The sequence below is a fragment of the Monodon monoceros genome, unplaced genomic scaffold (assembly GCF_005190385.1).
Source record: "Monodon monoceros isolate NGI ecotype Baffin Bay Population unplaced genomic scaffold, NGI_Narwhal_1 Super_Scaffold_16, whole genome shotgun sequence".
NCBI lineage: Eukaryota > Metazoa > Chordata > Mammalia > Artiodactyla > Monodontidae > Monodon > Monodon monoceros.
Genome location: NW_021703772.1, coordinates 26,616,153 through 26,681,290, shown reverse-complemented (window position 1 = coordinate 26,681,290; position 65,138 = coordinate 26,616,153). Strand labels below are relative to the sequence as shown.

The 65,138-nt window shown below is 37.3% G+C and overlaps 1 protein-coding gene across 1 annotated transcript; it reads right to left on the bottom strand.

Moving 5' to 3' along the window:
- Positions 1-6,772: 6,772 nt before the first annotated feature.
- On the bottom strand, positions 6,773-44,309 carry ACADL (acyl-CoA dehydrogenase long chain). Its single transcript, XM_029225957.1, has 11 exons — positions 44,067-44,309; positions 39,879-40,034; positions 39,159-39,296; positions 31,955-32,119; positions 27,624-27,690; positions 23,227-23,391; positions 22,457-22,558; positions 21,384-21,497; positions 14,006-14,133; positions 11,857-11,943; positions 6,773-7,001 (listed from the first exon to the last, which is right to left on the bottom strand). Exons 1-11 carry the CDS (start codon positions 44,141-44,143, stop codon positions 6,908-6,910), a joined length of 1,293 nt encoding a protein of 430 aa, XP_029081790.1. The 5' UTR covers positions 44,144-44,309; the 3' UTR covers positions 6,773-6,907.
- Positions 44,310-65,138: the final 20,829 nt, after the last annotated feature.

The following is a 65,138-nucleotide window of genomic DNA, read 5'->3' as shown; positions in this document are numbered from 1 at the left end:
GAGAAAGAAAGAAAGAAAGAGAAAGAAAGAAAAAGAGAAAGAAAGAAAGAAAGAAAGGGAGGAAGGAAGGAAGGGAAAGAAAGAGAGAAAGAAAGAAAGAAAGAAAGAAAGGAAGGAAGGAAGGAAGGGAAAGAAAGAAAGAAAGAAAAAAGAAAGGAAGAAAGGGAGGAAGGAAGGAAGGGAAAGAAAGAAAGGAAGAAAGAAAGGAAGAAAGGAAGGAAGAAAGAAAGAAAGGAAGGAAGAGAGAGAAGGAGGGAGGGAGGAAGGAAGGAAACAAGGAAGGGAGGAAGGAAGAAAGGAAGGAAGGAAAGAAGGAAAAAAGAAATGAAGGGTATACAGGTTAAAAAGAAATAAAACTGTCCGTATTCATGGATGATATTATTGTCTATATAGAAAATCCCAAGGAATCTACAAAAAAACTCCTAGAATTTATAGGTGAGTTTAGTAGGCAATAGGACTCAAGGAGGTCAACAAAGAACAGTAAATTATATTGACAATAAACAATTGTAAACCAGAATTAAGCATTAATTCAATTTACAGTAGCTGCCCCCCAAAATGAAATACTTAATTATAAATATAACAAAACACATATAGGATCTCTATGTTGAAGACTACAAAATACTGAAGAAATAAACCAAAGATCTAAATAAACAGACATTCCCATTCCAGGATTGGAAGACTCGGCATAGCAAAAATAGCAATTCTCTCCAAATTTACAGATTTACTGCAATTCCAATCAAAACCCAGCAGGATTTTTTTTTCTTTTTGTAGATATAGATAAGTTGATTTTAAAACTTGCATGGAAAGCTAAAGAAATCAGAATGGCCAAAACAATTTTGAAAAAGAATAAAGTTAGAGGAATCACATTATCTGATTTTAAAACTTTCTATAAAGCTATTGTCACTAAGATAAAGAGGAAGATACACAATGAAACAGAAATGAGTCCAGAAGTAGATCCACACAATATGGTCAATTGATTTTTGACAAAACTACAAAGGCAATTCAATGAAAAAAAGATACTCTTTTCAACAAATACTATAAGAAGAATTAGACATCTATACATCTATATGCAAAAAAGAAAAAAATGCACCTTGACATAAATCTCACCCCTAAAAAAATTACTAAATGGAACACAGATCTAAGTGAACCACACAAAATATAAGATTCCTAAAAGAAAACAGGAGAAAAACTTTATGATTTGAGTTTAAGCCAAGAGTTCCTAGATATACCAAAAATGTACTCCATAAAAGAAAAAATTGATAAATCAAAATTCATCAAAATTAAAAACTTTTGCTCTATGAAACCCACTGTTACAAAAATGAAGGAACTAGCTACAGATAGGGAGAAAATATTTACAAATCACATATCTGAGAAAGGACTTGTATCTCTAGGGGAACAGCCAGAGCCTGACGACCTTGCATATTTCCACACAGGCCACATGGGCAAGGCCTGGACAGTGGCTGAATCTTGACAGAATGACAGAATGCCTTGTGACCCTCCTGGAACAGGAGAGCATGGGAGACCCGCGAGGTGCTGCTACAATGCTATTTCTCACTCGCTTCCCTATCTACCCAGGGGGCTGTCATTAGGCAGTTTCCCATGGTTTTCAGGTTCTGGTGGGGTATGAGGCTTTCTGCCTCACCATCCTTAAGGCAAATCTGCAGCTATAAAACTGATTAGCAGTATCATGGAATGGAATCCTCAGCAGGAGTATCCCATCATTCTCGTTGCAGTCATCTGGCCTCTTTTGTTTGTGTCATCCTGTGCAAAGGCCACAGAGGGCTGGCACCTTTGGCTACTCATCTTTGCACTCCTTATGTAAGCAAAAAACTGAGTTTATAAAGGGCTCATTGTTTCTTTACTGGCTGAATCTGTCAGCCTGAATATGCCTTGTGCTCGACAGTTTGAAATATATAAAGAACTCTCAAAACTCAATATTAAGAAAACAAGCAACCCACCTAAAAATAGGCAAAAGATCTGAACAGATAATTCACCAAAGACGATATGTGAAGGGCAAATAATCACATGAGAAGCTGTTCAATATCATTAGACATTAGGGAAATGCAAATTAAAACTGCAATGAGGTACCACTACATATCCATTAGAATGGTTAAAATAAAAAAATACAAGTGCTAGAGAAGATGCAGAACAGTTGGAACTCATATTGCTGGTGGGAAGGCAAAATGGCACAGGAATTCTGGAAAGACAGCTTGACAGTTTCTTATAAAGTTAAACATACATTTACATTTATGACTGCAAAATTCCTTGCCTGGGTATTTAATCTCAGCAATCAACATGTCCTTAAGCAGGTGAATGAATAAACTGTGGTACACCCATACACTGGACTCTATTTAGCACTGAAAAAGGAATGAGCTATTAATTCACACAACATGAATGAATCTTAAAATGCATTTTGCTAAGAGAAAGCTGTTCTTAAAAGGTTACATACTATATGATTCCATTTATATGAGTTCCAAAATGATAAAAATATAATAACAGAGAACATATCAGTAGTTGCCAGTGGTTAGAGAAGCAGAAATAATGTGACTATAAAGGGCATGAGGTAGTTTTGGGGGTTAATGAAACTGTTCTGTATCCTGATTGTGGTGGTTGCACTAATCTATATATGTGCTAAAATTCAGAGTACTAAAAAAGGCAATTTTATCATATGTATATATACCCAAAACAAGCAAATTTGCTGTATGTTCATTAAAAAAATAAAATTTAAAAGAAAGGGAGAAGGAAAAAGAGAGAAGGGAAGACTGTTATAAAAGATATAAAAGACAATACCAAAAAATGCAATTTGTGGACCTTGCTTGGATCCTGATTTGAACAAACCAACTACAAAAGGCATTCTTGACGCAACTGAGAAACCTTTACTCTTAATTTGGAACTATATTTTAAATTTAAGTTTTAAAATTATGATAATGGCCTTACGGTTACAAAAAAAAACTTCATCAGTTAGATACATATTCTGAAATATATATATGAAATAGGATCATGTTTGGGATTTGCTTCAAAATTATTGAGAAAAGGGGCTTCCCTGGTGGCGCAGTGGTTGAGAGTCCGCCTGCCCACGCAGGGGACACGGGTTCATGCCCCGGTCCGGGAAGATCCCACATGCCGCGGAGCGACTGGGCCCGTGAGCCATGGCCGCTGAGCCTGTGCGTCTGGAGCCTGTGCTCCGCAACGGGAGAGGCACAACAGTGAGAGGCTTGCGTACCACAAAAAAAAAAAAAAAAATTATTGAGAAAAAAACGTGAGGGAGATCACTGGCAAATGTTGAAGCTAGAGGCTCATTACACTATCTTCATTACTTTTGAGTGTGTTTGAATTTTTCTGTAATTTTTTAAAAAGTTTCTCATGGGGCTTCCCTGGTGGCGCAGTGGTTGAGAATCTGCCTGCTAATGCAAGGGACACGGGTTTGAGCCCTGGTCTGGGAGGATCCCACATGCCGTGGAGCAACTAGGCCTGTGAGCCACAACTACTAAGCCTGCGCGTCTGGAGCCTGTGCTCCACCACAAGAGAGGCCGCGATAGTGAGAGGCCCGCGCACTGCGATGAAGAGTGGCTCCCGCTTGCCACAACTAGAGAAAGCCCTCGCACAGAAATGAAGACCCAACAAAGCAAAAACAAATAAATTAATAAACTCCTAGCCCCAACATCTAAAAAAAAAAACAAAGTTTCTCATGATAATGAGATTTCAAAAATAGCGAAAAACTCCCTTTCAACATTTATTATAAAGCAGTAGACATGATAGGCCTACAGTTGGCTTCCATCTCAATGTCAAATCTTTCCAATGACTCCAAATAAATAAATGCTGTGTGTGCCAAAAATAATACTGACATATGAAAAAAGCCAGTCTCCTAGAAATCTTATACCTTGAGCAATAAACTACTAAAATTACTAGATTAGTAAAGATTTGCAGTTAGATTTTTAAAACAGCAAATCAAAACAGCTTCTTCTATATATTGTCATTTTCAATGACAACATCAAAGAAATAAAGGGCAAAAATAATTTTAAGGCAATAATTATGATTCTAAAAATCTCAGCCAAAATCCAAAATTACTCAGGCTTTTTGATTCTCATTAATTATTTACACAGTGTGGCTTTCTTGCTGTGTTGGTCCAGTCTGTTCCTTTGAGCATTATTATTATTTATCATTTCTTGAGCACTTAGCACTGCATGAGATACAGATGATAAATTCCTTCCCTAGGGGACAACTATCAAAGCCATACAAGCAAAACACGAAGATAAGCTATTTAAGAAATGAAAACTAAATAGAAGGTTAAGGAACACATTCTGAGTTCCCTGTTTTGCTTTTTGCTGTAAGCTCATGCTACAACACTGGCTTCTTTTGGGGGTGCAAAAGAAGACTGAATTTGCAAGATAAACAACTAGCTTAGAAGAGATAGAAAACAGATCTCAGGGATCATTCCAAGAAAATATCCTACCTTAGAAATCCTTTCACTTTCTGATATAGAAAAATTACAAGAACCTATTCCTAGCTCTAGTGGACCGTAATAACTGTGCGTGTGTGTGAGTGTGATTAAGGGCTGCCCAGTAGACTTTCTGTTCTCTTTCTTTTGATAATACCACTCTCTGCTTCAGGAACTGCTTCCCCCAGTCTGTGTGCTCCTGATGAGACTGTCAATTATAGTGCACCTTTCCCCACCTTATAATGATATTGTGCTGAAGGATGTAGGTCTGGAGCAGCCCAAGGTCATTTTTACAGGCCCTATGATGAAATTTCTCTGCAGTGTGCATTAGGCCAATTTGCAAAGAAAAGTAGAAATAAACAGATATAGTGTAAGTGCTGACAGTCCTGAACCTCAATCAGGCCCTTGAGACATGAGTTCCTACAGTTCTTTAGATTGTATGAGCTGCTCTACAATTCATTTTGGCTAGCACACTCAAAGTTTTTGCCTAGGATGGTCTGAATTGGGTTTCTTTGTCATTTGCACTTGAAAGAATCCTGAGAAGTTAAATAATTTGCCCAAGGTCCAATGGCTGCTAAATGGTAGAGTCATCATTCAAACCTAGGTTTGTCCACCTCTACATAGCAGGCATTTCCTACTATGTTACTTTACTGTTTATCCTACAGATGTTTAATTCCTAAAATCTAGTTTCCTGTAAGCCTGCAAAAGGGGCTGGGGCTGGGGCTGGAGCGGTTGGTCTAATTCTGTATTGTTTCCTGGTAGTAGGAGTGAGGTGAAAGTGGCAAATACAGTAATATCTAATAAGAATTTATTTTAACCAATTTTGCGTGGTATTTACTGAGCAAGGACTCAAGTTGGCAATCATACAAACTTCAACTCAAGAGCAAATTGAAGGTATATAAGACTAGGATAGAATGGTATCAAAGTATTTTCTCTACTCTCTGCTCTACCCAGTTGTAAAGACTGCATTAAAAAACAATGCTTAGGGGCTTCCCTGGTGGCGCAGTGGTTGAGAGTCTGCCTGCTGATGCAGGGGACATGGGTTCGTGCCCCGGTCTGGGAAGATTCCACATGCCGCGGAGCGGCTGGGCGTGTGAGCCATGGCCCCTGAGCCTGCGCGTCCAGAGCCTGTGCTCTGCAACGGGAGAGGCCACAACAGTGAGAGGCCCACGTACCGCAAAAAACAAAACAAACAAACAAAAAAAAACAATGCTTAATACCCACAACACCAAATAAAATGTTTAGGTTCTTTAAGTTAAACAAGAATACACCTATTTATTTCCATTTAAAAACTACTTTATTCACTGTCTCAGCAATATATGCAAAGAAAAACAAGTACTAAGATGATGCTAGCAGTTTACAAATCAATGGCTTATTTTTTGATAATAGTCTCAAACCGAACGTCATTTCCTCACTTTCCTACTTTAAATGCTTACTTTATTTCCTTTACTGCCTTTATCATTATTTGAAATTATTTTGTTTATTTACTTGCTTCTTACCTTATTTATTACAACTTATTCACTTATTAGCAGGGATCTTGCCAATTTTTTAAATCATATTTCTCATCATATTTTTAACAGCCTGGCTTATAGATGACACAAAGTGTAAATCTGTTAAATTAATTAAAAACTTACACTGCTTCAAAATAAAAGTCACTGTTTTGATACCTATAAATACACCAATATCTTGAAACTAAAGGATGATGGATTATTCTGTGTTCTCCTAGAAATTAAACTGGGATGGAAATCTGTTGAAAGCCCAGGGGTCAGTGGTTGAGGCAACCAGTGGCATTCTCTAGTGGGGATTTGCTTAGCTGAGTCTAGTGATTCTAAGGCTATAAGGTAGGAAGGCTTCCTGCTTCAACCAGAGCAGCTCTTCACACAACAGGATTTCACAAGGACTCGGCATAAGCTTTGGCTTGAAGAAAGTGTTTCATTACTTAAAAACAGAGGTTTAGGATAGGGTGGTAGAAACCACTGTTTGGGGGAATTTGGACTAAGAGATAGCTAAACATATTTTGCATTGTAAATTATATTTATTTTTCCTTTTTAAAGTCAATGTGCTGTAAATATTATTAATCCCATTTTTAAAGTATAATAACAAAATTATTTCTGCCTCAATTTTAAAGATCTAAGTGACTACGCTCTTTTAGAATTTTAGGGATAAATGAAACATTAAGGCTTCTAGAATCAGAAAATCTTTGCCTTTTAGCTATACAAAAAATTAAAAGTTAAACCTTTTAATTGGAAAGGTTTAGGATCCTACCAACCTTTAAAATAGAAAACTTTAGGATATTTGGATTCAAAGATTTCTCCTCCCACTGTGTTAATCTTGTATTTGATTTCTTTCTCTGTAGAAAGAACATATAAAAACATGTTTAGTGTTCCCTCCCTTTCCAGGTGGTATTTTATCTTGAGTAGATTTAAAATCAGATTAGTTGTAATAGGATTCCAGGATGTGGGCAGATGTCTACTTGTCACTGACGATCTCTCTTGCAATTAGCTCCTTCATTATTTCATTGGTACCACCATAGATTGGCTGAACTCGGGCATCCACATAAGCTCTGGATAAATAAGAAGATGATTGAATGAATAAACAAAAGATATTAGAAATTATAAATTTTGTCTTACCAGGTAACTATTAATTACTTTAAAGTGTTCATTTAATGAAATCCAAACAATAAAAGTTCTTTGTAAATTACTTTTTTTTCTGTATGGCATCCACCCTAGATTGGTATAATTATAAAATTCTATTAAGATATTGATCATTTGTATAGTTTTGTTTTAGCCTGCTTGAAGAGATTACAAATTCAAAATAACATTTCTAAGTATGTTTCTTTTGATTTAATTTTGTAAAATTCAGCACATTAACATTCCAAAAAGGGCAATTGTAAATTTAGAAATGGATGGAATGTCTTAATATCTTGTTACCTTTAACGTTTCCCCCCAAAAGCTGAAATCTACTGGTTTTATAAAAAGCAAAAGAGAAAAGAAAGTACATATTTTCTAACATCCTTTAGATTCCCATCACTACTGCTGCCATCGGCAGTATAAACTGATGCCTCAGAAAATATTACTTCACAAAGTTAACAAGTAACTTATTTTTTGGAAATGATTAACAGTCACTCCAGTAATGTATGAGGTTGAAATACTGAGTGGCTGAGTATACTGCCATAAAAAAACAAGAAGGAATTCACTTTTGGTAATGATGACAGCAACCATAACACTATATAGTTGGTTTTACCTTTTCTCATGTCATTTTATCCTCTCAGCTCTGGAATTAGGGAGGATAAATATTATTATTGTTTTGCAGGTAAAGGAACTGAGATGCTGAAAAGTTAATACATATACTAATTAATGGTTGCTATTTAATGGTCAAATAACAGATCATTGGCAGCCTGGAATGAAAAGGTAGGTATCCTGCCACTTTGGCAAGTATCTTTTTTATTACATCTCAACATTTTCATTGGTCCAGAAATGTAAGATTAGTTACTGAGCTTTGGACTTTTCTAGTAGACAAATTCAAAGGCATTTTTTTCAAGCATTAAATTTTTTTTTAATTTAATTTGAGACAAATTAAATGTGCAAGCTCTCTAGGAACATGACCAATTCTGAACTTTTCCTTGTCCACGTTCACCACGGAACCTTACAAACAGTGAGCGCTCAGTAAATATTTATTGATTTGACTTCTTGTATTACAAAGGAGTTTTAGAGTCTCAATAGCTGCTTTCTTATGAAACTTGAAATCTAGAGACATATGTGTTTTCAAATATATTTTTTCTTTTGAACAGATTCCATTGTTGCCCACAAAATCTAGCACTTTCATTTACAGGACTTACCTGGCATTTCAGCCTACTTCAGCAATCTCAATGCTTTTAGACATTTTTGGATCAGGTTGGGCATATTTTTTTTCACATTAAAGAAGTTCCAATGGAGTAGGTAATTGACAGAGATCAGTAGCCCTTTTATAGGTTACTAATTAAATTCAGTCATCAACTAAAATTAACAGAGAATGGCAGCAGAAGGAATGTTTAACCCCACAGTGATGAAGCTATCTCAGGCTTCTCTTCCTAACACTGCAGACAGGTCTTGAAATCGCAAAACTTAAGCCTCACTTGTTATAGGCCCAAGCCTAATGAGTAAGACTGAAGTAAACTCACATGCTTAAGACTGGTTATTTTTAAACAAACAGAAAACAAATAAATAAAACAAAACCAAAAAGCAAAAAGCACCTCTTTGATCTGTGAAACCAAGACTCAGCAACACACACATAGCTTAATCTTAGGATATAAAAACACAATTAGAATGATTTTTTTCTATCTCATCAAAGTCTGTACACTTCATCCACATACTGCCTAATGTATCTAATTAGCTTTTTTGATATTATCTTACTACTTTCTCTCGTTATCTTATGAAAAGTTCCTTCCCTATGTCTTTGGGGAGAGAAATAGCAGTCTAGTTTAAAAATTCATACAGTCTTCAAACCAACAAGCTGGCCAAGGGGATTATTATTCCTGAAAGGAAATGTCAAGTCTCTCAAACTGAAACTAGGGATTTCAAATAAGCCATCAAGCTACAATTTTTGCTTGCTATTGACCTGATGGAATTGCCTCCGAGAAAACAGAGACCAAGACTTATGCTACGCTCTAATCTTGGACCATGTAGATGGTTGACTCCTCTTCACCTAACATGCCTTTCTTAGGAACCGAACCAAACTAGACAAGCACTGAGCCATGACATGTCTACATACCCTGCAGCAGTTATAATAGCACAGTTAAGTAGAAAAATATAAACACCCATTATTATTTTACTTTCTTAGCATTTTGAATATTGTCAATAAGGTGGATTAATATTATGAATAAACATGAAAACACACAGGAAAAATTCCAGAGATGATTTAATTTGTGCTGGCATAACTCAGTGTTTACTTTGATTTCATGACTATACAAAGATAAAAAAAAAAATCTGCTTTTGATTAAGGCCTGTTTGAAGTAGTTCTGGAAGGATATACCAAAATCCAAGTCCAAGGATTGATAAAGAAAAGGAAATCACTTAGCTACTTCATGCCTACATTCTGAAGGAAGGAAAAACCCTACTTGTTGCTGAGTTTTTATAAAAGGTTATAAATTATATACACCCTGTGATTAAAGCTTTCTGAGCTGCCCAGTGGCTACAGAAAATTAGTAAATTATACCTAACAGAAGCTCTATGCTGGAACTTCTGGAGCTTCTGTTTTTAATGTAACTTGAATAAATGTTTATTTTCCTCATTAAGGACTATAAGCAAATCAAATGTTTTCAATTATGCTTGCCAAAATGATAAATTTGAAAGTAAGTTTCAATACTAGTTTGATAATTTTTCTCTTTTAGATACTCTGTATTTAGATTAAAATTATAAGAAGTTTTTGGAAGCTCATAGCATTCTCATTCTCAGATTCAAAACTAAATTGGACTTCTCTCTATATAGCAAAAACTTCCCTGAGAAAATTTTATAAACTGAAAATATTGCCAAATAAAAGGAAAAATATATCTTCTGCTATGAGGAGGAGAAATGCCATGGAGAGATTACTGAGGCAAAAGACTATAGGAAGAGGGAAAGAAGAAATTATGGAGATGGAGGAAGAAATATGGAAGAGGATGCTGCCTACTGACAAACTGGTACTGCTTCGAAATGATAACAAGAATATTCATATATAATAAAATAAAAAGGCTATAGTTTATTTTAAAGTTGAAGGAAGTACAAATTCTACTTAGAAAAAAATAATACTTTTGATTTATTTTTAGAGCAAAATAGACAATAAAAGTTTTAAGACATGACAACTTAGATCCTTTTTATATGCAGGTTAATTTTTCTATAATGTCTATTTTTTTTTTTTAGTTTTAAAAAAGTGATAATTTGAAAGAAGACATACAAACAACCAAAAGGTATATGAAAAAATGCTCAATGTCACTAATCACCAGGGAAATGCAAATCAAGACTACAATGAAATATCATCTCACACCTGTCAGGATGGCTATTAACAAAAAAGCCTAAAGACAAGTGTTGTCGAGGATATGGAGAAACTGCAATACTGGCGCACTGTTAGAGGGAATGCAAAGTGGTGCATCTCAGCTGCTACGAAAAATAGTATGGGAATTCATCAAAAAATGAAATAAAACTACCATATGATCCAGAAATCCCACTTCTAGGTATTTATTTGAAAGAATTGAAATCAAGACCTCCAAGTGATGCTAGCGCTCACATGTTCAATGCAGTATTACTCACAACAGCCGAGATGTGGAAACAACCTGTATGTCCATGGACAGATGAATGGATAAAGAAACTGTAGTATAACATATAATGGAATACTATTCAACCTTAAACAGAAGGAAATTCTGCAATATGTTACCACCTAGATGAACCTTGAGGACATTCTTCTAAGTGAAATAAAGCCAGTCACAGAAAGACAAATACTACATGATCCCACCTACATTAGGTATCGAAAATAGTCAAGTTCATAGACTGAAAGAGGAATGGTGGCTGCCAGGGGCTAAGGGAAGGGGGAAATGGGGAGTTACTAATCAATGGGCACAAAGTTTCAGTTAAGCAAGATGAATAAGTTCTAGAGACCTACTGTACAGCACTGTGCCTACAGTTAACAATACTGTATGGAACACTTAAAATTTTGTGAAGAGGGTAGATCTCATGTTAAGTGCTCTTACTACAGTAAAATGAAATAAAATAAAACAAAATAAAATGATTAATAGTCAATGTAAATTAAAGGAAGAATAGTAACCTATTTTTTACCCATTAGATTCACTTAAAGTTTAAAGGGCAATAACATTCATAGCTTAGGAGGAGAAGTCATCCTTAGACTTTGTTCATTTGAGTACGAGTTGCTTCAAACTGGAGGAAATGATCTGGAAATGCATTAAAATTTAAAATATGCATACTTTTGAACTAGCAGTACTACTTTTGGGACTTTGTCCTGTTGTAATCAAACACACATGTACCTAAGATAAATGTATGAAGGCGTTTATTGCGGCATTGTCACAGTAAAAAACTAGAAAAAACCTGAATAATTAACCATAATCAATTATAATAAAATATTTTTCAACAATAAAAAAGGGATATTAATCCCTCTGTATAATGATTCAAATAAAGCTTTAGTATGTTATATATTTATATTTATTTACATTTATATGTAGTATATTGTATAATGCAGTACATCTTCACTTTTTAAAAATATGACAAAATCCTAGTGGTGAGCTGATAACATGAAGCTGTTTCTACCTACTTGAACACACTCCATAGTCAGCTGAAAAATACAAAGATTTTGCACCTCCTTTCCCTTTGTACTCAATGGACAAAGGACAGTTAAAGAAATTTTCCTTTCTCTTCACACCACCCAGAAAAGTGTAACACAACAGGCATACTCACTTTGCAATTGGGTACTCCCACATGTATCCCCAGCCTCCATGCAGCTGCACGCAGTCATAAGCTACACTGTTCTGTAACTCAGATGCCCTAGATGACCAAAATAAAAAGCAGAAAAGGAACATTTGAAATGAATTTTCATGAGATGTTTTACAATCAGGAAACAAATTATTTATGATTGTTTAAATGCTTACATTTATCAAACAATTAAAATTAGGCATATTAGCCAACCAGAGAAGATTGATATAAATTCCACGTGAAATAAATCTCAAGAGAATTTTCATATAACAAATACTTTCTTCATCAATTATACTTCTGGCTGGGTTTTTGTTAAGTCTAGAAACAAAATGTAGAAAGCTTAGACTATTTATTAGGTGTTGGCTACCTTAAGCCTGAAAAGAATATAGTAAAAACTTGAATTTGGTCTAATTTATGCAGATTCTCTATGTGATCTAAGTTAACTGAATAATTATACAGTCACCTATTTTCTTTTGCCTTGTGTAATATGTGTTTTTTTTCTTCAAATGTGTCACTTCCTACCTAAAGGTTGCAATTCTGAATTTTAGTAACTGAAAAAAATGTTTTTTCATAAATAAACTGAAAGTAAAAGTGAAAACCTAAGAGGGCAGACCTCTATTAAAGTACCTACTATCATATAGGAAACTTATTAAAGATTATTTGGGAATTATTATTCCTGAAGTACATGTATATTAACATGAGGTGCTTGAGAAATACCCTTTTCTGATCTTATCACAACAATTTTAACTATTGTTAAAATCCATGAGATGGCTGGTAGGAACTTTATTCATCTTAACATAAAATACAAGTTAGTTCAAAATCTTTTCAACTTACTTTCAACAGTGGGAAATATAAAGAAAAGGTAAGCATAGACACATTTTCCTATAAAAAATAATTTTTAACTCAAGCCATAGGACAGGTCAGGATGTTCCTGAGAAATACAGTAACAATATGATGATTAACAGACAAGGTTCAGGGGGCAATGATATTTGGAATTCTATACATTTTTGTATTTGGCGAGTATTTTAGTAAAATATTTGCTGGGTTAAAACTACTTGCTCCCTCTGCTCCAATATGAAACACCAGTATGTCTATAAACCTGGTGTTTTCAAAAAACAAAAAGGCCAACAGATATCCAAATATCTCTTTTTCCAAAAATATCTAAAATATTTTTACTCTTTTTCCCACTAGTCAAAAAACTTGCTCTAAAATGTAAATGTAAAACGTCTCCCACAAAAGTGCAAGTTTCTAGTAATTCCACATGACTTTTCAACCTGGCAACTTTATTATTTTGGAATCATTACATAAACCACTATTCTGCATATTTCCCCATTCTACTTCTGACTGAACACAAGTTAATGAATAATGACAGGAATTTTTTCCAGGTTATTTTTGGGCTAATGAGATGTGAGAATGTTTGTTTTTAAAAGAGGAAACAAAACCCATTTCCAGAATTTGATTTAAACTATGTTCTTAAATCCTAAAATACACAAAAGCCTTATAGGGGTCTTTTTTCATTAACACATCTTTAATACCATTGCTAATCATCTTTAATACAAATGAAAGTCATTCTATACTACATTTTTTTTTCCTTTTGCTTAACAGAGCATGTACAACTTTTGATTGGACAGTCAAATCTTCAGAAATTTTTCTTAGATATGGAAAACATCTTAAATAGAAAAATCCTGCCCAATCTACTCATTTCACAGATATCAAAATGTTGGCCCAGAAATAATTTAATTTAATTGCAGTTATTTAATGAAAGAATTGGGACTCTATCTCAGGACTCTAAGTATTACTGTAATTTTGTGATCTCACTATACTGCCACTCTTCAGATAATTTGAGATTAAACTACTATTTGAATGAACTAATCAGTCATCCTATTTTAGTCTCTTAATATTTTACTTTCAATGGCAAGCTAAAAGTTAAAAACCAACTTGAGTAAGTTTTAGCACATTATAAATTTATATGTTTAATGGGGCCCTTCAGCATTTTTTAAAAAGGTGGTTCTTATTGCTAGTTTTCATTTACTTAGCCTTCTTCCTTTAAGACCCTCAAGGCTGAGTGTCAAGTTGGAGGAATTCCATAACAATCTGTGCAAACACCACATTTTAATTACCATAGCACGCATACCAATATTTCGCCATGGAAGCAGTGGCAGAGTCCAGACGTTTCGTTTCATGCAGCTGGAGACAGCTGTCCACAAAAGCTCTGGTTACACAAATGTGTGTTTTTAATTCTGCTAGCTTATGCTGCACTGTCTTGAGTTTAAAGGAAATGAAAGGAAAAGATGAGCATAGGAGAAGAGCATATTTTGAGTCACTTGGCATATCAAAAATTATACAGTAAAATATCTTTAGAGCAAAACAAAAGTGGAATTACTGTTTTTTTTTCTCCAAAAAGAGGCATATGTTAACTAAACAGCTCAAATTAAAAACCCACTATATTTCATTGCTAAGAAAACTTGTACTAAAAGATAAGATGCAAAAGTAGATAAATAGATAAATAACATTTCATGTTTTAGGTTAAAACATTTAGACCATCTAGGGAACTTTTCGAAAAACAGCATGACTTTAATGGGTGAACACCATCTTGAGGTACAGTCCTTTAGGTACAGCTGTTGAAAACACCTATTTTTGTCCAGAATCTAAATCCATGAAGAATTTTTCTCTATTAATGAAATTAAGTATACACATTTTCTGCTTTTTTGTCTGGGAGTAAAGTAATAAAATAACAAGCTGGAGGGACAACATCAAAAATATTTATTAGACATTATTATTTTATATTGCAAAGTATTTAATCTAGATCTGTAGAATTCAATGGGAGAATAACAGAATTAGAACACTCATGACATCAAAGTCCAGTACCCCCCAACCTCTTCCACCTTTCCCTGCCCTCCCTCTTATCTCTTTCAATAGCTTGCACAGTCTCTAACTTGAACTGAATGGTCTGGAATTGTCAGCGATAACATACACATATACCTCCTCCTGCTGGCCACAGACAACCAATAGTATTCTTGGAAATCATTCTATCTAGACCATCCTCAATTGTTCTTGATTGCTCTAACTTCAATCAAATTTTCTTGCATTCCTGACTCTTGGCTCTCACACCTTGAACTCTGAGTTTTCATGTGGTCTCTTTGGCACCAACTCTTGAACCACCTTCAGGAAACCGGCTTGTATTTGAAATACTACTGGCTTTCCACTTTGGGTAACCTCCAAAAATACACCCTGTTCTACTTGAGCTCAAGTTCAAGGCTCAGCTATGGTCAGCTGGCTCTATCTTCCTTGTGGAAATTCAGATAGGAACAGAGTTTTGATCATTCTGCTTGGAATTTATGAGTGAGACCTTCACTGTGGCTAATAAAAGGCATGGAAGTTAATGACAGTGGCACTAACTTGGTGGCACAGTGAAACTCAAACTAGAAATTATGAATGCACCCAACGTACGTAATGGCAAGTCCAAAGCCATGATTGCATTCTCAGAAGAAGGCTTCCTGGACCAGATATTCAGAGGATGTTGACCTGCCTTTGCTACTTGTTACAGCAATCTCAAACCACAAAACCAAACCCTTAAAAGCATCATTGTAGTGGAGACAGTTTGGGTTCTTACCATTTCTGGAAAAGAGTAGAAAAGGAGTATAATAAGACCCAGGACCAGGCAAGACCAGGGTGTTGTCAGCTGGAGAAGGAGCTCTGAGGGACAGACTCCTCATATGTGTATGAACATAACTACTACGCTGATGGAAAACCCAAACTGACTGCCTTTCCCATGGGCTTACTCCATCCTGTTCTAGAAATAGACAATGTGACTGGCATCTAATGATTCTAAAGCCAAGCAGTGGGGAGGCTGGCACCACACTTTTCCACCTCTTGTATCCTGGCCTCTAATTTAGAACATGCCAGGTTTACCAAAACTTTCTTCCTCTCTCATACTTTCTCTTACTTTTTCTACCTCCCTTTCTATCCATTTCTATTTAATGAGGCCAAATCTCTAAACTTTAATCAGCACAAATTTTCCCACCCCCACCCCACACATCCAAGTGTACTCACAGAAGAATCTGAAGATAACAGGAAATGAAAAAGCGGGGGAATACCCTTCCATATATTGAACACAGATGACTAATATATTCCATGAAAATCCCTGAAACTGAGGTCTTGGCTTACTCTTGGTGTAGGTCAATGACACTGCCCATGACACTTCATTTGGAACATAAGGGGGAATCTGACAATTCTCAAGATACTATTGCACACCGCCTCCCCACCCTGCGATGGCACATTTGAGAAATTACTATTTACAATATGAGAGATTCAAGATCTCTAAGCCCAATTATCTCATAAGAGAGGTGTTTCTATGGAAATGCTAGGAGCTTCTAGAAGCTGAAGTTAAATTTCAGACCAGAATGGGCTCATTTAGAAAATTCTTGCTTCAGTGCATTCAGGTCAACAGGTTTGACAGAATTAATGCCAGCAAGAGTGCATAAGTTACTCTCGGGGGGATAAGAGATAAAATACTTACATACTCTTGGCATTGAGTTGGGTGTTACCAAACAGATTTAGTCTTTGCTCTTCACTGCAAACACTGCATCATGCTTTCAGAAATTGTTCTCTAATGAATGGTAGGTAATAACTGTACCACACATTATTAGCAGGTGCTTTTGGTGAATGATCAGCATGCTCACAGCAATATTTTTTAACATTCATTAATAGTCACTCATAGATAATACTGCAGCTAGCATTTTATTTTAAAAAGTTTCCCTAAAGTTGCAAAGTGGATCAGATGGCATCTCTTTAAGAGTTCTGAATAACACAGTTCTTAGAATCATGGAATTGGAAGACCCCTTGGAGAAGTTATTGAGCCCAGTATTCCATTTAAACATCACCATTAGGTGTACTCTAATATATTACAACTCAAGTATAAACTACAACAACTTAGGTTTGCTACCTGATTTTATAGTTAATTAACCCCACACTCAAGGTCTAAGAACGAAATATTCCCTTTTTGGAGAAATGTAAAGAAGAAATGTTATTTGTTGCCTCTCCTATTTTTTCCCTAATACTTTGTCCCCTTAGAATCAAGAGCACATACCACACAAGAAATAACTAAAGCTTGTGTTAGAAAAGAACACTGAACTTTCACTTCATTGCCCATGGGTGAAAGAGGTGAGAACAGAAAAAGTCTATCTACCTTAGATTTCTGGGTAGTAAAACTAGTGAATGCATTAAGAGTGTAGGTTCCAGAGTTCAAATACTTTTTTAATCTTGTGCATGTTATTTAACCTCTTCATGCCTCAATATCCTTATCTGTAAAATAAGGATAAATATAATATTTATTATATGGAGTTGCGAAGAAAAAAAAGACAATCCATGTGGCACAGTGCCTGGCATATAGGGAACATCAATCAATGACAGACATTATCATTATTTAATATCTGAATTTTACTATTGTATTGTCCATTCCATAGAAAATCATGAGACTTGACAGCAGCTATGGAGAGTATGGATGAGACAACATGAAAATCCTGTAACTATCGCAACTTAAGTATGGTAGGTCTCCATTCTAAAAAGAAAGTAAATTTTAGGGACTTCCCTGGTGGCACAGTGGTTAAGAATCTGCCTCCCAATACAGGGGACACAGGTTTGATCCCCTGTCCGGGAAGACCCCACATGCCGCGGAGCAACTAAGCCCGTGGCCCACAGCTACTGAGCCTGCGCTCTAGAGCCCACGCACCACAACTACTGAGCTTGCGCTCTAGAGCCCGCTAGCCGCAACTGCTGAAGCCCGCGTGCCTAGAGTCCGTGCTCCGCAGTAAGAGAAGCCACCACCACGAGAAGCCCGCACACCGCAATGAAGAGTAGCCCCCGCTCGCTACAACTAGAGAAAGCCCACGCACAGCAATGAAGACCCAATGCAGCCACAAATAAATAAATAAATAAATACATAGCATCACAATTAAGTTAAAAACTCAAGATCTACTAAAAAAAAATTAAAAAAAAAGAAAATAAATTTCGTGAAACGCATGCAAGTGGTCAGAAAGGCTCAAAATTCAAGAATATCAAAGAGAAAGGAAACTGAATCGTTATATGGTCATAAAAATGAGATTTTGCCAAATATAATATATAACATTTAAAGGTCTCCTATTTCAATTTAATACTGGAACCATTGTATATCCAGCTCTGTAACAGGAGGTATAAGCACTTATTGGTTATTCATCTTCTCTGAATACATATCTAGATTGAATATGAAAATATTATTCAAAGATACTTATTTATATAAAAAAGAAGATTAGAAGAAATATCTCAGAAATCTCAGAACCACATATTTACTGGGAAAACAATACGGCTCCCGCCAATGCTATAGATACGTGTGGAAGCAGAATGCTACTGCCACCTAGTGAAATTTTAGTAAACTACCTTTGAAAGAAGGCAGCAATAAAATGGCACTTGCTTTGAAAAGGATTAAGAATATTTATTTTCTTTTTGCTATCAAAATACATATATACACATATATATTATTAAATAAATAAATATTTTGGAAGAAACTTTTCCTCCTATGTGTAAATATTATACCGATTTTCTAGTTTTTTTTCATGGTTAAATGTCAAATAACATTTAATGTTCTGAGCTATACAGGCAATCTCGGTAATATTATAGTCATTTTTGTTGTGATTTTATATGAAGTTCATAAACGCAGGAAGTGTAGATTACCAAGGGGATGGAAAAATATGTCTGTTTGGTTCACTTTTTATAGTATCCAGAATAGGGCTAAAGGCATGAGTATTTTAATAAACATTTTGAGAAGCAAATGACATTAATTCCACTTCGGATACAGTTGGGAAAGTCAGAGTGATACCAAGTAGTATCACTCTCTTTGTGTTGCTAGGAGGTTATAATGTGTATTTCCAGAGTCATGCCTATCAAATTACATTTGAACACACAACCTTCAGAAGGCAATCAATACATACTTGCTCAGTGAAACAAATCATGTATATCAACATTTCTCAAAATGAAAAAATTACATGAAAAAGAAATGTAATTTATCGGTAAGAAGACTCATGCATCGATAACAAAGAAACAGAAATATGATTGCTTTATGGTAGCCTAGTGCAATCAGCTGTACTGCATGATTTATAAGTGTTTGTGTGCATAAGTTTTGATAAATTTAACTTTTCACAATAAATTTCTGTATATTTTATGGTAGTAAATGATAAAATTGACTAGTATCTACACATATTTTATGCATTCGTGCCATACCTTTATTCTTAATTTTTTCGATATTTCTAGGCTATACAGTTCGTCTGCACATTTTAAGTTGCCACAAATCTCCAAAAGTTTTTCCAATGTATTTATTGAAAAAAATCCACATGTAAATGGACCTGTGCAGTTCAAACCTGTGTTGTTTAAGGGTCAACTGTAATAGCTAACTTTAATGGAAGCTCGCTTTGCCAGGCAATATTCTAAGCACTTTATTAGAAGCATATTGTCTCACCTAATCTTCATAACAACTCTATGAGGTAGCTACTCATATTACTCACATCTTAACAATAAGAAAGTACTTCTGAGAGAGATAATACAACTTGCATAGACCACAGAGACTTAAGTAGCTGTACTAGGATTTAAACCACACCTGAACTTAACTTCTATAATGCTGTCCTAAAAAGTTAACAAAGTATTTCATCTTTCCCTTTCCCTTCACAACACCTTTCAGCCAAGACATTCCACTTAGAAATTTTCAATTAGACTTCCAACTCCAGTTTTTTTGATGACTGCATTACTTAAAAGCTGTTCCTTCATTTTAAGGAGAGACTAGAGGGTCTAAAATTTGATTGATATTTTAGTGATTATGGCTACCATATACTGAGTTCTTCTGCAAATAACTTAAACTTCTTGGCAAAACCCAGGAAGTTTAAACACAATCATCCACCTTCTCTGTGCTTGAACCTGGGGAGCAAAACACTTTTAGTAAAGCTAATACACAAAAAAGCAGGAGGTTCCACTATAAGTGCACGATCACTAACCTGATTTGGGTCCTCAATACTGCCAGAAAGCTTACTGTAAGTGTCTCTAGTTAGTTCAGTCTCTCACTCTGAAGAAGGTATTTCAAACCTTCCTTACCTCCATGCCCCATTCACTCACATCTCTTTCTTCCCTATTGATAAGGAAAGATACGGAAGTCTCTGGAAGAGAGCTTTTGCAATTTTCTACCAACGGAGCTGAACTCTTGCTCATCCTTTCCTCCTTCCTTCCTGTTTCAGTGGAGGAAACTCCTCTCCTGTCAGGATGGGAAGGCCTATCTTTCCATGTATTGAAACTTTGGCATCCACACCTTCACACTGTCTCAAAGATCATATGCAGTTAATTATGCTCTCCATACCTACAATCTTTCCCTCTTTACTAAATCCTTTGTCTAGGTATTAAAATATGCTCTAGCATTCTCATCCTAATAATAATAACAAAAATTAATAATCTCCAAATATTTCACTTGATCTCCACATATTTCCCTCCCTCCCTCCTCACCCTCCTCTTCTTGCCTTCTAGTTACCATCCTTTCTCTCAGCGACTTCACAGCCAAACTCAGGAAAGAGTTGCCACTCATCAGTATCTTGACTTCCTCATCTCCATTCACTGCTCTACTCACTGGGGTCTGGCACCACACCAGTCCATTAATGGCTCTTATGAAATAGCCTCCATATCATTATGTCCAATGGGCACTCTTTGACCTTCATCTCATTTTCCCTCTAAGTAGCTTCCATCCACTTGAAGTCCTCTTTTCTCTTGGCTTCTACAACAATACTTGCCCGATTTGCTTTCTCCTTTCTAGCTGTCTCAGTTTTCTTTGTAGGCTCTTAGTTTCCTATCCTACCTTTAAATCTTGGAATTTTTTTCTCAGGACTCTGTCCTAGGGTCTCTTTTGTCTTAATCTCTACTCTCTCCCTAAGTGATCTCATCCACTTCCATGGATTCTAATGTCACCGTGGATGAAAAATGTTGCCTGCCACATAGATAAACAATGGATGTTGCAGCCATCAAGCCAGCAGCCACTGCAGCAGCCCCCAAATGTGCACCCTGAGGGGAGTCAGGATGGAGAAAAGCAGGATACTGGCCCTAGATAGTTAAGGTGCATATCAGAGGAGTCATTTCAATGAGCACAGACTCTTGGATCTTCCCATACATAGAAAAGTGATAAGTTCATTACTTTGAGAAGCCTGGTTTTCTTTAATTAACAGTGATCTTTTGATGTTCCGACCACCTGGTTTCTGTTGCAAGACTCCTATGTACCCTGGCTCCTCCCTTACCGCTTTGGAACTGTCCCTCAGAGCTATCTGAGAGGCTGTATTTCGTGCTTACATGCTTAGTGCTGTGCACCAAATAAAACACAATTCTCAACTTTTAAGTTGTGCATTTTTTTTCAGTCGATACCACCTGTATGAAAATTTCTCCATATTCATGTTTAGCCTAGACCCATCTCAGATGAGTAAACTGATACTATCTAATACTAATGACAAGCTTACCTGTATATGTGCGATTGTTTTCCCAAAAGCTTTTCTTTGTTTAACGTAGTTCCTGGTTTCTTCAAACATGAATTCACTGGCTGAAACTGCCAACTCAGCAATCAGTAGCCTTTCCTATAACCCCAAAATTAGGTCTTGAACATTATTCTAATTACACAAGTGATTTTCACATGATTTCAATGAAAATAAATTGCATAATCTTTATAAAACTCCTAAAGATTATTTCTTAACTCTTTATAAGAAAAGACTCCCCCTGAGATTTCTAAGACTATTTTGACACATATATGTCTCTAAAAAAAATTTTATTTTTATGAATGACTGTCTTTATATAGGTATATAAGTAATTTATTTTCCTCTTCTCTTTACTCATCTATGGGAAAAGAAATTCCAAAGTTGTCGATTTTTATTTATTGATCTCTGCATACCACACATCTAATATACCTGAGGAAATCAACATTTTTAAAGGGCATAGGTTGAATTAGTGCAAAGCAGCCATAGTCAGTTTAATTCCATCTTGCTGGTGATTTTCATATTCTATTCTGTGCCAGTGACCCTAGTCCTTGTCCCATTTCATGTTTAGTGCATGCTGTGATCGTCACCAGACAGATGCATCCTCTTATGCTGACACTCCAAAAAACACGGAAGTGAGGGCTGACCCTATGTGGCTAAAACTTTTTAGTCTGAACTTAACAGCTTTCTTTGATTCCCAGGTATTATTAAAAAAGAACAACCCCCCCAAAAAAAAAACCTGGTAAATATTTTGGCTGATATTTCATTACAAAGAGCTAAAAATTCTTGATTTGTAGTTAAGACACTAAAATCATTCCAAGAAGGAATCATAGAACTGAAAATCTTATTTTCCTGATTCACTTATAAGCTTTGATTGGATATCCCTGAGTTCAGTTATTCACATGTCCAGCCTAAAAAAGTCATATATTTTTTTTTACAACTTCAAGTTATACTCAAATGACTGGCCATATCACAAGTTTTGTATGCATGGATTTATATAGTTCTATATTATTCTATTCCAGTCCATTATCTAATCAAAAGACGGACTCTTTAATACTTCTGACCTGTGGAAGCTCTTGCATGAGGTAATAGAAGCCTTTATTCTCTTCTCCAAGTAGGGCACGCGCTGGCAAACGTACATCTTCAAAGAATAATTCTGCAGTATCCTAAGAGATCATACAATTGAATACAGAATTATCTCACTGAAATCTCCCAATAACCTGATGAGGTGATTATTATTTCCATTGAAAAAACAAAAACAAAACAAACTGGAAGCCAAGTTGGAGTGGTTAATGATCACAACTGGTAAGTGGTAAACCAGGGATTCAAACCCAAGTCTATCTGATTCCAAAAGTGGCTTTCCCACTGCAATACACTGTCATTCTAGCTCTAATACCGTCCAATTCTGCAGGTACTGAGGACTAAGGATTTCTAATGCATATCAAGTAAAACATGTTTTTCTTTTTGGTAATGAAAAATTACCAAATAATTACCAAATAGTAGAAAAAATATTTTCTGTTCTTATTTCATAATTTTCTTCAATTTCAAAAATAGAGGGTATTATCATGCAGTTAATTTTCTAAAGCAGATTTTCAAAATACCCTGATTCACTTCAATTGCTGACCACAGTTGCATAAACAGTGGAATAAATTTCCATAATCATTTCTGAAAAGCATATTTTAAGAATCCAGCATAGGAAGGAAGGTATGATTGTGCTATATGTAGTTCCATATATAAAGCATAATTGAGTAAACTCAATTATTTATAAATAATAAATATGAATTATATTTATAAATGATTTATATTATGAAAACAAATTTACATTATGACTTACCTGGGCTTTTAGTCCCATTTTATGTAGCTTTCGTCCCTTGACAAATCCTTTCATTCCATTTTCCACCAGAAAAAGGCTAATGCCATGGGCAGGAGAGCGAGCGTCACGATTTGTGACTGCCACTACGATCACAACGTCACTTAGCCACCCATTAGTGATGAATACCTGAAAAACCCCAAGTATACTGTGATGCTGCACAATAACTCAGGTCCATGTGTAAGTCATGATCAGGGGAAAGTATACTCAAGAAGACTAAACCGGACAAAACATGCTTCATACCTCTCTCTGTACTCTCTCTGAATATCTGCAGTGTTGATTATTCATACATGAGGTTAGTAAAGAGTAGGGGGAAATTATCCAATGCTTCAAAGAATGAACTCTATTCATTTTCTTCCCACTATTAGTATCGTAAATAATAATAATAATTAACATTATTATGTTCTTTTCCAATTAAAACAAAATTGTCTATAAAAATGATAAACCATATCTTAGAAAGAAGTTTCAGGTGAGAAAACAGAATCTCCTTTGAATGGCACGATACTATTAAAGTATTTGTACTTTCAGATTTATCAGTTTTTGAAAAGGCATAGTTTCGATTTCATGATGGATGGCCTACCTCTTTCCAAATGGCCTAAATAAGGAAGATGCTGATTAAGAAGGGATAAAATAACAGAGATATTAGTTTATCAGATAGTATTTATTCAGAAAACAAATATACACAGAGCAAATATGAATAATTATCTTTTCACTCTGTATCTTTCCTGGGTCCTCTCAGCCACTTTCCATGGCTTTAGTTGCTATCCATATGCTGATGACTCCAAATCTTTATCGAAGTCAAATTTCTTGCTAGGTTCCAGACCTGTATACACACCTGCTTCTGGATAGTTTCACCTGATGACTCAAGGAATACCCTACTCCTATTTAATCACCCCTACTCCTATTTAATCTTGAGTATCAATCTATTTTCCCTGTGTCAGTGAACGGTGTCAGTAAATCACATTATTATCCTGCTTCATATTCAATTTGACATCTAGTTCTCTCTAACCCATTTCAACACTTTTTAAATCCAGTCATTTCCTTTCACTTCTATTGCCATTACCTTATTTTGGGCCTCATCATTTCCTGGTTAAGTTCCTACAACTGATCTCTGTGCAACTCTATTATCCATCATGATGTCAGAGGGATCTTTCAAAAATGCAATCTAATCATACTACTTTCACATCTGAAAATTTTTGAATACCTCATCATAGCTTCAGGATAAATTCTAAATCTTAGCAGGGCATATAAAACTCATCACAAATTGGCACTAGCTTACATTCCTGCCTTATCTCTTATCCAATTTTCCCCTCACTTGTTTTCTGTAGATTAACTCTACTGCATTACTTGCTGTCCCCCATATTCTAAGTTCTTCCTCATCTATGGGTCTTTGGAAATCTTGTTTCCTCTACTTGGGGGGCTCTTTCCCAACTCTGCTACAATGAATCCTACTCAACCTGGACAAAGTTCAGACACCACCTCTTCCAAAAAGTCTTTCCAGGGAATTCCCTGGCGGTCCAGTGGTTAGGACTCCACGCTTTCACTGCCGAGGGCGCAGGTTAATCCCTGGTCAGGGAACTAAGATCCTGCAAGCCACGCAGCGCGGCTGAAAAAAACAAAAACAAAACGTCCTTCCAAATTCCCCAAGCTGGGTTAAGTGTTCCCATAGCATCCTGAATTTACCATCATCTTAGCATTTTCCAAGCTAGATTCAAATGATCTAATTTTGCCTCTGTCCCTTTGAAATAGGTCAGGTATAAAATGGTGTTGGTTACTCTCATCACCTACCATCCATGTCCTTTATAATAAGATTTATGCTCTAAAATCCAGAGCACTGATTCTTACAAATAATGGGAAGTGGGCTAATGATGTTAGTGTTATCTACATGACAGCAAATGAAGGCAATGATGATGGTATGGTTGTAAGTGACACAACAATAAAAGACTCTCAACATCTCTCTGTACTAGGAGCTCCTTGAGGGCGGGGACTATTTCCTATTCATATATCTATCCTCAGTGCTTAGTATAGTATTTGGCATATAGTAGGCCTTCAAGGATGTTTGTTGAATAAATGAGAAAAATATATTCCTCAAAAATAATTCTAGGGAATTCCCTGGCGGTCCAGTGGTTAGGACTCTGCTCTTCCACTTCAGGGGCACAGGTGTGATCCCTGATCAGGGAACTAAGATCCCGCATGCCACACAGCGGGCCAAAAACAAAAAAAAAATTATGGTAAAAATTTTTTCTACAGTGTTTCTCCATTACACCACTCTCTTCCTCAAAAGCCATTCAGGTCTCCCAATTTCCTAACTGTCTAAGATAATAATGACCATTTGTGTAGTTGCCACAGTTGAATTGCTGAAATAGTGCTTTTTTGTTTGTTTTTAATCACAGAGCACCCAGGAATTAGTACCTTTATGTTACTAATATCTAATGTGAGTATTTCTACCATGACTGATCCTCTTTCCTAATAAAATTATAAGAGAATTCTCTTTGTAAGAAAGGGCTTTCTTGATTTCTTTCCTAATTATGACAGTCAAAACTTTTAATAGGGCTGAGATTAACCCTAGTGAGGTCAATATTTTTTTTATTTTTATTTTATTTTTTAGTATTGAATGCCTATGCCATACGCTCTTTGTAGATGTTGTGTAGATAGTACATAAAGAAAAAGTGTTATAAAGAAAAAGGGAAAAAAAAATCTTCCATGAGTCCATCTTATAAATATCATTGTGAACTTCCTTTCTGGTCTTTTTTTCTTTTAATATAGTTGAAATTATTCTATATTTACATTTTATATGCAGACTTCACTTAAATGTTAGTATCGTCTTTTCACTTAATATAATTATTTTCCTATACCACTAAAAATTTTGTGTTGATGCTTTAATGGGTGCATATTAGATCATCTTATTGATGTAGTATATTTACTTACTCATTCTTTTACTTTTGCTTCCTCTAAAGTTTTTGTTTTTCCTAATAGAATTTTTGAAAATCAGAGGTACTTTCCTGGGTGGTTCCCACTGAAGAGTCTAATTGAGCAGACTGGGCCTGCTGGGCCTTTCTAAAGCTGGAGTCATAGAAGAGTGTGGTTCCCATTTCACTTTTGACCAAATACCCTATTCTGTCAAAACAAGCCCTTCTGTGTGCAAAGAGTTAATTGACTATATATCACAGTTAGTGCTTTATTATAATCCTTAGTATGAATAATGTAGATGAATATTTCATAAAGTATATTTGAAAAACAACAGTAACTCAAGATAAGTCTATAAAAAGAGAATTTCCTAGGGCAAAAGACATACTATATCCAACTCTTAGAAGTTCATGATGCGTATCAGCCTCTCAGAAAGTGAGAAGTAGAGCATGTTTTCCAAATTTATTTGACATCACAGACATTGTTTTTCTGTATAATAACTATGAAACTAGATAGTGGAATGGTCTTTAGAACTGGGCTACTCAAAACGTATTCATCAGACTGATGAACAGTTTGTCAGTCCACAAACTGTTATTAGTCCTTAACAATGTAAGTACGGAAAGTGACTGTTTAGAAAATTTCATAGCAATTTAAGTGTCACAACATTCAAGCTTGTGATTTTGCAAATGCGAAGGTATTAGTCTACAACTAATAAATATTTTTTAAACGTTGAAGGAATAAAAACAAAAATTAGCTCTTCACCAGGCTTTGAAACATTTTTAGCAAGGTTTCCTTAGTGTAGACAATGAATATCTTTTCTTCACTTAATATTCAGTCAACAACAAATAGTTACTGAGTGTATACCAGACACAGTTTTAGGTAAACAAAAACCTCTGCCATCAGTGATATTAGATTCTGAAGGATATATTTACTTCTGAGCCTGTCTGTAACCTTAATCAGAGGTGCTCTCCAATCTTATCAGTGGGTTGATGTGAGGCTCAGAAGCGTTGAAGGGCTCTCAAATTCCATCAGAAATATCTTTCCTAACATCTTTTGAAACTCTTCTTGATATTTATTTATAAGTCTTTTCTTCCACTTCTTACCAACATCAAATTCATTAACTATTAACTCTTTGTCCCCATTTGGACAATGTGAACCTCACCTTTTCCTTTTCTGGTTTGATAAGGGCTGTTTGGAAGCTAAAACGTTTTTCATATTAGTGAGGGGGCATGCAAAAGGAACACAGAAGAGGAATAGATCTCACGTAACATAAATGTTGTACAATTTTTACTGTCTCCAAAACAAAGCAGTTCAATTCCTGTGCCAACTCAAGTAAACTCAGTTCCTGTGTGAGTCCCTAGATCTGAGAGACTCAATGATGAGTAGTCTTTGAGGCTTTGTTACCCACAACATGACTCCGGGGAGGAGGGCTATGGAAGCCCATCTTTACACACCTTGCTTCCATTGAGAATCCAGTCACTTCCATCCTTTCTGGCATTTGTTCTCACTCCTTGCAAATCACTATAATTGAGAGGATAAAAAATTCATTAATTGGTAATAAATGAACTATGCAAATGTTATGTAAGTATGTATCTATTGTGATAATTCAAACTGGTTACACCATTATAAAAATTGACATTTAACTAATATTAGGAACGTTCACACAAATGCACTGAAAAGTCATGTCTGACATATGCTAAACTATTTATACAAATGAATATTTGATTGAGATTACATAGACTAACCAGATTTTATAGAGCATAACAAGGCCCAACTAGCTTCCAAGACCCTCAGACTGGACTCAGAAGACATTTCAATGCCTACTATATACCTCAGATTATTTGTCCATGTACCTTTCCTGCCTTTGTTCACTTTGGTTCCTCCCCCTATCTCTACTGTTCAAAAGCTTAGCTATTTAAAAGACTATGTCGGAAATTCCCTGGTGGCCCAGTGGTTAGGACTTCGTGCTTTCATTGCTGAGGGCCCAGGTTCAATCCCTAGTCAGGGAACTAAGATCCCACAAGCCACGTAGCAGCATGGCCAAAAAAAAAAAAAAAAAAGACTATGTCTCAAATGCTACGTCCTCTAACAAGCCTGCTCTACAAGTAGAATAGGTTATTTTTCTAGATATAAACTAAACAAATATTCATAATTTAATATGAAAAATACAGGCAATATTCAAGACAAAGGAGAAAAATGAAAAAATTAAAAAAAACAATTTTACCTTCTGTAATAAACATTTAAAAAATACAACCTTCCAGTATTTTTCTATGGAAACAGATACACAGATATATATATGTATTTTTATAAAATTGGAACCATACATATGATCCTGATCTTTTAATAATATCTAACGTTTTTCTATAAGAAAACTTTTAGTAGTGGCATAGAATTTCATCATATGAAATTCTGTTATGATATATATATATACTGTTATGATATATATATAATACTGTTATGATATATATATAATACTGTTATGATATATATTTTTAAACACACAAGAATATTATTTATTTCCACAAACAAGTATTCCGTCTCACTTTTTGGAAACATTGACAGCCTTCTTCATTTATCTTTTAAGAGAGATTTCTTTACAGTAGGAAATCCAGCAGGTAGGATTCAATAATAGATGGTTTCAGGGAGACAACTGGAAGTGGTGGTGCATCTAAAAGACTGGAGAGCTCATATCCCATCTAAAGGGCTATGTCCCAGCCAACAGGAATAAGGAATCAGAAATAAGAAAAACATAGTATTGTCAGATGTTCCAAATTTTCAAGAAAATCCAGGAATATGGATGTTTACGTACATTTTTCTGGCTTTTAAAGTTGATTCAAGGTTTGTTTTTAAATTAAATAGATTAACCAAATTAAACACATTCCAGGGCTTCCATAGGTCCTATGAACTGCCCCATTTGTGACTACTGCCTCATGCCTTTCTAGATCTCATGCCATGGTGATACAACCACTTAGAACTCAAGGGGGTAGATATCTGATATCCTTCTCTTATACACTGTAAAGTAATACAGTATGATTTCTAAAACTAGAAATTAAGGGGGACATTGACAAACTCAATCATGACCAAAGATCAGGGAAGGGACCTGAAACCAAATGCATTGGATTCATCATGAATCTTTTAAAGCAATCTGCTATTGTTGAAGACTTAGGTAGTTTCCACTTCCAATTTTCAAAGATATCCTACAATGAACAGCATCATATATTAAATAGTCCACATCACTTATTTTGTGAAAATTTTCTGATTCTCCTTTTTGTACATGGACTTTGTATTATATATCCCATGGCACTTTATCACTCTCTGTATCATGCTGAATAATGACCCTTAGAGATAGCAGGTCCTAACCTCTGGAACCTGTTAAGTGTTACCTTATATGGAAAAAGGGTGTTGCAGATGTGATTAATTTAGGACTTTGAGATGGGAAGATAATTCTGGATTATCTAGATGGGTCCTTAATGCAATCACAAGTGTCCTTGTGAGAGAGAGGCAGAGGGAGATTACACAGACTAAAGAGGGACATTACAACATGGCCACAGAGGCAGAGATTGGAGTCATGATGCCACAAAGCAAGGAATGTCGGCAGCCCCCAGGAGATGGAAGAATCAAGGAATGGATTCTCCCCTAGAACCTCTGGAGGGACTGTGGCCTTGCTGATACCTTGAATTGGGGTTGCTGATACCTTGATTTGGGACCACTGATACCAAGTTTGGACTTCCGGCCTTCAGAACTGTGAGAGAATAAAGTTCTGTTGTTTTAAGCCACCCAGTTTGTGTAATTTGTTATAGAAGCACAGAGAATTTTCAAGAAAACACAAATCAAGCAAGCCTTTGTGGGTATGTGTTTAAGTTGGGGATAAATCAAGATCTCTCACTGATACTTTTGCCTCTAGGCGAGCGCTGACATACAGTGGGTTGGAACTAAAACATACTGATCGTGAGCTAATAAGATGCAATCAGAATATTGGTCATTAGGCCAGTTATCTTAGAGAGTTATCTTAAAAGCAAAGGAAGAAGATTAAATTCCTACTCCTTTCAGGTCACATTTTTAGGCAAAAAAGTAAACACAACTTTTTTTTTTGGCCTCACCGTGCAGCTAGTGGGATCTTAGTTCCCTGACCAGGGATTGAACCCAGGCCACTGGCAGTGAGAGCACGGAGTCCTAACCACTGGGAATTCCCAACAAAACCTTTTTATCTTGGCAAAATTAAATTTCTATATTGGCCTTTAATTATAGATTTATATCTGGGAAAGATAAGTACAATTTAAGCAAATTGCCAAGTAACCCTATGGCATACTAAGACATTTAAAAATAAGCAGCACTGGGACTTCCCTGGCCGTCCAGTGGTTAAGACTCTGCACTTCCACTGCAGGGGGTGCAGGTTCGATTCCTGGTCGGGGAACTAAGATCCTGCATGCCACACCGCAGCCATATAAATAAACAGCACCGACAAAAATTTTAAAATATCAGGGCCTGATCTTGCAGAAACAAGTCTTGAATTTTCAATGACTGCTTCTGCCACATCTGTAAGTTCTTCCTCTGCACTGCCTGTTTCCCATTGGCCTGTCAGTCACTGCTCTCTTCAACATAAGCCATTTCCCTGACCATGCTGGCTTGTCAAATTACTGTCCCCTCTCTACACTTCCTTTCGCCATATAACACACAACTCTGAAAATATCAGTCTGTCTTTTCTGCCTCTGTTTTCTCAATACCCATCTCACTCCCTTCAAAAGTAACTTCTGCCTCTCCTCTCTCCTGAAATCACAATCAAAAGATCACCACTGGCTGCCATGACTCTTTCTCAATTCTCAACATCTCTGTGGCCTTGACATTACTAACTTCTCACTCCTCTCCTACTGCCTTCCCCTCAAGCTCATGAAACAGCAGTTGTCTAGATTTCCTTCAAACTCAATCCTTCTGTCTCTGTCACTACATCTTCTGTACAGTTCCAAATGGAATGCAATGCCCAAGGTTTCCTTCTTGGTCTCCTTTTCATCCTTTCACTTTACCCCTTGAGGATCAGGTCCCACCACATGGCTGCTCTTGCAAATTTCTCAATGGTCAGATCTCAGTTTAAATATAACCACTTTTTATAGGTCTTCCCTAGCAGTCATATCGAAATATGAGTTTTTCCCTTCCCCACCAAACACACATGCACCATGAGTCTCTAACACAGCACCTTGTTTCCTTCATAGAACTTATCATAATTTAAATATATTTGTTTACGTGTTTGTCTTTCTCCTCAACAAGCACACAGACCACATCTGGTTTGATTACCACTGTATACCTGGCACACGGAAGGCACTTATTAAGTAACCATCAAATGACTAAATGATTTATTCATTTCCATTGCTTCAATTCTTTCTTATCTATGAATGGTTTTAAAGCCTATTGCCACCCCCAGCCTGTATCCAGACTTCCAAATCCATATTTTTAATAGGCTGCTGGACATTTCCATGTGAAATGTCACATCACATCTAAAATTCAACGTGCCCCAAATTCAACACATATTCTAACATTTTATTTACATCACACTATGTTAATATCTCACATACAACATAAAATACAATCTGCTATGTTGTTATTTGTATATGATAAGGCCTTATTTTCCTACTGGAATTTGAAGTTACCTAAGGTTGGAAATGACAATGTGTTCATCTTTGTATCTGTCTTAGCATATCACTCAGAGGGTTGTATAAAGCAGGTACTGAGAAAACATTTGCTGTTAAGGCATTGCTTCCAGCATTTCAAAACCAACCAAATGTTGATTTACCTTCCAGCCCCAGGCTCTGTCATTGCTATGGCACCAATACATTTCCCTGCAGTCATCTGGGGGATGAAGTGCTTAATCTGTTCTTCTGAGCCATAGTTTGCGATATAGGGCATGACAATATCCGAATGAAGACTAAAACCTGGGCCTGTGCAATTCGAATACGCTCTTAGAAAGAAAAAAGAGAAGACGGTTTAAGGCACAACGTAGTTATTTTGTTCTCTTTTTACTTCTTTGATTTCTCAGTTAGAAAAGAACAACAAAGTACTAAAGGTCCTATCACATTATGTGGTAATAGATTGTCTCCTCGCAAACCTATGAAGTTTCTGAGGGTTTTCTCTCTCTTTTTTTTTTTTACTAACCTTTTAATTTCTGGCTCTAACCTAGTAACAGTGCTCTAGCAGAGCTCAATGATCACGTATGTAATGAAATAAAAGACAAAACATTTAAAAAAATTTACCACCTATAACTGTATTACCCTAACATAGTAACTATTTTCATTTTAGCAAATGACCTTTGCCATAAGGATATACGTATTCTCATATAACTGCAGTCATGGTATAAATTTTGTACTTACAAAATTTATCACAAAAAATAGCTGCAAAATATTACAAACTGCTTCTGTACTACAATATACTTTTTCATTGTCCTACTGCTGGACATTTAGATTGCTTCCAAACTTGGGGGATTATGATCTAACATGGCAATGATGTTTGTACGTAGATATTATTTTTTATATTGGGTTGGCAAAAGGTTCCTTTGGTTTTTAAGTAAAAATAAAAGATAAATTTTTCATTTTCACCATGAACTCTATTGAACAATGTATTCACCCTTTTGTTCCATTACCTTCTGCCATTTTTCAGGCAACTTCATAATTCCATCTTCCCAAAACTTTTTATCTTTTTGAGCAAAGAACTGTTCCAGGTGCCTTTTACAGTCTTCCAAGGAATTGGATTTTTTTTCCATTAAGAGAATTTTGTAAAGACCTAAATAAATGGAAATCGAAGGTGCAATGTCTGGTGAATACGGCGGAGGAATCAGAACTTCCCAGCCAATCTGTAAAAGTTCTTGCCTGGTCATCAAAGAAACACGCGGTCTTGTGTTATCCTGATGGAAGATTATGCGTTTTCTCTTAACTAATTCCGGACACTTTTTGTCAAGTGCTGCTTTCAGTTGGTCTAATTGGGAGCAGTACTTGTTGGAATTAATTGTTCGGTTTTCCGGGAGGAGCTCATAATAGATGACTCCCTTCCAATCCAACCATATACACAACATCACCTTCCTTGGATGAAGACTGGCCTTTGGTGTGGTTCGTGGTGGTTCATTTTGCTTGCCCCATGATCACTTCCATTCCACATTATTGTACAGTGTCCACTTTTCATCGCCCATCACAATTTGTTTTGAAAACGGAATGTTTTCATTACGTCTAGGTAGAGAATCACATGAAGAAATATGGTCAAGAAGGTTTTTTTTGCTTAACTTATGTGGAACCCAGACATCAAAGTGATTAACATAAGCAAGCTGGTGCAAATGATTTTTCTTTTTTCTAGGAATTTTCTTTACATTTCCACTCGGCTTTAATGTATTTTTTTTTCTTATTTGTTATCCATTTTATACACATCAGTGTATACATGTCAATCCCAATCGCCCAATTCGTCCCACCACCCCAGTAGTGGGGTTGCTGGGTCATATGGTAATTCTATTTTTAGTTCTTTAAGGAACCTCCATACTGTTCTCCATAGTGGCTGTATCAATTTACATTCCCACCAATAGTGCAAGACGGTTCCCTTTTCTCCACACCCTCTCCAGAATTTGTTGTTTGTAGATTTTCTGATGATGCCCATTCTAACTGCTGTGAGGTGATACCACATTGTAGTTTTGATTTGCATTGCTCTAATAATTAGTGACGTTGAGCAGCTCTTCATGTACTTCTTGGCCATCTGTATGTCTTCTTTGGACAAATGTCTATTTAGGTCTTCTGCCCATTTTTTGGATTGGGTTGTTTGTTTTTTTAATATTGAGCTGCATGAGCTGTTTATATATTTTGGAGATTAATCCTTTGTCCGATGATTCATTTGCAAATATTTTCTCCCATTCTGAGGGTTGTGTTTTCGTCTTGTTCATGGTTTCCTTTGCTGTGCAAAAGCTTTGAAGTTTCATTAGGTCCCATTTGTTTATTTTTGTATGTATTTCCATTACTCTAGGAGGTGGATCAAAAAAGATCTTGCTGTGATTTATGTCAAAGAGTGTTCTTCCTATGTTTTCCTCTAAGAGTTTTATAGTGCCCGGTCTTACATTTAGGTCTCTAATCCATTTTGAGTTTATTTTTGTGTGTGGTGTATTAATTTCACTCTTTTACATGTAGCTGCCCAGTTTTCCCAACACCACTTATTGAAGAGACTGTCTTTTCTCCATTTTATATCCTTGCCTCCTTTGTCATAGATTAGTTGACCATAGGTGCGGGGGGTTTATCTCTGGGCTTTCTATCTTGTTCCATTGATCTGTGTTTCTGTTTTTGTGCCACTACCATATTGTCTTGATTACTGTAGCTTTGTACTGTCGTCTGAAGTCAGGGAGTCTGATTCCTACAGCTCCATTTTGTTCCCTCAAGGCCGCTTTGGCTATTCGGGGTCTTTTGTGTCTCCATACAAATTTTAAGATATTTTGTTCTAGTTCTGTAAAAAATGCCATTGGTAATTTGATAGGGATTGCATTGAATCTGTAGATTGCTTTGGGTAGTAGAGTCATTTTCACAATATTGATTCTTCCAATCTAAGAACATGGTATATCTCTCCATTGGTTGGTATCATTTTTAATTTCTTTCATCAGTGTTTTATAGTTTTCTGCATACAGGTCTTTTGTCTGCCTAGTTAGGTTTATTCCTAGGTATTTTATTCTTCTTGTTGCAATGGTATATGGGAGTGTTTCCTTAATTTCTCTTTCAGATGTTTCATCATTAGTGTATAGGAATACAAGAGATTTCTGTGCATTAATTTTGTATCCTGCTACTTTACCAAATTCAGTGATTAGCTCTAGTAGTTTTCTGGTGGCCTCTTTCAGATTCTCTATGAATAGAATCATGACATCTGCAAACAGTGACAGTTTTACTTCTTCTTTTCCAATTTCGATTCCTTTTATTTCTTTTTCTTCTCTGATTGCCGTGGCTAGGACCTCCAAAACTATGTTGAATAATAGTGGCGAGAGTGGACATCCTTGTCTTGTTCCTGATCTTAGAGCAAATGCCTTCAGTTTTTCACCATTGAGAATGATGTTTGCTGTGGGTTTGTCATATATGGCCTTTATTATGTCGAGGCAGGTTCCCTCTATGCCCACTTTCTGGAGAGTTTTTATCATAAATGGGTGTTGAACTTTGTCAAAAGCTTTTTCTGCATCTATTGAGATGATCTTATGATTTTTCTTCTTCTATTTGTTAATATGGTGTATCACATTGATTGATTTGCGTATATTGAAGAATACTTGCATCCCTGGCTTAAATCCCACAGGATCATGGTGTATGATTCTTTTAATGTATTGCTGGATTCTGTTTGCTAGTATTTTGTTGAGGATTTTTGCATCTATATTCATCAGTGATATTGGTCTGTAAATTTTTTTGGAGTATCTTTGTCTGGTTTTGGTATCAGGGTGATGGTGGCCTCATAGAATGAGTTTGGGAGTTTTCCTTCCTCTACAATTTTTTGGAAGAGTTTGAGAAGGATGGGTCTTAGCTCTTCTCTAAATGTTGGATAGAATTCATCTGTGAAGCCATCTGGTCCTGGACTTGTTTGTTGGAAGATTTTTAATCACAGCTTCAATTTCATTACTTGTGATTGGTCTGTTCATATTTTCTATTTCTTCCTGGTTCAGTCTTGGAAGGTTATACCTTTCTAAGAATTTTCCATGTCTTCCAGGTTGTCCATTTTATTGGCAGAGTTGCTTGTAGTAGTCTCTTAGGAGGCTTTGTATTTCTGTGGTGTCTGTTGTAATTTCTCCTTTTTCATTTCTAATTTTATTGATTTGAGTCCTCTCCCTCTTTTTCTTGATGACCCTGGCTAATAGTTTATCAATTTTGTTTATCTTCTCAAAGAACCAGCTTTTAGTTTTATTGATCTTTACTATTGTTTTCTTTGTTTCTATTTCATTTATTTCTGCTCTGATCTTTATGATTTCTTTCCTTCTGCTAACTTTGGGTTTTGTTTGTTCTTCTTTCTCTAGTTACTTTAGCTGTAAGGTTAGATAGTTTATTTGAGATTTTTCTTGTTTCTTGAAGTAGGCTTGTATAGCTACAAACTTCCCACTTAGAACTGCTTTTGCTGCATCCCATAGGTTTTGGATCGTCATGTTTTCATTGTCATTTGTCTCTAGGTATTTTTTGATTTCCTCTTTGATTTCTTTCCTCTTTGATCTCTTGGTTATTTAGTAACATATTGTTTAGCCTCCATGTGTTTGCGTTTTATACGTTTTTTTCCCTGTAATTGATTTCTAATCTCATAGCATTTTGGTCAGAAAAGATGCTTGATATGATTTCAATTTTCTTAAATTTACTGAGGCTTGATTTGTGACCCAAGATGTGATCTATCCTGGAGAATGTTCCATGCGCACTTGAGAAGAAAGTGTAATCCTGCTGTTTTTGGATGGAATGTCCTATAAATATCAATTAAATCTATCTGGTCTATTGTGTCATTTACAGCTTGTGTTTCCTTATTAATTTTCTGTTTGGATGATCTGTTCATTGGTGTAAGGGTGGTGTTAAAGTCCCCCACTATTATTGTGTTACTGTCGATTTCCTCTTTTAGAGCTCTTAGCAGTTGCCTTATGTATTGAGGTGCTCCTATGTTGGGTGCATAAATATTTACAACTGTTATATCTTCTTCTTGGATTGATCCCTTGATCATTAGGTAGTGTCCTTCTTTGTCCCTTGTAATAGTCTTTATTTTAAAGTCTATTTTATCTGATGAGTATAGCTACTCCAGCTTTCTTTTGATTTCCATTTGCATGGAATATCTTTTTCCATCCCCTCACTTTTAGTCTGTATGTGTCCCTAGGTCTGAAGTGGGTCTCTTGTAGACAGCATATATATGGGTCTTGTTTTTGTATCCATTCAGTAAGCCTGTGTCTTTTGGTTGGAGCATTTAATCCATTCACGTTTAAGGTAATTATCAATATGTATGTTCCTATTACCATTTTCTTAATTGTTTGGGGTTTGTTTTTGTAGGTCCTTTTCCTCTCTTGTGTTTCCCACTTAGAGAAGTTCTTTTAGCATTTGTTGTAGAGCTGGTTTGGTGGTGCTGAATTCTCTTAGCTTTTGCTTGTCTGTAAAGCTTTTGATTTCTCCATTGAATCTGAATGAGATCCTTGGGTAGAGTAATCTTGGTTGTAGATTTTTCCCTTTCATCACTTTAAGTACATCATGCCACTCCCTTCTGGCTTTTAGAGTTTCTGCTGAGAAATCAGCTGTTAACCTTATGGGAGCTCCCTTGTATGTTATTGGTCATTTTTCCCTTGCTGCTTTCAATAATTTTTGTTTGTCTTTAATTTTTATCAATTTGATTACTATGTGTCTCGGCATGTTTCTCCTTGGGTTTATCCTGTGTGTGACTCTCTGCGCTTCCTGGACTTGGGTGGCTATTTCTTTCCCATGTTAGGGAAGTTTTCAACTATAATCTCTTCAAATATTTTCTTGGGTCCTTTCTTTCTTCTCCTTCTGGGACCCCTATAATGCGAATGTTGTTGCGTTTAATGTTGTCCCAGAGGTCTCTTAGGCTGTCTTCATTTCTTTTTATTCTTTTTTCTTTATTCTGTTCCACAGCAGTGAATTCCACTATCTTTTCTTCCAGGTCACTTTTCCATTCTTCTCCCTCAGTTATTCTGCTATTGATTCCTTCTAGTGTATTTTTCATTTCAGTTATTGTATTGTTCATCTCTGTTTGTTTGTTCTTTAATTCTTCTAGGTCTTTGTTAAACATTTCTTGCATCTTCTCGATCTTTGCCTCCATTGGTTTTCCGAGGTCCTGGGTCATCTTCACTATCATTATTCTGAATTCTTTTTCTGGAAGGTTGCCTATCTCCACTTCATTTAGTTTTTTTTCTGGGTTTTTATCTTGTTCCTTCATCTGGTACATAGCCCTCTGCCTTTTCGTCTTGTCTATCTTTCTGTGAACGTGGTTTTTGATCCACAGGATGCAGGATTGTAGTTCTTGCTTCTGCTGTCTGCCCTCTGGTGGATGAGGCTATCTCGTGCAAATGATTTTCAACACTTGATTTGGATGTTTTGAGTATGTCGGCTATCTCCCAGGTGGTATAACATTGATTGTTCTCAACTAATGTCTCAATTTGATCGCTATCAAGTTCAACTGGTTTATCCGACTGGGGAGCATCATCCAGCGAGAAATCTCCAGTACGAAACTTTGCAAACCACTTTTGACACATTCGATCAGTCACAACACCTTCTCCATACACTGCACAAATCTTTTTTTTTGTGCTTCAGTTGCATTTTTACCTTTCATGAAATAATAAAGCATAATATGCCAAAAATGTTGCTTCTTTTCTTCCACCTTCAATATTAAAATGGCTACACAAAAATTCACCAATTTTAATAAGTCTTTTTTTAAATGCACGTTAATATGACAGCTGTCACAATATAATCTAACAAAATTGTTTTGAATGAAGTTGAAGACAACTAAGTGCTACTAGAGCCATCTTATGGAAAAAAACAAAGTTTTTGGCCAACCCAATATTTAAGAGCAGAAATACTTTCATTTTTTATGTATCCATGCTTTTAATCTCCAAGGCATTTATTGTTCCAATATATAACGTCACCAAGAGTATATGAATGCGTCACTTTCACTGCAACCTTGTCAGCACTGGTTATTATGATTTTTCATTTTCACTAACTTTTGTACTCAAAATGATACCTCCAGATTAATTTAATTTGCATCTGCTTGGTAGTAAGGATAAACTTTTTTCATCTAAAAAACCTATTTCTTTTTTGATGAATTGCTGGTTCAAATCTTTTGCCCATTTATCAACTGAAATCTTCATTTGTTCTCATGTATGAAACAGACACATGGGTCAATTAGAAATGAAGCACCTATTTTAACAACTTAAAAGAGGATTTTCAATCTTATAAGATTAGAAAACAGTTTAAAATCATCACTCAGAAAAGTGAACTGACGAAACAAGACTCAACTTCAAATGCTTCCATACTTACTGCTCCTCCCAAACAACAGCTGACGAGTACAAGTCCCCCCCAATGCCACCATGACGCTCTGCAATATTGACACCAAGCAGTCCTTGTTTTCCAGCTTTTTCCCAAAGCTCCCTACTCACTTCTCCAGCTTTCTCCCATCTGCAAGTAACAAACATGTTAAAATCAGAAAAATATTTTTCATATTATTTAAACGGCCACATTTTGAATTTATGAATGATTTTGTTCAGGAATGGTCCCTTAATTTAAGGTAATTAAAAAGGGGGTGCTCTCATATCCTGTGACAATAGCAGGGCCCAACAAGTAAAAGAAAGATTCCTCTTTCCCAGGAAAGACTCAGTCATTGAAAAGCCCTGGACTCTTTGTTTACTCTAGCCCTCCCAACTTCCTTTTCCTCTCTATGAAAGTGCTCTCCTTCCCTTGCTGAGCAGCAACTTGCACATAGATCACCATGGCTGTGGACCATAAACCCATTTTTTATGGGAGAAAAAACTGGCAGTCGATTAGGTCAACATATTTTTTAATTGTATATTTTAAAACTCATTTAAGAAGCTTTGAACTAGTTTAAGAATCCCGTAATCTTACAGTATTATACTGAAGAGTGGTAAAAATGTTAATAAAGCCCTGAACACAGTACTTTTTCTAGAGAACAATGAAGAGCATTCTAGGAAATGGTCCTTCTTGGACCTCTAACGTTACTTTCAAAGAAAATGTGTGACTTACTCTGCGTGATGAGGAATCACTTCTTCTTGAAAAAACTTCCTTACACTTTCTCGGAAAATGTCATGTTCTGAAGAGAAGATTCTTCTAATTCCTATATCTGTTAATTTTTTAGCAGAAGGAGTTTCCAGACGTTCCTCCCCTCCAGAATGAGAACATCTTAAAAATATACATACATTAAGAAAATTAAGTGAATTGTTACTCTTCACATCCAAATTAAAAGTCACTGAACAACATGAAGGAAAGAGTCTGCAATTTGACAAACTGGTTCAAATTTGAGCAGCAGCACTTTAGGATCTATCTCGATTGGATGAGACTAAGAAATAGTTTACCCTTATTCAACTCAGTCTTTACTTCCAAATCCCTAAAGAGGATGTCATGCCTAGAAATAATCACATGTTTGAGCTGAAGTAGAATATAGAATAGTACTGTATGGTGATGCCGATTAAATAATGTAAAATTCAAATAGTACAATAGAATAATACTGATAAGTTTTCATGTAATGTACAATTTTTAAAATAATGTAACCCCCCCATTAATAGTTTATCCAGAATCATACAATTTCAAATGGCAGGTGTATAGGATGCAAACTGCACATTACAATCCGGGTGTAAAGCAAAATCAAAGTGCCCACCAGTCTCTGTAGGGATTATTCCAGAATTATTCAAAATCTTTGGAAACTGACCTTTCCTCTCCCTGCACCCCCCCACTCCCCATATTAAGCTTAAAAAGAGACTGCTCTGTAGTTCCTTTTGTCCAATGGTCTTCAGATCGCCCCCTGCCCTGGCCGGGGGTACGCCTGAAAAGATTTTGAAACTCTGTGTACCACTTTGTACATTTTTAAGCTCACATATAAAAAAACTTTTTATCATATATATAAATATCGCCAAAAGATGTTTTTCTGTTTTGCATTATATTGTTTTGGGTTTCTCTCTTCCTTAGTTGGACCCTGACCTGATCTGATTCTATCCTGTCCTTTCCTTCCCTTTTCTTTCTCTTCCTCTTCTTCTTCTTAGTCCAGAAAAGACCCAGTCTTGTTTATTGGCAATTAGGCTATTTCAATCTTTTTTCCCCTGAAATGTATTATTTTTTTCCAGTTTATATATCTTTCCTTAATGCAATGGACTGAATTGTGCCTGCCTCCTCCTCCAACCCAATTCATGTTGAAGCTCAAACTCCCAATGTAATGGTATTTGGAGATATAGCTTTGAGGAGGTAATTACAGTTAAATGAGGTCATAAGTGTGGAGTCCTAAACAAAGAGGCTTGGCTTACATTATAAGAAGGGGAAGACAGAGATATAGCTCTGTGTGCACACAACAAGGAAAGGCCTAGTGAGGACATAGGGAGAAGGGGGCCATCTATAAGTCAGGAAGAGAGCTCTCACCAGCAAATGAACTGGCCAGCACCTTGATCTTGGACTATCCAGCCGCTAGAATTATGAGGAATAGATTTCTGCTGTTAACCACCCAGTCTGTAGTATTTGGGTATGGAAGCCTGAGCTGATTAATACACTTAATATGTATTTTGTGTCATTTTGCTTTAGACTTATCTTTTATATACAACTTTTAGTTGAGTTTTATTTGTTAATACAATCTGAAATGTCTTTTAAGTGGTAACCTTTAGCTGAGAACTTTTAATATTACATTTTTTATACCTGGTCTGCCTGTTATCTTCACGTTTTTCTGGTTTGCTACTCTGTCAGCCAAATCATCATTTTTAATAGCTTATTTATTCATTTAGCTAAAAAATACTTTCTGAGTGCCTAATATGTACTAGGAACCATCCGGGTAACTTGGGATACAACAGTGAGCAAGGGCCTTGCGCACCACTGTAATGTTACAGTAAAAGAGACTAAAATCTACTTCATCCTATATTGAAATGACTCGTTCCAATTTCTTTATAATGCACACATTGGTCCATACTTGGGATTTTTCCTCAAGGAAAAAAATGTGCTGAGACTAGGGAACTGGAGCTCTAAGACACTGAATCATTTGTCAACATAATTAGTAAATAATAGAGTGGAACTTATATACAAGTCTGCCTGGATCTTAAAATTTTATATCCCATGTAACATTAAAGAAATCTTTGGAACATTTCTAAGTAAAACACACCAAGACAAAGGAAAGTGAAAGAAGTGCCAGAAAGAACAGAGATTTTCAGATCAGTCAAAAGTGTTCAAGAGAGAACATGTAGAGAGAAGAAAATCAAAACACTTGGCAGTAAGTTTGTTGGAATATCCATTTTTTGCCAAGACTAAGGAACCCGTACAAAATAAATGAGCCCTTTTTCTCCCCATAAAAACCAGGAAATCTGTACTGAATAAATTGTCCATTGTTTTCCTAAAGCATTAAACGGCTACTCATCTAACTGGCTAGGCTCTAATTATTATTATTATCATTATTTTTAAAACCTCATTATAAAAGGGAGACAGTCTCTGCCAGCACCTTCAGGTAGGGAGCTGGTTATAAATACACAATTTTGGGCCTCATCCCAGGCCAAATGAATCAGTCTGTACATTTGACACTTGAACCACACAGGGGTTAGGGACGCCCAACCTCCATGCAGTTGAAAATCCATGTATACCCCACCGTCAGCCCTCCATATTTGTGCTTCCTCCAAAGCACGGTTCTGCATCCTCAGATTCAACCAACCATGGATTGTGTAGTACTGTAGTATTTACGATGGAAAAAAATTCCCATGTAAGTGGACCCTCGCGATTCAAATACATGCTGTTCAAGGGTCGACTGTATTTTAATAACATTCCTAAGTGATTCATATGCACATTAAAGTTTAAGAGTCTGTTATAATGAAACTAGAGTCTCTGACCTATTCAGAGGGTCCCTCAGGTCCTCCTTTTTCCAATATTCTTCCTATACTTCAACCAAAATAACATCACAATTGACAGTGCAGAAGCAGGTATGAAAATCAGACTGTCTAATATTAAGCCAGACATTAAGGGATCTACAAAAATGTAAGACAATGTCACTCATCTCACCTTTTTTTTGGAAAAGTTATTTTTCATAAAGATGTTATTTATGTTAACATGTAATGAGTTACTTTTATGTAAACTAAATATTTGTAAAATTTCGCAGTTTTGTAGATATCTATTGACATCAATGTCCATAAATAAAACTCACATAAACAAAAGATCTTGGAGGTCCTCTAATTTTAACAGCACAAAGGAGTCCTGATACCAAAAAATTTGAGCATCACTGTCTTATGAAATTCGGGGAAGAGCTTAGAAAAGTATGTGTATCCGAATGTAAAGTCACTCCTCGGTGAAGCCTTCCCAGCCCTCCTCACGAGCAGCAGTTTTGTTTCCTGCTCCCACAGCATCTTAGAGTTACCATAAGGCCGCCATGAGCTAATTTATCCATCCTGTCACTCTCATTAAATAGGGAATCCTCGGTGCTTCCAGTTTGTTTATCCAATGACTGTATTTGAGGTGTCAGACGGTACAGGAAGCTTTTGATCTTATAAACACTACCTTAATAGTCACTGAGCCACTTAGAAACTCTCTCCATTAATTCCTCTGCATTTACTTAATTAAAGGATTTGTTAAATCTCAAGTTAATTTCATCGTCTAACGGGCCGTCGCCAGGTCTTTCCTGTTCCAGGATGTCTTCTCCATGGCACTTCTCTAGGTCAGCGTCGCTGCAAGTGCTTTTCTCAAGATCTGGGAGGCGGTGGAATACCAGCTCCCAAGTTCACTATAGGGCGGTGCCTTTTTGCCACAGATCTAACTGGGCCAAAGGTCGTAGCTCCAACTCGTGCAACTGTGGCCAAGGGCTGACTCCCCGCCCTCGCCTCGCAGGAACTCTTCGAAATGCAGACTCACGGTGCCGACCACAGGCCTCAGAACCAGACGGGTTGGATTGGGGCCAGTGAGGGAGAATTTAGGGACGCCCGCCCCCCCCCCCTTCGGCTGTCACCAAGTTGAAGCTGCTAGGCCGGCGCCCACGCGCTCGCCCCAGTGGGTCCGACCCAGGTTCTGGGAGCCAAGGGGCGAGGCCCAGCCCCTTCTCCCACCCTCTCTCGCCCCAACAGCTCAGCCCAAGTCCCGGGGGCCGATGCAGCCGGCCCCTTGAGCGCGCGCCGGCTGGTTCCCAGCCCCCAGGAGCGGTGTGCGTGTCGCAGCCCTGCCCTGCAGCCTCCCGGCCGGCGCAGCTGAAACGGGGCGGGCACTCACCTCGATGCCGGCGGCACGCTCGGCGCACAGCGGCCGCCCCACAAGCGTAGGGCCCTGCGGAGGAGGCGCGTGGCCATGGCTGGGACAGCGAGGGGCGGCAGGGGCGACGGACTCGTTTTCTCGGTGACTCCGAGCGCGCAAGGCCAGGCCCCGGGCCAGCGGACTGTCCCCAGGACCTTCCTCCGTGCAGTCCCGCCGGAAAAACGTCGCGCAGCCGCTCTGGTAAATGCGCCCTGGGCGCCCTTCCGGAGCCCGGAGCCGCGATCCCCTGTGGCCCCGCGGGTGGTGTGTCGCCGAGCGTTGGGACACGCCCCTCTCTAGAATCTTACCAATGGAAAGATTCTAAACGCAAAACGATCCAACTTTTCCCTGCGGCGTTTTTGTATATCTAAACTGTTTTTTTTTTGTTTTTTTTGTTTTTTTTTTTGTGAGGAAGATAGAGTTTATTAAAGAGAAGGGTCGCTGCAAGAACAGCTGGCCGACTTCCTGGTAGCCAAGGAAAGCCGACCCTGAGCGTGGGTTGCTTGTCTGGTTTGTTTTAACATCTTTATTGGAGTATAACTACTTTACAGTGGTGTGTTAGTTTCTGCTTTATAACAAAGTGAATCAGCCATACATATACATATATCCCCATATCCCCTCCCTCTTGCGTCTCCGTCCCTCCCACCCTCCCTATCCCACCCCTCTAGGTGGTCACAAAGCAGCAAGCTGATCCGAGCCAGCAATCCCACTACTGGGCATATACCCTGCTTGTCTGTTTTTATAGCCAGAGAACAAACGGACTTCTGTCACCCGCTGATTGGGTAGGATCTGCATGTTTCCAGTGGGATGAATACCTTTCTGTATATGGTATGGAAAAGGAGCAAGGCATGCTGCTTGGGAATGCTCAGAGATGTTGCAATGGTTGTTGCATGACAGAGTGATAAGGGTCTGGTAACTCTGCTCTTTTCAGAATTCTGAACCGCTTTGAGGAACGAGTTTAAGCTATGGAGCCTCAAAAATGGACCCAAACACAAACGCACAAACTTACATGAAGTTTCTTTTCTTTTCTTTTCCTTTTTTTGTGGGGGGAGTTCTTTATTTTTTTAAATTGAAGTATAGTTGATTTACAATATTAGTTTCAGGTGAAAAACATACCAATTCAAAAGTTGTATAGCTTGTACTCCATTTAAAAAAATTGTATTGGAGTATAGTTGACTTACAATGTTGTGTTAGTTTCTGCTGTATAGCAAAGTGAATCAGTTATATATGTCCATTCTTTTTTTAGATTCATTTCCCATATAGGTAATTACAGAGTATTGAGCGAAGTTCCCTGTGCTATACAGCAGGTTCTCTTTAGTTATCTATTTTATATATAGTAGTGTGTACATGTCAATCCCAATCTCCCAATTTATCCTTCCTCTCCCCTTTCCCCCCAGTAAGTTTGTTTTCTACATCTGTGACTCTATTTCTGTTTCGTAAATAAGTTCATTTGTACCGTGTTTTTAGATTCCACATATATGTGATATCATATGATGTTTGTCTTTGACTTCACTTAGTATGATAATCTCTAGGTCCATCCATATTGCTGCAAATGGCATTATTTCATTCTTTTTTATGGCTGAGTAATATTCTATTGTATATATGTACTGCATCATCTTTATCCATTCTTCTGTCGATGGACATTTAGGTTGCTTCCATGTCTTGGCTATTGTAAACAGTGCTGCAATGAACGTTGGGGTGCACGAATCTCTTCTAATTATGATTTTCTCCGGGTATATGCCTAGGAGTGGGATTGCTGGATCATATGGCAGTTCTACTTTTAGTTTTTAAAGGAACCTCCATACTGTTCCATGAAGTTTATTTTCTAACACTGGAGATTGATTTACTTCATATATATGACTATGCAAATACTACTTTCAAAGAAGTGTGGCGTTATCATTTTTTTCTTGCAAAAATTAGTAGCCACTTCCTGGAAAAAATTAAAATATATTCAGTATGCAAATAAAAACCTTTAGTTCAGTTCTCCAATAGTATTTTATTTGAATTCATGTCTTGCCATTTCCTTTTACCTCAAGTCATCAAATACTGTTTAATGATCTACATTTCAATTTAATGAAGTCTGAGCTTTTGAAATTTATGGATTTGGTTTTTTGGTAATAGGAAATCTGTGAAAGTTTTTGAACTCTAAAGAGTTTGCAGAGTGGATTTCTAAGGAGGTAAAGCAAAACATTAAGGCCATTCTAAGAGTCGAGGACAGTTATCAAGGGACTGAAATGGTACAAGTGAAAGAGACACTTGTGTTAGAAATCAAGAACTAACTGAACGCAGCATAAAGAAGTTTAAAAAAAAGAAAGTTTTAATTCCATACAGAAGCATGTGAATATTATTAATTGGCCGGGGAAGCACAGGACTCCATGTAGACTTGCTAGAATTCTGGACTTGCCAGCCTTCTTAAGCCACCTCAACCATTAGCAGTCTGTGCCAGGGTATTTACTTGCTTCATGGGACCAAACTTGTTTTTCAACATGATAATTAGCTGATCAAGTAACCTGCTAGTATGGAGCCATGAGACCCTTTTGTGCATGGTCTTGCTGAGCCTCTGAAAAGTGAGGATAATAATACAACACTACTTCAGTGTGCCTCAGTGTGGTCTGAGTATCACTACAGCAGCACCACTTGTTGAATCAGAATATCTGATGATGAGGTCCAGGGTTCTGTATTCTTAACATGTCTCACCAGTGATTTTTTTTTTAATTAGGCTTAATTCACTTTACTTTTCTCATATAAAAATACTCTGTGGTGGCCACAGCTGGAGCCTGGGTCCTCTGGGTCCTCTGCACTTTGCTAGAACATCAGTGAATTTCTGATAGGGAGACTTGGAGAACAGGATCTCTTTCTAGAGGTGGTGAGGTGAGATAACTGTAGATCTTGGAGATGGCATCAAAGCTGGCCTTGGTGAAGTTGCCTAGGATTTCAGTGCAGCCTCTGACCTATGTGGCAGTAGTATAGCAGTCATCCTCAGCAGCTTCTGGGGCCCAGGGGTTGAGGTGATGGCAGTGCCTCTGCGGGCAGGAATGGTGAAACCGAGCAGGACAATAAACCTTTCCCTGCACACAAACTTACATTCCGTAACAACCATATGAGATGCCTTATAACAACACACCCCATTTTGGTTGGAATGCTCCTGGTTCGAGAACTGTCTTTTTGGTATGTGCAAAATAAACTTTTACTAACTACTGCTTTGGTGATTAACTGGTTTTACTTTGGCTGTTTCTGAACTTTTGACAAATCCAGTCTAGGATTTTTGTTCCCATGTCTCTCTAGTATACTTTAACCTGGCACAGTTCCTTCTGACTTTATCATTCATAGCGTTGACACTGTTTGGAGTAAAAGCCCGGTATTTTGTAGGAATAACTTAGTTTGGGTTTTTTGAGGTTTCCTCACAGGAGAATTGGTACTTCAGTAACGTGATGTCCCTCTCAGTACATCACATCAGACTGCCCTTCATGCTAGATTATCCTGTTCTTGGTGAGGTAAATTTGAACCACCTTAGTTTTACTGTCTTAATTTCATTAAGATGGTGTCCACCAGATTAGTCTGTTGTAAAGTTACTATGTTTCCTTTTGTGAAATAAGAACAAATATGCTTCTGAATGTAGAATGATCTGGGCTAAAATGAAATGAAAGGTTAAACAAACTACCGAGATAATTCAGGCAAATTACCCAGAATTTCACAAATTCTTTGAGCCATTTATATCTCCCTGGCAGGAATAAGTCACATCTTTTACCTGAGAGTTCTACAAGGCATGCTATTATTAACTGAAAGGTCAATTAGGGCCAGAATAGTCAGGGCCCTATCTAGTTGATGCATATATATCTTGAACTTGGATCTAGAAGAGCATAACACAAAATTAGGAACTATTCAGTTATTATTGGCCAATATTTTTATTATTATTAAATATCACACCAGGGAGGGAATTCCGTGGCGGTCCAGTGGTTAGGACTCCATGCTTTCACTGCCAAGGCCCAGGGTTCAGTCCCTGGTCAGGGAACTAAGATCCCACAAGTCACACAGAGTGGCAAAAAAAAAAATTACACCAGGGAATTTAGATTTGATATGGTAAGAGATAAGAGTACTCTTTTGTTCTTAAAGCCTAGGAGAGTGAAATTCATTCATTCATTCATTCATTCTTTCTTTCTTTTATCTCTTAAATACCTATTGAGTTCCTCCTAAAATTGAGGATACAGTGTCATACAAGATAAAATCCCTACTTTCAAAGGGATTGAAATATAGTTATGAAAATGAGACTTGTATGAGGTGACTTAAAATACAAGACAGAGTATGATAAACGTAGGAGCAGCTCCAGGGAGGGAAGTGACACTTCGGGTGACCAACTTGATTTACTTCATTTTCCCGCTTTATTTTTAGGGAATAGTGGAAAAAACATGGGCTATAGAATTCCACAGACCAAGACCAAGGTTGGAAACCTCTCTCTGAGTTACTAAATCTCTCCATGTCTCTGTTCCCTTATTTGTAAAATGGAGATATTAACAGGATCTACCTCACAGGGTTATTGTGAGGCTGAAACAAGGCAAAATATGTAAAGCATCCAGTCTGGCAGCAACAGGAGCCCGGTATATAGTAACATCATTACTACTATTCAATATTTTTCCTTACCTTAATTCTTAGGAGAGGCCATATGCTTCCCGAATTGCCAGGGAAACAAATGAAACCGATAGAACCTGACCCATGCTGCAGATTTAGTTAGCTGTCATTTATTCAAAAACGGATTTGCAGCAGTTGCTCATTCTAGGTCCCAATATTTATGCCAATATCTTTATTGGACACGTCAGATCATCCTTGTGTTGTGGTTTTCCCCCAGGGTTACTAGTGTTAGCTTTTTTTTTTTTTTTTTTTTTTTGCGATACGCGGGCCTCTCACTGTTGTGGCCTCTCCCGTTGCGGAGCACAGGCTCCGGACGCGCAGGCTCAGCGGCCATGGCTCACGGGCCCAGCCACTCCGCGGCATGTGGGATCTTCTCGGACCGGGGCACGAACCCGTGTCCCCTGCATCGGCAGGCGGACCCTCAATCACTGCGCCACCAGGGAAGCCCTAGTGTTAGCTTTAACTCTCTTCTCTGTTCATTTCTTTCAATAGCGTGTTCTTCCCATTTTAGAGAAAGCAAAGACACTTGATTTAATATCTTTTAAGAAAATGTTGCCCTTGCTAGTTCTTCATTCCAAGGAGTTTGTAGTCAACACTAGGGATTTTTTAAACTAATACCAATATAAGCTAAGGTGCAAAAGAGTTTATTTGTCCAGATTCTAAAATTAAGTATTAATTCTGGCTAAATGTTCTGGTCTAGTATAAGCAATCTCCGTGAATGTTTGACTTTAAGCTTTCTTTACCTGTGTGAGGGCAGAGCACTCATTCTTCAAAGGAGAACACATGATTGATTCCAGACCGTGAAGGGACAGAGTTGTCCAACTCTGGAAGCTTTAACATTCATCTAGCTATGATGATGAATAGGGCAGTGTCACAGGGTCATATGTCAGACAGCAGGAAAGTTAAGGAAAATAGAGCCAAGAAGTGAGCTAAAGTTAAGAGCTTATCTCATAATTAAAAGACAAAGAAAAGGGAAGGTGAGGCAAGGGCGGGGCTCAGCTGGAATCTGCCAAATGTTGGGAAACTACTCTGGCTCGTCTGAATATTCTGAAGGTCCCTTTGTACACAACAGACTGATTGGAACAGGCCAACTACTAGGAGGTACAGACTTCATAGCTACAACATAAGCTCTCTGAACCTCCATTTATTCACCTGTAAATGAAGAAGTTTCATATCATGGCGTTGTTGTGAGCATTTTTTCAGATAATGGGGGTCAAATGGTTAGAGCAATGACAAGATTATAATAAGCACTCAATAAATAGTAATTATTATTGTTATCATTGAGAAATATCCCACACACACACACCATTTTTTTTTTTTTTTTTTTGGCCACGCCGTGGCCAAAAGATCCTGCTTGTAGGATCTTAGTTCCCCGACCAGCGATTGAACCGGTGCCCTTGGCAGTGAAAGTACAGAGTCCTAACCACTGGACCACCAGGGAATTCCCAGAAATATCCCTATAATACAAAAAAGGAAGAGCAACTTTTGAAAAACACATTTTAAAAAAACCTTCAAGTTCAAAGAAGAAAATAAATTACTCCTAGTTCCCCAACTGAAATATAAATATCCTTGGAGTAACACATTGGAGTATGTGAAGGAATAAACAGCTTCTAACCATATTTCGCACTCCCTCTCTGACTCTTATAGTACTTATTTTATATTATACAAAGATACACTACCTTGTGTGTTTAACAACTGTTGTCTGTGTATGCCATGCCTCTTAATTAGAGGGTAAATGTTTGAAGATAGGGAATGCTATGCTTCTCCTCTGATACGTGTTAATAAATGTTATTTACTGATGAAAATGACAGCTTCTCTAACTGTAGTCACTAGGTATTTGTTTATAAATGTGGAAAAACTGAGTGATTGGGAATTATTATTTTATTATTTGCTATTTGATTTGAAGAATATCTTGACACATTAAGAAAACTTAATCTGGAATTTGTTTTTCTAAATTTGTCTGATTTTTTTTCCTTACAGAGGACAATAGTTTCAAAACTAGTTGATGTTTTATGTTTCATAACATTTTTCTTAAAAAAAAAAGCAATTTAAGTATTTTAACGAACATAATTTTTATAGAAAATCTAATTGTCAGGATTAAAAATGGATTTGTTTAAACCTTGCTTTGAACCCTGACCTACTTCTAACTTGCTTTCCTCTAGGCCATACTCATAATAAAAATACTAGTTGTACACATTTTTAAAAATAAATCATCACTTAAATGTAAAGAGGATTATAAAACTTATATTCTAGGATTGCTGTGTCTTTTATATCTATTTTGTATACAGCTTATTAGAAGTGTATGTGTCCTCTTGTAACCAAAAGTGGGGTCTAGCTGTTTACTGCTCAAAAGCCAATAAAGAGGCAAGGTCGGTGGTAAGGAAAATTTGCTTTATTTTGGATGCCGGCAACTGGCAGACACACATCAGAACTGATCTCGGAGAGACAGCCGTGAGTGGTCCTGAAGAGAGATCTTGGTTCCCTACCCAGGAATTGAACTTGGGTAGCCTGATGAAAGCCAGGAATCCTAGCCACTAGACCACCAGGGGCTAGAGACTAGAAGCAAAGTGGCCCTGGCTCTTTCCCCCATTTGAAAGCAAGAATGTTTCAAGGAGACAAACACTGTAAAAAAAAACAGGCACAACACATGGGAGAGCACACAGAGAAACAGTTTATTTAAGACAGAAGCAAGGCAGAAATACACACCCAGAGAGAAAGGGTATGGGCATCCCCCCTAATAAGGAGAAGCGCAGTAAAGAGGTGATTTGAATCCCTTATATAGGATAGTCCCTCCGGCTTTTTGTTTACCTTTGGCCATTATCTTGTTTCTGTTTTCACACCTGACTGGTCCTAGGACCCTCCCCAACATGCGTGCGTAATTTTTGCTAAGATGGATCCCACAGCCCAGGCCTGTGGGTGTATGTCCGCATTTATTATGGGGTGACGCCCCCTCCCTCTTTGACCCCCAAGGAGCCTTCCTACGCATGTGCAGACAGGGAAGTTTTCCTTGACCTCAGGAGAGGGTATTTTATCTCTTTACTTCAGTAGAGCTAAGCTTCTGTCACTATCTTTGCCCTTGGAGTGGGAACAAAGCTTCAATTTTACTCCACAAACACCAGCTGTCCGGCCCAGGGGCCCATCTATCTCCTACCTCAGAACCAATTGGCAAAATGCCCAAATAGCACTTCATGCTCAAAAGAGAGGTTTGCCCAGTGCACACTGTTGGACTTACTCGGTCTTGGAGCTCGTCAGCCTGTCCAGATGCTTGTTTCCGTTCATTTTTTTATATATAAATCTTTGATCTCTCTTTGATCTTTTATATATAAATCTTTGATCTCTCTGAAACTTATTTTGGCATAGTGATACATCTTTTTTTCCAGATGACTAACCATTTTCCCCAGCAACATTTTATTGAATAATCCATTTGTTCTACTGATTTAAAATGCCACTTCTATCATTTGCATTCCCCTATGTATTACTGGATTGGCCAAAACGTGCCTTCTGTTTTTAAGTAAAAATAAATGACACATTTTTCATTTTCGCCAGGAACCTTACGGAACAACGTATTCCCCCTTTTGTTCCACTACTTTCTGCCATTTTTCAGGCAACTTCATAATTCCACATTCCCAAAACTTTTTCTGTTTTTGAACAAAGAACTGTTCCAGGTGCCTTTTACAGTCTTCCAGGGAACTGAAATTTTTTCCATTAAGAGAATTTTGTAAAGACCTAAATAAATGGCAATACAAAGCTGCAATGTCTGGTGAATACGGCGGATGAATCAGAACTTCCCAGCCAAGCTGTGGCAGTTTTTGCCTGGTCATCAGAGAAACACGTGGTCTTGTGTTATCCTGATGGAAGATTATGTATTTTTTGTTGACTAATTCCAGACGCTTTTCGTCGAACGCTGCTTTCAGTTGGTCTAATTAGGAGCAGTACTTGTTGGAAATAATCGTTTGTTTTTCTGGGAGGAGCTCATTATAGATGACTCCTTTCCAATCCCACCATACACACAACATCACCTTCTTTGGATGAAGACCAGCCTTGGTGTGGTTGGTGGTGGTTCATTTCACTGGCCCCATGATCTCATGTTCTATATTATTGTACAGTATAATACAATATATAAATGGCATAATACATTTTCATTGCCCGTCATAATTTGTTTTAAAAATGGAATGTTTTCGTTATGTTTCAGTGGAGAATCACAAGCAGAAATATGATCAAGAAGGTTTTTTTCATTTAACTTATGTGGAACCCAAACATCAGAGCAATTACCATAACCAAGCTGGTGCAAATGATTTTCAACGCTTCATTTGGATGTTTTGAGTATGTCGGCTATCTCCCACGTAGCATAACGTTGATTATTCTCAATTAATGTCTCCATTTGATCGCTATCAACTTCAACTGGTCTACCCAACCATGGAGCATAGTCCAGTGAGAAACCTCCAGCACGAAACTTCGCAAACCACTTTTGACATGTTCGATCAGTCACAGCACCTTCTCCATACACTGCACAAATATTTTGTTTTTGCGTTTCAGTTGTGTTTTTACCTTTCATGAAGTAATAAAGCATAATATGCCGAAAATGTTGCTTTTTTTCTTCCGTCTTCAATATTAAAATGGCTGCAAAAAATTCACCAATTTTGATGTCTTTTTTTAAATGCACACTGATATGAAATTTGTCACAGTCTATTGTTTCGAATAAAGTTAAAGACAACTAAATGCTACTAGAGCCATCTTATGGAAAAAACTGAACGGACCTTTGGCCAACCCAATATATCTGGACCTATTTCTAGACTTTCTGTTCCATTCATCTGCTTACCCATTCATTCATTTATTCAGCAGATATTTTGGGGAAGCCTTATACTTGCCTACATGCCAGACACTTTTCCAGGTGGGGAGACAAAAATGAACAAAATGTGTTTTTTGACCCTGTGGAGCTTGTCTGTGGAAGCAGACAATGGATAAATAAACATAAGTCAGGTGCTGATAGTACAGTGAAGATAAGTCATGTGTCTGTTCATGAGCTAATTATCCACTGTTCCAATTATTTTGAATTTTGATCTTGAAAAGAAGATAAGCAGGGGTAGGGAGGGGAAGACAAAGGCAGGAACTTGGGGAGAAAGAGACAGAGAGTATGTTAAATAAAGAGCTGCTATAGAAGAGTGAATGGGCTCTATCTACTCTACCAAATACTATTTGTACAACCCTGGGCAAGTTGCTTATCTCAGATCTCATATTTCTCTACTGGGAAATAGGGGTGCTGCAGAGGATTGATGTGAAGCTAAATGTAATGTTTGTAAACCCCTTGGCTCATGTTATCCTTAAAACATTTTCTTCTAGTATATGATCTCAAGAAAAGTAATTATTGGTAGGAAGTAGAGATGAATAGGTGGAGCACAGAGGATATTTAGGACAGTGAAAATATTCTGTATGATATTGTAACGATGAACATGTCATTATACATTTGTCCAAACCCATGGAATGTTTAACATCAAGCGCAAACCCTAGGGACTTCCCTGGTGGCCCAGAGGTTAAGAGTCCATGCTCCCAATGCAGGGGGCCCAGGTTTGATCCCTGGTCAGGGAACTAGATCCCACTTGCCACAACTATGATTCCACTTGCTTCAACTAAAGATCCCGCATGCCGCAACTAAAAAAATGACCCCGCATGCCACAGCGAAGATCCTGCATGCAGCAATGAAGATCCTGCATGCCACAACTACGACCCAGTGCAGCCAAGTAAACAAATAAATAAATAATTTATTTTATTTATTTATTTATTTTTTGAGTGAACCCTAGCCAAAGCAATCCTGAGAAAGAAAAACAGAGCTGGAGGAATTAGACTCCCTGACTTCAGACTATACTACAAAGCTACAGTAATCAAAACAGTATGGTACTGGCACAAAAACAGAAATATAGATCAATGGAACAGGATAGAAAGCCCAGAGATAAACCCATGCACCTATGGTCAATTAATCTATGACAAAGGAGGCAATAATACACAATGGAGAAAAGACAGTCTCTTTAATAAGTGGTGCTGGGAAAGCTGGACAGCTACATGTAAAAGAGTGAAATTAGAACATTCTCCCACACCATACACAAAAATAAACTCAAAATGGATCAAATATGTAAATGTAAGGCTGGACACTGTAAAACTCAGAAAGAAACATAGGCAGAACAACTCTTTGACATAAATTGCAGCAATATCTTTTTTAATCCACCTCCTAGAGTAATGAAAATAAAAACAAAAATAAAGAAATGGGACCTAATTAAACTTAAAATCTTCTGCATAGAAAAGGAAACCATAAACAAAGAGAAAAGACAAGCCACAGAATGGGAGAAAATATTTGCAAACAAAGTGACCGACAAGAGATTAATCTCCAAAATATACAAACAGGTCACGTAGCTCTATGCCAAAAAAAAACATACAACACAATCAAAATATGGGCAGAAGATCTAAATAGACATTTTTCCAAAGAACACATACAGATGGCCAAAAAGTACATGAAAAGATGCTCAACATCACTAATTATTAGAGAAATGCAAATCAAAACTACAATGAGGTATCACCTCACACCGGTCTGAATGGTCATCATCAAAAAATCTACAAACAGTAAATGCTGGAGAGGGTGTGGAGAAAAGGGAACCCTCCTACACTGTTGGTGAGAGTGTAAAGTGGTATAACCACTATGGGGAAGAGTATGGAGGTTCCTTAAAAACTAAAAATAAACTACCATATGATCCAGCAATCCCACTCCTGGGCATACATATGGAGAAAACCATAATTTGAAAAGAAACATGCACCCCAATGTTCATTGCAGCACTATTTACAATAGCCAAGACATAGAAGCAAGCTAAATGCCTATCAACAGAGGAATGGAGAAAGAAGATGTAGTACATATATATACAATCAATGGAATATTACTCAGCCATAAAAAAGAATGAAATAATGCCATTTGCAGCAACATGGATGGACCTAGAGATTATCATACTAAGTGAAGTAAGTCAGACAGAGAAGGACAAATATTATATGATGTCACTTATATGTGGAATCTAATTTTTAAAAAATGATACAAATGAACTTATTTACAAAACAGAAACAGACTTACAGATATCAAAAACAAACTTATGGTTACCAAAGGGGTAACGTGGGGGGCAATAAATCAGGAGCTTGGGATTAACATACACACACTACTATACATAAGACAGATAACCAACAAGGACAGGGAACTCTACTCAGTATTCTGTGATAACCTATATGAGAAAAGATTCTGAAAAAGAATGAGTATATGTATAACTGAATCACTTTGCTGTACACCTGAAACTAATGCAACATTGTAAATCAACTATAATCCAATAAAATTTACAAAAAGGAGTGAACCCTAATGTAAACTATGGACTTTGGGTAATCATGTGTCAATGTACGTTTGTCAAATGTACTGCTTTGGTGCAGGTTGTTGATAATGCACGAGGGTATGCATGTGTGGGGGCAGTGGGCATATGTACTTTTCTTTGTACCTTTCTCTCAGTTTTGTGTGAGCCTAAAAACTGCTCTAAAGCATTGTTTTTGTTTTCATTTTTCAAAAAGGTGTCTGTACAGTAAGTCTCCTACATACAAACGAGCTCCATTCTGAGAGCACGTCTGTAAGTCCAATTTGTTTGTAAGTCCAACAAAGTTAGCCTAGGTACCCAACTAACACAATTGGCTATATAGTACTGTACTGTATTAGGTTTGTAATACTTTTCACACAAATAATACATAAAAACAAACACAAAGAATATAGAAAACATTTTTAATCTCACAATACAGTACCTTGAAAAGTACAGTACTACAGTACACTAGCTGGCATATAGGGGCTGGCATTGAGTGAACAGGCAAGAAGAGTTACTGACTGGAAGAGGGAGACGAGGTGGGAGATGGTAGAGTTGAAGGTTCATCAGCAATGAGATGGAGGGCAAGCTGCAATTTCACTCACACCTCACGTTGATGACACCGGTTCTGGTTCCTTGCTGGATTCAATTCTATCTACCCTCTTTAAAAAATGATCCAGTGACGTCTGGGTAGTAGCCCTTTTTTTCTCATCATAGATGACACAGTAGCACTGGATTGCATTCTGAACAGCTGCTGCGAACTTCGTGTACTGTTCTACGTTTGGGTCCTGTGCCTCAAAAACTAACAGTGCCTCCTCAAATAAAGAAAATCCCCTTGCCATTTCCTGCATCGTGAATCTCTTTTGTTCTTCAGTTATTTCTTCCTCCTCTTGTCTCTCTTTGTCCTTTCTCTGAGCCTCCAATTCCATCAGGTCTTCATTAGTAAGCCCCTTGTGTTGCACAGCAAAGAGTTCAATGAAGTCGTCCTCTTGTGTATCTAGCTCCAGCTTCTCGCGGTTGCTGAAGACCACTTTGGACTCCTCATCCACCTTCTCAAATCCACGAAAATCATGAACAAACTGTGGGCAAAGGTTCTTCCAAACCCCATTCGTGGTGACGGCCATAACCTCATGGCAAGCAAAGTCAATGTTTTTTATGGTCTTGTAGATGTTATAGTCCTTCCAAAATTGTCACAAGGTTGTTCCTGATTCGTCACTCGCCTTTACTGCCTGATGAAAAGTGTGATGTAAATAATATTTCTTGAAAGTGGCTATAACTCCCTGGTCCATAGGTTGGATGAGCGACGTAGTATTCAGTGGCAGATGCACTACTTTGACGTTCGGATGAAACTCATCCATGAATGGGGGTGGCCCGGAGCATTGTTGACCAAAAAAAGATTGTTGAATGGGATGTCCTTCTCCGAGCAGTATTTCTCTACCTATGGGATAACGTGGTGAAAAACCAGTCCTGGAAAATGGCCTGTGTAACTCAGGGTTACTCTTCCACACAACAAGAAGAGAGCCCTTGGCTATGTTTTTAAGGGCTCTTGGGTTCTCTGAATGATAAACTAAGAGAGGCTTCAGGTTCATATTGCTGGAAGCATTGCCATGAAACAACAGAGTTAGCCTATCCTTTGCTGCTTTATAGCCTGGCATCAACTTTTCCTCCTTACTGATGTAACTTTGGTCTGGCATCCTCTTCCAGTACAGTCTCATCCACATTAAAAACCTGCTTGGGTAAATACGCGCCTTCATCAATAATTTCTCGAAGAATTTCAGGAAATTCCCAGGCAGCTACCATATCTGCTGCCTTGCCACTTACTTTTATGCTATGAAGGTTGGCTCTAGCCTTGAAATGATGAAACCAGCCATGGCTGGCATTAAAAGATATGCCCTCTGATTCTTCACCATGGTTCTTCTTCAAGTCTTCATAAAGGCTTTTAGCTTTCTTTTGCATCAGCATTAAGCTGAGCAGGACTCAGCGCTGATGTTGATCCTGCATCCGCACCCTGAGAAGTTTCTCCATCTCCTCCATCACTTTTCCATGCTTCTTTGATATTATTATCACAATCATCAGCACAGCAGACTTCACATGTTCCATGATCTTGTCCTTGTTCTTTAGAATTGTGCCAATGGTTGAACGATTCATGTTACAAGAATGAGTGATGTCTACTATCTTTTCGCCTCGCTCCACCCTCTCAATTATTTTCACTTTTGTTTCCACTGTTATCGCTTGGCACTTCTTAGCAGTACCAGCTACATCACCACTGCTTTTACACTTGCTTCCGGACATACTGGGCTAGAAATAAAGTTACCGTATTACTGTACACTATACAGTACTGTAAAGTACACAAAAGCACAACCACTTGTAGAGGATGCATGCGTGTGACAATGCAGGCCAGACACGTGAAATAACACGTGATTGGACATGAGAACACATGTTTGCATCTTTGAAAGTTTGCAACTTGTAGGTTCATATGTAGGAGGCTTACTGTATAAGAAAAGAAGATATACAGACGAGAAAGCCATAAGAAGACGGAAGCATACATTGGAGTTCTGCAGTCCCAAGCCAAGAAATGCCAGGAACCACCAGAAACTGGAAGAGGCAAAGAATGGATTCTCCCCAGAGCCTTTGAAGAGAGGATTGCCCTGCTGACACCTTGTTTCAGACTTCTGGCCTTTAAAACAGTAAGAGAATAAATTTCTGTTGTTTGAAGCCAACCAGTTTATAGTAATTTGTTACAGTAGCCCTATGAAACTAATATCGCATCTATTTTCAGACACTCTGTTTTCCACTGCAATGTGTCTGTTAGAAGTAGCAATCTGTTGACTTTGCCAACCAGAATCTATTCATCACTTTTTCCATTAACAGGATGTATGTTTTCTTTGAAGAAACATCCCTCTCCCACTCTGCCCATGGAGTTTTGATGGGTGTGGTAGATTGTTTGCATCAATGGTCCCATTTCTTCATCCCTCTCTGCATCACACGCTTTAGTATGTACCTTTGGGGTTTCTCTTATAAAGTTGGAATTTATTTCCCTGACTGATGTAATTTCTTCGGCCAATAGAATTGTGTGAAAGTGAATCAAGGCCTCAAGAAGCTTTCCTCTTTTGCATTCCTGCTATCCATGGAAAGCCATGAGAGGGACTAGAGACTTCCTAGCCAACTCCCTACAGACCCCAGGCCTGTGAGCAATAAATGCTTATCATTATAGGCCCTTGAAGCTCTGTGGTTGTTTGTTACAGCAATGGGTAATGAATACAATAGGTTTACTATTCTCTTGCATCCAAGAGCATGTGACCTGGACCTGAGCAGAGTGATTATTTCAGAGCTGCACATGTTAATCATGTCCTATGAAAATCAACTCAATTCTGAGAGTTGGGAAAGAATCTCTTTCTGCTGGGCTTGATGCTAATGGAAAGCAAGATCAGAGTTGCTTGGGATCACCATGGCTTGATAATAAAACCATTACAGGGGAAAGCTGAGTAACTGAGAGAGCGACTGAGTCCTGAGTTGAACCTCTGGATTCAACTACGCCTGACTTTTTAGTTCTGTGAGTAAGTGATAAAAAAATCTTTTTTTAATAACCTAACTTACGTTGGGATTTCATCCCATTAAAAGAACTTAAATTTTTGTCCAGATCACATTTCTGCCAAGCTATACTTCCTAATATACTAAAATTAAATTCCTAAAATATTCAAAAATATTTTGATTGTGTCACTTTTAGAAAATTATTGCTCTTCATTTTCCTTCAGATTAGTTCATCAATCAAGGCTTTCCTGGCATCTGGCTCTCAGTTTTACATCAGGGTTGATTTCTGATTCTTGTCTCCCTTATGTTTTCCATCCATTCTATGTGTTTTCCTGACTTTCTGCTTTTGTTCATGTGGCCCTCTTTGCCTGGAAAGCCATCCTCTTCCATATTAGCCAGGGCATAAGTGCTGTAATAAACCACCCCAACATTTTAGGGACTTCATACAATAAAAGTTCATTGTTTGCTTTTATCACACTTCTTGCAATTGGTAGTGGGAGAGGGGGTTGACTACGTGCAGATTTTTAGGTAGCCAGACTTTTTTATTTTATAACACTAATATCCTTGACTTGCGGCCTCTAGGGTTGTCAAAAAAGAAGAAAAGATAGGAAAGTCTAAAGACTTTAGGGGAAAGTCTAAAGGGAGACTGACTTTAGCGGCCAGGGCTGGAAGTAGCCAACATTCTTTTGACCCACGTTCCATGGGTCATAACTAGTCACATGATCCCAGGTGGCCTTTCTTGGCTAGATTGAGGAGGCTGGAAAATATGTTTTTCCTTTGTGCTCAGGAGGAAAAAGAAATAATCGGTGATCATATAGCACTGACTCTGCCATATCTGCCATCTCCATCTGGTAAAACACTCCCAAAAGAATGCGATTTTCCATATTCTCATTTTAAAAATTTGATTTGTAGAGTGAATTTTCTGTGTGTTTATTTTATTCTCCTTTAAGTGTAAATACACATTTATTGAATTCCACAGACACAAAGGTGAACATGACCTGCTCACTGCTTACAAGAACTCACTGTCGTGGGAGAGACATAGACACAAACAACCATAATCTTATGTAAAAGGCACAGCTATAAAGGTACTTACAAATTGCTAATAAAGTAGAGGAAATAGTTTCTTGATGGTGGGGACTATAACTTGTCTGTGTGTCTCCACAAGTACAAGGAATGTATAGGGGAGTCTTGCACATGCTAAACACTTAATTCTAGGGCTTCCCTGGTGGCGCAGTGGTTGAGAGTCCGCCTGCCGATGCAGGGGACATGGGTTCGTGCCCTGGTCCGGGAAGATCCCACATGCCGTGGAGCGGCTGGGCCCGTGGACCATGGCCGCTGAGCCTGCGCATCCGGAGCCTGTGCTCCGCAACGGGAGAGGCCACAACAGTGAGAGGCCCGCGTACCACAAAAAAACAAAAACAACAAAAACAAAAAAACCACTTAATTCTATTTGATGAGTGAATACCAATAAGTAAGTGAGCTAAAAAGGAAAGGATGAATACATTTGAGATATACAGAGGTAGAGTGTAGAGGGACCTATGCAGAAAGGGGTTTTGTTTTTTCATAATTAAATATCAAACAAAAAATATACAAAAAGTTTAAATGACAGTTTTAGGCATGTACGAAGGTAAATTGTTGAAAAGTCTTAAAGAACATTGGCAAAGTGCTTCCATCTGTAATTTATGAAGAGGGTAAATATTTGAAAAGGTAAAATGCTCTTCACAAAATTGTACTTTTATGAGTACAATTTCTGTGAGTACAAGATTATACTTTTTATGATTTTGACCTCATACACAACATATTTAGTTACAATACTCAACTTCAAACGGCAGAGGGATTTAACAACTTAAAAAAATTATAACTAATCACCATGATGCAATGAAATGTAGTTTTTGCCTGGAAGTTCTGCCTCCTGTGTGAAATTTTAGGAGAGAGAGTTCTGGTCTCTCATTTGTCTACCAAAAGCTTTCATCCAACTGTGAGTTGACTATTACTACTAGATACTCTTGAGGAACATTAAAAAAAAGTAGCCTGCTCCCATATCAGATTTCATAAATCAATCACTGGAAGGTAGAGCCCTAATTGAGAGCCAGTGGTTTACAGCACCCACCTTCTGAAAATGCTGTCTTTCTATATTAGCTTCTTACTGCTGGTATATGAAATTGCCACAAATTTAGTGGCTTAGAACAACAGAAATTTATTACCTTACAGTTCTGGAAATTAGGAGTCTGAAATAAGTTTCATTGGGCTAAAGTCAAAGGTGTTGGAAGGCCTGTGTTCCTTCTAGAGCCTCTAGGGAAGGATCTGTTTCCTTGCCTTTTTATTTTTATTTTTTACTTTTTTGTTGGAGTGTAGTTGCTTTACAATGTTGTGTTAGTTTCCACTGTACAGCAAAGTGAATCTGCTATACGTATTGATATAGCCCCTCTTTTTTGGATTTCCTTCCCATTTAGGTCACCACAGAGCACTGAGTAGAGTTCCCTGTGCTATACAGTAGGTTCTCATTAGTTATTTATTTTATACATAGTATCAATAGTGTATATATGTCAATCCAAATCTCCCAATTCATCCCCCCCCCACCTTTCCCCCTTGGTATCCACATGTTTGTCCTTTATGTCTGTGTCTCTATTTCTGCTTTGGAAATAAGATCATCTATACCAATTTGTTCAGATTCCTCAGATATGCGTTAATATATGATATTTGTTTTTCTATTTCTGACTTACTTCACTCTGTATGACAGCCTCTAGGTCCATCCATGTCTCTATAAATGGCCTAATTTCATTCCTTTTTATGGCTGATTAATATTCCACTGTATATATGTACCACATCTTCTTTATCCATTCCTCTGCTGGTGGACATTTAGGTTGTTTCCATATCCTGGCTATTGTAAATAGTGCTGCAATGAACATTGGGGTGCATGTATATTTTTGAATTATGGTTTTCTCTGGGTATATGCCCAGTAGTGGGATTGCTGGGTCACATGGTAGTTCTATTTTTACTTTTTTAAGGAACCTCCATACTCTTCTCCACAGTGGCTGTATCAATTTACATTCCCACCAACAGTGCAAGAGGGTTCCCTTTTCTCCACACCCTCTCCAGCATTAATTGTTTGTAGATTTTGTGATGGCCATTCTGACCAGTGTTAGGTGGTATCTCATTGTAGTTTTGATTTGCATTTCTCTAATAATTAGTGATGTTGAGCATTTTTTTCATGTGTTTGTTGGCCATCTGTATGTCTTCTTTGGAGAAATGTCTATTTAGGTCTTCTGCACATTTTTTTTTTTTTTTTTTGCGGTATGCGGGTCTCTCACTGTTGTGGCCTCTTCTGCTGTGGAGCACAGGCTCTGACACGCAGGTTCAGCAGCCATGGCCCACGGGCCCAGCCGCTCCGCAGCATGTGGGATCCTCCCAGACCGGGGCACGAATCCGTGTCCCCTGCATTGGCAGGCGGACTCTCAACCACTGTGCCACCAGGGAAGCCCTCTGCACATTTTTTGATTGGGTTGTTTGTTTTTTTGATCTTGAGCTGCACAAGCTGTTTGTATATTTAAGAGATTAATCCTTTGTTAGTTGCTTCATTTATAAATATTTTCTCCCATTCTGAGAGTTGTCTTTTCATCTTGTTATGATTTACTTTGCTGTGCAAAAGCTTTTAAGTTTCATTAGGTCCCATTTGTTTATTTTTGTTTTTATTATCATTACTCTAGGAGATGGGTCAAAAAAGGTCTTGCTGCGATTTATCGCAGAGTGTTCTGCCTGTGTTTTCCTCTAAGAGTTTTATAGTGTCTGGCCTTATATTTAGGCTTTTAATCCATTTTGAGTTTATTTTTCCGTATGGTGTTAGGGAGTGTTCTAATTTCATTCTTTTATATGTAGCTGTCCAGTCTTCCCAGCACCATTTATTCAAGAGGCTGTCTTTTCTCATTGCATATTCTTGCCTCCTTTGTCATAGATTAGTTGACCATAGGTGCATGGGTTTATCTCTGGGCTTTCTATTCTGTTCCATTGATCTATATTTCTCTGTTTGTGCAAGTACCATACTGTCTTGATTACTGTAGACCTGTAGTAAAGTCTGAAGTCAGGGAGTCTGATTCCTCCAGCTCCATTTTTTTTTTTCTCTCAACATTGCTTTTGCTATTTGAGGTCTTTTGTGCTTCCATACAAATTGTAACATTTTTTGTTCTAGTTCTGTGAAAAACGCCATTGGTAAATTGATAGGGATTCCATTGAATCTGTAGATTGCTTTGAGTATTAGAGTCATTTTCACAATATTGATTCTTCCAATCTAAGAAAATGATATATCTCTTCATCTGTTTATGTCATCTTTGATTTCTTTCATCAATATCTTATAGTTTTTGAAGTACAGGTCTTTTCTCTCCTTAGGTAGGTTTATTCCTAGATATTTTATTCTTTTTGTTGCAGTGGTAAATGGGGTTGTTTCCTTAATTTCTCATTCTGATCTTTTGTTGTTAATGTGTATAGGAATGCAAGAGATTTCTGTGCATTAATTTTTTATCCTGTGACTTTACTAATTAATTGATTAGCTCTAGTAGTTTTCTGGTGGCATCTTTATGATTCTCTATGTATAGTATCATGTCATCTGCAAACAGTGACAATTTTACTTTTTCTTTTCTGATTTGGATTCCTTTTATTTCTTTTTCTTCTCTGATTGCCATAGCTAGGACCTCCTATACTATGTTGAATAATAGCGGCAAGAGTGGGCACCCTTGTCTTATTCCTGATTTTAGAGGAAATGTTTTCAGTTTTTTACCATTGAGAATAATGTTTGCTGTGGGCTTGTCATATATGACCATTATTATGTTGAGGTAGGTTCCCTCTGTGCACACTTTCTGGAGAGTTTTTATCATAAATGGGCATTGAATTTTGTCAAAAGTTTTTCTGCATCAGTTGAGATGATCATATGGTTTTTATTCTTCAGTTTGTTAATACGGTGTATCACATTGATTTATGGATATTGAAGAATCCTTGCATCCCTGGGATAAATCCCACTTGATCATGGTATATGATCCTTTGAATATGCTGTTGGATTCTGTTTGCTAGTATTTTGTTTAGGATTTTTACATCTATGTTTATCAGTAATATTGGCCTATAATTTTCTTTTTTTCTGATATCTTTTTCTGGTTTTGGTATCAGGGTGATGGTGGCCTCGTAGAATGAGTTTGGGAGTGTTCCTCCCTCTGCAATTTTTTGGAAGAGTTTGAGAAAGATAGGTGTTAGCTCTTCTCTAAATATTTGATAGAATTCACCTGTGAAGCCATCTGGTCTTGGACTTTTGTTTGCTGGAAGATTTTTAACCACATTTGCAATTTCATTGCTTGTGATTCATCTGTTCATATTTTCTATTCCTTCCTGGGTCAGTTCTGGAAGGTTGTACGTTTCTAAGAATTGGTCCATTTCTTCCAGGTTGTCCATTTCATTGGCATATAGTTGCTTGTAGTAGTCTATTAGGATCCTTTGTATTTTTGAGGTGTCAATTGTAACTTCTCCTTTTTCATTTCTAATT

Excerpts from the sequence above, each read along its gene's own strand:
- ACADL (XM_029225957.1), bottom strand. The coding sequence starts at position 44,143 with ATGGCCACGCGCCTCCTCCGCAGGGCCCTACGCTTGTGGGGCGGCCGC. Across the intron at positions 21,498-22,456 it reads TCATGCAAGAGCTTCCACAG|GAAAGGCTACTGATTGCTGA; the intron begins GTCAGAAGTATT and ends TTGGGGTTATAG. Across the intron at positions 14,134-21,383 it reads AAACAATCGCACATATACAG|ACAGTGCAGCATAAGCTAGC; the intron begins GTAAGCTTGTCA and ends TTTAAACTCAAG.